The sequence below is a fragment of the Ranitomeya imitator genome, chromosome 2 (assembly GCF_032444005.1).
Source record: "Ranitomeya imitator isolate aRanImi1 chromosome 2, aRanImi1.pri, whole genome shotgun sequence".
Taxonomy (NCBI): domain Eukaryota; kingdom Metazoa; phylum Chordata; class Amphibia; order Anura; family Dendrobatidae; genus Ranitomeya; species Ranitomeya imitator.
The window spans coordinates 245,340,737-245,412,825 of NC_091283.1; the positions used below are offsets into that span (position 1 = coordinate 245,340,737).

The 72,089-nt window shown below is 45.2% G+C and overlaps 1 protein-coding gene across 1 annotated transcript; it reads right to left on the bottom strand.

The window, feature by feature from the left end:
- Nucleotides 1-28,274: 28,274 nt before the first annotated feature.
- On the bottom strand, nucleotides 28,275-51,079 carry LOC138662881 (oocyte zinc finger protein XlCOF22-like). Its single transcript, XM_069748872.1, has 7 exons — nucleotides 51,026-51,079; nucleotides 42,561-42,710; nucleotides 42,252-42,431; nucleotides 42,046-42,169; nucleotides 41,865-41,962; nucleotides 41,576-41,666; nucleotides 28,275-31,222 (listed from the first exon to the last, which is right to left on the bottom strand). The coding sequence occupies exons 1-7, from the start codon at nucleotides 51,050-51,052 to the stop codon at nucleotides 29,949-29,951; spliced, it is 1,944 nt and encodes a 647-aa protein (XP_069604973.1). The 5' UTR covers nucleotides 51,053-51,079; the 3' UTR covers nucleotides 28,275-29,948.
- Between the last annotated feature and the right edge of the window lie 21,010 nt (nucleotides 51,080-72,089).

Sequence of the window (72,089 nt, forward strand, 5' to 3'; positions counted from 1 at the left end):
GATTCCGCAGCGTTTTACACCTGTTCCTCAATAGGAATCCGCAGGTGAAATCCGCACAAAAAACACTGGCAATCCGCGATAAATCCGCAGGTAAAACGCAGTGCCTTTTACCCGCGGATTTTTCAAAAATGGTGCTGAAAAATCTCATACGAATCCGCAACGTTGGCACATAGCCTTAGGGCTAGGGTTGGGTTGGAATTAGGGTTGTGGTTAGGGTTAGGGGTGTGTTGGGGTTACGGGTGTGTTGGGGTTAGGGTTGTGATTAGGGTTACGGCTACAGTTGGGATAAGGGTTAGGGGTGTGTTGGAGTTAGAATTGAGGGGTTTCCACTGTTTAGGCACATCAGGGGGTCTCCAAACGTAACATGGCGCCACCATTGATTCCAGCCAATCTTGTATTCAAAAAGTCAAATGGTGCTCCCTCACTTCCGAGCCCCGACGTGCACCCAAACAGTGGTTTACCCCCACATATGGGGTACCAGCATACTCAGGACAAACTGCGCAACAATTACTGGGGTCCAATTTCTCCTGTTACCCTTGTGAAAATAAAGAAATGCTTGCTAAAACATCATTTTTGAGGAAAGAAAAATGATTTTTTATTTTCACGGCTCTGCGTTGTAAACGTCTGTGAAGCACTTGGGGGTTCAAAGTGCTCACCACATATCTAGATAAGTTCCTTGGGGGGTCTAGTTTCTAAAATGGGGTCACTTGTGGGGGGTTTCTACTGTTTAGGCACACCAGGGGCTCTGCAAACGCAATGTGATGCCCGCAGACCATTCCATCAAAGTCTGCATTTCAAAAGTCACTACTTCCCTTCTGAGCCCCGACGTGTGCCCAAACAGTGGTTTACCCCCACACATGGGGTATCAGCGTACTCAGGAGAAACTGGACAACAACTTTTGGGGTCCAATTTCTCCTGTAACCCTTGGGAAAATAAAAAATTCTGGGCTAAATAATTATTTTTGAGGAAAGAAAACGTATTTATTATTTTCACGGCTCTGCATTATAAACTTCTATGAAGCACTTGGGGGTTCAAAGTGCTCACCACACATCTAGATAAGTTCCTTTCGGGGTCTAGTTTCCAAAATGGGGTCACTTGTGGGGGGTTTCTACTGTTTAGGCACATCAGGGGCTCTGCAAACGCAACGTGACGCCCGCAGAGCATTCCATCAAAGTCTGCATTTCAAAACGTCACTACTTCAATTCCGAGCCCCGGCATGTGCCCAAACAGTAGTTTACCCCCACATATGGGGTATCACCGTACTCAGGAGAAACTGGACAACAAATATTGGGGTCAAATTTCTCCTGTTTCCCTTGGGAAAATTAAAAAATTCTGGGCTAAATAATTATTTTTGAGGAAAGAAAACGTATTTATTATTTTCACGGCTCTGCATTATAAACTTCTGTGAAGCACTTGGGGGTTCAAAGTGCTCACCACACATCTAGATAAGTTCCTTTCGGGGTCTAGTTTCCAAAATGGGGTCACTTGTGGGGGGTTTCTACTGTTAAGCCACATCAGGGGCTCTGCAAACGCAACGTGACGCCCACAGAGCATTCCATCAAAGTCTGCATTTCAAAATGTCACTACTTCACTTCCGAGCCCCGGCATGTGCCCAAACAGTGGTTTACCCCCACATATGGGGTATCAGCGTACTCAGGAGAAACTGGACAACAACTTTTGGGGTCAAATTTCTCCTGTTACCCTTTGTAAAATAAAAAATTGCAGGCTAAAAGATCATTTTTGAGAAAATAATTTTTTTTTTTTTTTTCATGGCTCTGCGTTATAAACTTCTGTGAAGCACCTGGGGGTTCAAAGTCCTCACCACACATCTAGATTAGTTCCTTTGGGGGTCTAGTTTCCAAAATGGGGGCCATTTCTGGGGAATCTCCAATGTTTAGGCACACAGGGGCTCTCCAAACGTGACATGGTGTCCGCTAATGATTGGAGCTAATTTTCCATTTAAAAAGCCAAATGGCGTGCCATCCCTTCCGAGCCCTGCCGTGCGCCCAAACAGTGGTTTACCCCCACATATGGGGTATCAGCGTACTCAGGACAAACTGGACAACAATATTTGGGGTCCAATTTCCCCTATTATCCTTGGCAAAATAGGAAATTCCAGGCTAAAAAATCATTTTTGAGGAAAGAAAAATTATTTTTTATTTTCATGGCTCTGCGTTATAAACTTCTGTGAAGCACCTGGGGGTTTAAAGTGCTCAATATGCATCTAGATAAGTTCCTTGGGGGGTCTAGTTTCCAAAATGGGGTCACTTGTGGGGGAGCTCTAATGCATAGGCACACAGGGGCTCTCCAGACGCGACATGGTGTCCGCTAACAATTGGAGCTAATTTTCCATTCAAAAAGTCAAATGGCGCGCCTTCCCTTCCGAGCCCTGCCGTGTGCCCAAACAGTGGTTTACCCCCACATATGAGGTATCGGCGTACTCGAGAGAAATTGCCCAACAAATTTTATGATCCATTTTATCCTACTGCCCATGTGAAAATGAAAAAATTGAGGCGAAAAGAATTTTTTTGTGAAAAAAAAGTACTTTTTCATTTTTACAGATCAATTTGTGAAGCACCTGAGGGTTTAAAGTGCTCACTAGGCATCTAAATAAGTTCCTTGGGGGGTCTAGTTTCCAAAATGGGGTCACTTGTGGGGGAGCGCCAATGTTTAGGCACACAGGAGCTCTCCAAACGCGACATGGTGTCCGCTAACGATGGAAATAATTTTTCATTCAAAAAGTCAAATGGCGCTCCTTCCCTTCCGAGCCTTACCATGTGCCCAAACAGTGGTTTACCCCCACATATGAGGTATCGGCGTACTCAGGAGAAATTGCCCAACACATTTTAGGATCCATTTTATCCTGTTGCCCATGTGAAAATGAAAAAATTGAGGCTAAAAGAATTTTTTTGTGAAAAAAAAGTACTTTTTCATTTTTACGGATCAATTTGTGAAGCACCTGGGGGTTCAAAGTGCTCACTATGCATCTAGATAAGTTCCTTGGGGCGTCTAGTTTCCAAAATGGGGTCACTTTTGGGGGAGCTCCAATTTTTAGGCACACGGGGGCTCTCCAAACGTGACATGGTGTCCGCTAAAGAGTGGAGCCAATTTTTGATTCAAAAAGTCAAATGGCGCTCCTTCCCTTCCAAGCCCTGCCATGCGCCCAAACAGTGGTTTACCCCCACATATGAGGTATCAGCGTACTCAGGACAAATTGGACAACAACTTTCGTGGTTCAGTTTCTCCTTTTACCATTGGGAAAATAAAAAAATTGTTGCTAAAAGATAATTTTTGTGACTAAAAAGTTAAATGTTCATTTTTTCCTTCCATGTTGCTTCTGCTGCTGTGAAGCACCTGAAGGGTTAATAAACTTCTTGAATGTGGTTTTGAGTACCTTGAGGGGTGCAGTTTTTAGAATGGTGTCACTTTTGGGTATTTTCAGCCATATAGACCCCTCAAACTGACTTCAAATGTGAGGTGGTCCCTAAAAAAAATGGTTTTGTAAATTTCGTTGTAAAAATGACAAATCGCTGGTCAAATTTTAACCCTTATAACTTCCTAACAAAAAAAAATTTTGTTTCCAAAATTGTGCTGATGTAAAGTAGACGTGTGGGAAATGTTATTTATTAACTATTTTGTGTCACATATCTCTCTGATTTAACAGAATAAAAATTAAAAATGTGAAAATTGCGAAATTTTCAAAATTTTCGCCAAATTTATGTTTTTATCACAAATAAACGCAGAATTTATTGACCTAAATTTACCACTAACATGAAGCCCAATATGTCACGAAAAAACATTCTCAGAACCGCTAGGATCCGTTGAAGCGTTCCTGAGTTATTACCTCATAAAGGGACACTGGTCAGAATTGCAAAAAACGGCAAGGTCTTTAAGGTCAAAATAGGCTGGGTCATGAAGGGGTTAAAATAGGTTCCAGGGGTACACGGGCAGCAGTGGTCTGGTCAGTGGAGGACTATTGGAAGGAGAGACCGCAGACAGGCTTAGTAGGCCTAACATAACAAAAGTAGGCTCTATGCACTTGGAATTATCTTGCAGGGGTACGCAGGCAGCATTGGTGTTGTCAGCGGAGGCCGATTGTAAGGAGTGTCTGACAGTTAGTACTCCCAACAAATAAATAGATCTTAATGTCTCGCAATATAACAAAACCAAAAAACAAAATGGTGGCATACTTAGGTACAGGGGTGGGCTCCTCTGCTGAGTTTCAGACCTAGTAATTTGGCGCAAAGTATTTACTGGTGTAAATATTGGAAACTGCCCCAGACTATTTTAAGTAGCATCATACATGTCAACACATTGGTATTGTCAGTGCCAGGCATTGAAGGATGTCAGCGCATAGACTAAACATTGGTGGAGCTGTGAGAGATAATTTTGCAAATTGTAGAGCACTGTTTGAGCTGGGGGGGGAACTGTCTTGTGGCCGGCGGTACAGGCCCAGGGCCCCTCATGTTACAACAGTGTGTCTGACGTTGGTTGCGCGCCACCACCGCCAGAGACACTTTATTGTACTATGAGGGACCCAGTGGCAGTGCCGTCGACCAAAAGCGTGCACACCCACCTCTTCAGACAAACGGCACTCTCAGGGGTGCTTGCGCCAAGTGGCGAGACCACGGCCCCGTGGGGGGAGTTTGGCCACTTAGGGACGTGTAAACATGTCGTATGCTGGACAAACAGCTGCTGCAAATTACGAGATTGGAAAACTCAGTCAGAGCAGTCCACAAGCAAGACCTTTTCATTGGAAAGCTAGGTGTCAGTCGGGAAAGGTGGGGCAAAATAATTCGAAATCCAGTAGTGGTTCATTTTAATGAAGGTTAGATCATCAACATTTTGGGTAGCCAGATGAGTCCTTTTTTCGGTTAATATTGAACCAGCAGCACTGAATACTCTTTCTGATAGCACACTAGCTGCTGGGCAAGCAAGCTCCTGCAATGCATATTCTGCCAATTCTGGCCAGGTGTCTAATTTGGATGCCCAGTAATCAAATGGGAATGACGGTTGAGGGAGAACATCGATAAGGGATGAAAAATAGTTAGTAACCATACTGGACAAATGTTGTCTCCTGTCACTTTGAATTGATGCTGCAGTACCTGTCCTGTCTGCGGTCATAGCAAAATCACTCCACAACCTGGTCAGAAAACCCCTCTGTCCAACGCCACTTCTGATTTGTGCACCTGTAACACCTCTGGTCTGCTGCCCCCTGCAGCTCGTGTGAGAACGATCACCGGCGCTGTGTGCTGGGAATGCCTGAATCAAACGGTCAACAAGAGTTGATTGTTTGGCTGCTAATATTTGTTCCAGGTTCTCATGTGGCATAATATTTTGCAATTTGCCTTTATAGCGAGGATCAAGGAGGCAGGCCAACCAGTAATCGTCATCTGTCATCATTTTAATAATGCGTGGGTCCCTTTTGAGGATACGTAAGGCATAATCCGCCATGTGGGCCAAAGTTCCAGTTGTCAAATCTGCGGTTGTGCTGGGTTGAGGGGCAGTTACAGGCAAATCTACGTCACTTGTGTCCCTCAAAAAACCAGAACGCGGCCTTGCCACGCCACCAATTTCCAGTGGCCCCGGAGAAGCTTCCTCATTAAAAAAATACTCATCCCCATCATCCTCCTCGTCCTCCTCCTCCTGTTCGCCCGCTACCTCGTCCTGTACACTGCCCTGACCAGACAATGGCTGACTGTCATCAAGGCTTTCCTCTTCCTCTGCTGCAGACGCCTGCTCCTTTATGTGCGTCAAACTTTGCATCAGCAGATGCATTATGGGGATGCTTATGCTTATTATGGCGTTGTCTGCACTAACCAGCCGTGTGCATTCCTCAAAACACTGAAGGACTTGACACATGTCTTGTACCTTCAACCACTGCACACCTGACAACTTCATGTCTGACATCCTACTGCCTGCCCGTGTATGTGTATCCTCCCACAAATACATAACAACACGCCTCTGTTCGCACAGTCTCTGAAGCATGTGCAGTGTTGAGTTCCACCTTGTTGCAACGTCGATGATTAGGCGATGCTGGGGAAGGTTCAAATACCGCTGATAGGTCTGCATACGGCTGGAGTATACGGGCGAACGGCGGATATGCGAGCAAAGTCCGCGCACTTTGAGGAGCAGGTCGGATAACCCCGGATAACTTTTCAGGAAGCACTGCACCACCAGGTTTAAGGTGTGAGCCAGGCAAGGAATGTGTTTCAGTTGGGAAAGGGCGATGGCAGCCATGAAATTCCTTCCGTTATCACTCACTACCTTGCCTGCCTCAAGATCTACAGTTCCCAGCCACGACTGCGATTCTTTCTGCAAGAACTCGGACAGAACTTCCGCGGTGTGTCTGTTGTCGCCCAAACACTTCATAGACAATACAGCCTGCTGATGCTTGCCAGTAGCTGCCCCATAATGGGACACCTGGTGTGCAACAGTGGCAGCTGCGGATGGAGTGGTTGTGCGACTGCGGTCTGTGGACGAGCTCTCGCTTCTGCAGGAGGACGAGGAGGGGGGCGAACGGCTACAGCCAACTGTTTCCTAGACCGTGGGCTAGGCAGAACTGTCCCAATATTGCTGTCCCCTGTGGACCCTGCATCCACCACATTCACCCAGTGTGCCGTGATGGACACGTAACGTCCCTGGCCATGCCTACTGGTCCATGCATCTGTTGTCAGGTGCACCTTTGTACTCACAGATTGCCTGAGTGCATGGACGATGCGCTCCTTAACATGCTGGTGGAGGGCTGGGATGGCTTTTCTCGAAAAGAATTGTTGACTGGGTAGCGTGGTACAGCGTAGTCCATCAGGGCTTTGAAAGCTTCGCTTTCAACTAACCGGTAGGGCATCATCTCTAACGAGATTAGTCTAGCTATGTGGGCGTTCAAACCCTGTGTATGCGGATGCGAGGATGAGTACTTCTTTTTTCTAACGAGAGTCTCATGTAGGGTGAGCTGGACTGGAGAGCTGGAGATCGTGGAACTAGCGAGGGTGCCGGTGGACATGGCAGACTGAGAGACGGTTGGAGACGGTATTCTTGACGGTGCCCTACATGCAGTGTTTCCTACTATGAAACTGGTGATTCCCTGACCCTGACTGCTTTGGCCTGGCAACGAAACCTGCACAGATACTGCAGGTGGTGTGGAAAATGGTGGCCTTACAGTGACGGAAGGGATGTAGCGTTGCTGACTAGCTTCATTGGCCGAGGGTGCTACAACCTTAAGGGACGTTTGGTAGTTAGTCCAGGCTTGCAAATGCATGGTGGTTAAATGTCTATGCATGCAACTTGTATTTAGACTTTTCAGATTCTGACCCCTGCTTAACATTGAACATTTTTGACAGATGACTTTGCGCTGATCAATTGGATGTTGTTTAAAAAAAATGCCAGACTGCACTCTTTCTAGCATCGGATACCTTTTCAGGCATTGCAGACTGAGCTTCTTTAACCAGATGGCCACGCTGTCCTCCAACTGGTTTTGGCTTTGCCACTCGTTTTGGGCTAGATACGGGCCCGGCAGATGGAACCTGTTGCGATGTTGATGCCTGCTGCGGCCCCTCCTCCTCCGCTTCAGAACTACTGTCGCCTGGACCCTGTTCCCCCAATGGCTGCCAATCGGGGTCAACAACTGGGTCATCTATGACCTCCTCTTCTATCTCATGTGCAACTTCGTCTGTGTTACCGTGTAAGCTGGTGGTATAGCGTTCGTGACGGGGCACCATAGTCTCATCAGGGTCTGATTCTGGATCAGTACACTGCGAGGGCAATGTTGTGGTCTGAGTCAAAGGAACAGCATAGTAATCTGGCTGTGGCTGTGCATCTGTGCACTCCATGTCCGATTCAACTTGTAATGGGCATGGCCTGTTAACTGTTTCACTTTCTAATCCAGGAACGATATGTGTAAAGAGCTCCATGGAGTAACCCGTTGTGTCGCCTGACGCACCCTTCTCTGTTGTTTTTGCTGAACAGGACAATGGAGCGACTTGTCCCTGAGCGTGAACATCCACTAACGACGCGCTGCTTTTACATTTACCAGTTTCTAGGAGGCAAAAGAGCTAGAGGCTGAGTCAGCAAGGAAAGCCAAAACTTGCTCTTGCTGCTCCGGCTTTAAAAGCGGTTTTCCTACTCCCAGAAAAGGGAGCGTTCGAGGCCTTGTGTAGCCAGACGACGAACCTGGCTCCACAGCTCGAGACTTAGGTGCTATATTGTTTTTCCCACGACCACCTGATGCTCCACCACCACTATCATCATTACCAGCTGGCAATGAACGCCCACGGCCACGACCTCTTCCACCAGACTTCTTCATTGTTTTAAAAACGTAACCAAAGTAACGGTATTTGTTACTGTAAATCAACTTACAAGGTGAACTCAAACTTCTGTAGGATTTAGATATCCCTTTATAGGTGGGTGAGACTGCAAGGAAAATCAGGCATAATGTTACACACTCGGTTTTCTGTGGCACAAAATGAGAGAGATGTCAGACACGCAGGACTGTCACTCAAGCACAAATGCCAATATTAATCTCCCACTATTTATTTTTTTTCAGGGAGAATTTAAAAACCAAAATAAAAAAAAAAGACACTAGGCTTTCTGTGGCCCACAATTTGAGAGAGATGGCACACACGACTGTCACTCAAGCACAAATGCCAATATTAATCTCCCACTATTTTTTCTTTCAGGGAGAATTTAAAAACCAAAATTAAAAAAAAAGACACTAGGCTTTCTGTGGCCCACAATTTGAGAGAGATGGCACACACGACTGGCACTGAAGCACAAATGCCAATATTAATCTCCCACTATTAATTTTTTTTCAGGAAGAATTTAAATACCAAAAAAAAAAAAAAAGACACTAGGCTTTCTGTGGCCCACAATTTGAGAGAGATGGCACACACGACTGGCACTGAAGCACAAATGCCAATATTAATCTCCCACTATTTTTTTTTTCAGGGAGAATTTAAAAACCAAAATAAAAAAGACACTAGGCTTTCTGTGGCCCACAATTTGAGAGAGATGGCACACTTGACTGGCACTGAAGCACAAATGCCAATATTAATCTCCCACTATTTTTTTTTTCAGGGAGAATTTAAAAAACAAAATAAAAAAAAACAGACATTAGGTGTTAGGAGTCGAGTTTCCTCTGCTGCACAGGGGGAATCTCGAGCCGTGTCTGCTGCGTTCTCCCATTCTGCATCGGGCCGCAGTGGGGTCTGCTCAGCGGAGACGTCGCTCCCAGCGTCTCGCTGAGGCTGATTCTGTGCATAGGGTCACTACTGCCTTTTCTGGCTTTCCTATGGTACCCTGCACTGATCTGCGGCGAGCAGACTTCTCTGGGACTAAGTCCTTATTTACACACACTGAGCATGCCCAGGGCAAGATCTCCCGTTGGAGATCGAGGGTCACATGCTCAGGTACTGCAGCGCATCCCATTGGTCCTCCAGGAAGGTCCTGAAAGGGCAAAACTTCGATAACAGCTTCCTGTGCTGCAACTATATAAACTGCGCATGACCGCACGGCCATGCGCTAGTATTGTTTTGATATTATGTGTGTGTAGATGGATGTATGTCGAAGGATGAAAGCTCCTAAATATCCCATTGCTAGTGTTGTTGTCTGTTTGTGAATGGAGGTAGCTATCTAGCGCCCGACTAGCCATCAGCACGTAACACACATCACAGCGTCCAGTTGCTGTGTCCGCCAGTACGGCGCCGTGCGCTTTCTCTGCGCTTTCCTGACCCAAGCCTGGGTGGTTAGTGGCGTCCGTCAGTGCGGCACCGCACGCACTCTCGTGCCTTTATATATTATTATGTTTCTCTGACACCCCAGTTGCGGTGTCGAGCGCATGAGGTCTTCTGAACTCAAATCCTCAGTCTCGGGTTGAGATTAGAGACTCCTTGCTCGCGCTCTATGTGCGGTACCACGGTCCTGTGACGCAACAGGGTCGCTTCCTTCACACAGGGTGAAGTTAACCCATGTGTGTATTCTTATAGTACCGCCATATAGTCCGTCTTTACTAGCAGCAGGGTTTTTACCTGCACGGTGGACCTCGGACTGCGAACGCACCTAGTTCCATATCATCTTATACTTGGTGCGTTCCGCCAGTCCTTAACATAATACTAGCGCCAAGGTCTGGCTAGTAAATGGCGGACATTCAGCAATCTTTGCGGTATATCCAGCAGCTGGAGGGTAGGTTGACGGCTCTCGAGAGCTCAACCTCAGCTGTGGATGTTACCGCAGTTGCTGTACAGGCTGCTAGCGTGGCTGCAGCAACCTTGTCCACTGCCACCCCTGTTCCGACATTATCCCACCTCCCGTTGCCAGAAAAATTTTCTGGAGATTGCAAAACTTGTAGGGGATTCGTGAGTCAGTGCTCTATCCATCTCGAGCTCCTGGCTGCACGTTTTCCTACAGAGCGGGCTAAGGTGGGATTTATTGTGTCTCTCTTGTCGGACAGGGCGTTGGAGTGGGCTATGCCGCTGTGGGAGCGTGGTGATCATGTGGTGCAGAGTGCTCCGTTGTTCCTGAGCACTCTGAAAAAGGTCTTTTTAGGACCTCAAGTCACCCATGACACAGCGCTCCAACTACTGGCATTAACTCAGGGGGAGTCCTTGGTCAGCCATTTTTCCGTCCGCTTCCGTACTTTAGCTTCCGAGCTGGAGTGGTCAGATAAAGCCCGTATCCCCATATTTTGGAGACACCTGGCTGATCACGTTAAGGACGCTCTGGCCACTAGGGAGATTCCTGCCACACTGGAGGAATTAATAACTGTCTCTACTCGTATTGACCTCCGTTTTAACGAGTGGAGGTTAGAGCGAGCCCAGTGTAGGCAAAGGTTTCGGCTGGCTCCCACCTTCGCCAAACCTTTGGAATCTCCAATCCAGGCATCCGAGTCACATGAGGCCTTAGAGGTGACACGAGCGGGATCCAAATCTCAGTCCGCCCGTGCACATAAGGTCCGTCATGTTTGCCAGCAGTCAGGACATCTTGCCTCCAAGGGTCCTCAGCGGTCGGGGAAACGTCAGCGTCTAGTGGCAGTTGGAGGAGGTACACTAGACACGGCGACGTTTGCCTCAAAGTTGTCCTTCAAGGGGACAATTACCATAGGCCCATCCACTCTTATGGTCGAGCTATGCGTGGATTCTGGGGCAGAGGGAAACTTTATGTCTTCCGCTTTTGCCCAGCGTCACGCAATACCCTTGGTGATGCTCGCCAAGCCAGTAACCGTTCGATTGGTAAATGGGTAAACACTACCCTCACAGATTACCCACCAAACCATTCCTTTCACGCTTTCTGTGTCTCCATCACATCAGGTGATAATCTCCCTATTAGTCATTCCTGAGGGAATTGATGAGGTCCTGTTGGGGATACCATGGCTTCGCTACCATTCTCCTCATATTGAGTGGTCCTCTGGGAGAATTTTGGGATGGAGTAAATCCTGCGAGGGTAGATGTCAGAGGGAGTGCGTTCAGGTTGCTACTACACAGGTACCCGCAGATCTTTCCTCTCTCCCCAAGCACTATTGGCCCTATGCAGACGTGTTCTCCAAAAGAGCTGCGGAGACCCTTCCGCCTCACCGCCCCTATGACTGTCCTATTGACCTCTTGCCTGGTGCTGAGCCTCCCCGGGGTTGAGTCTATCCGTTATCTCTCCCGGAGACGGAGGCAATGTCTCAGTATATCCAAGAGAATCTGGCAAGAGGATTCATTAGGAAGTCAGTGTCACCGGCAGGGGCTGGGTTCTTCTTCGTACAGAAGAAGACTGGAGACTTACGTCCATGCATAGACTACAGGGGTCTTAACGCCATCACCATTAAGAACAAGTACCCATTACCCCTGATATCTGAGCTGTTTGATAGGCTACGGGGAGCGAGGGTATTTACAAAATTAGATCTGCGGGGTGCTTACAACCTGATTTGCATCCGTGAGGGGGATGAATGGAAGACGGCTTTTAACACCAGGGATGGGCACTATGAATATCTGGTGATGCCCTTCGGGCTCTGTAATGCCCCAGCCATTTTCCAAGATTTTGTGAACGACATCTTCCGGGATATGCTCACCACCTCAGTCGTAGTCTATCTGGATGATATTCTCATCTTCTTTTCAGATATTGACTCCCATCGGAGAGATGTTCGCAAAGTCTTCGACCTCTTACGGGCAAACTCCCTCTACGCCAAGTTGGAGAAGTGTGTGTTTTGAGCAGGAGTCCTTGCCTTTCCTTGGTTATATCATCTCTGCCCAGGGTTTGGCTATGGATCCTGCCAAGCTACAGGCTGTAATGGACTGGCAGGAACCCCATTCTCTTAAAGCGGTGCAGCGCTTTATGGGGTTCATTAATTACTATCGCCAGTTCATTCCACACTTCTCAACTTTGGTAGCTCCCTTGGTCGCCCTCACCAAAAAGGGAGCAAATCCCAAGTTGTGGTCAGAGGAGGTCTCCAAAGCCTTTCTCTCGATCAAGTCACACTTCGCTAGCGCTCCCATCCTACATCGCCCCGATGTTGATAAACCATTTATCTTGGAGGTGGATGCCTCATCCGTTGGTGCTGGAGCAGTCCTTTTCCAAAAGGATGCTCAAGGTCGGAAGCATCCTTGCTTCTTCTCCAAGACCTTCACACCAGCGGAGAGGAATTATTCCATCGGGGACAGGGAGTTGCTAGCCATGAAGTTGGCTTTTTCAGAGTGGAGACATCTCTTGAAGGGAGCTCGCTTTCCCTTCCAAGTCTTCACTGACCACAAGAACTTGGTATATCTACAAACGGCCCAGCGGCTGAATTCTCGCCAGGCTAGATGGTCCCTGTTCTTCTCCCGGTTCCATTTTACTCTCAATTTTCTCTCTGGGGAGAAGAACGTTCGTGCCGACGCTCTCTCCCACTCCGTAGTGTCATCTGAGGAGGAGGAGCCTCGGCTTATTGTCCCTTCTGAGAGCCTGAGAACTGTAGCTCCGGTTTCGCTAGAGTCTGTGCCCCCGGGCAAGACTTTCGTGCCAGCTAACTTGCGACCGGAGGTTCTCTCTTGGGCTCACTCCTCCAGAGTGGGTGGGCATTTTGGGACCAAGAGGACATCTGAGCTTTTGGCGAGAACATACTGGTGGCCGCATATGGCCCGAGATGTCAGGGACCATATTCAGGCGTGCGTTTCTTGCGCCCAGAATCGGTCTCCTCGGCAACGGCCTGCTGGGTTGCTTTACCCTCTACTGGTGGCAGACAGGCCCTGGGAGATGGTCGGGATGGACTTTGTGGTGGGCTTACCCAAGTCGCGTGGCTGCTCCATTATTTGGGTTGTCACTGACCATTTCTCTAAGATGGTGCATTTGGTGCCGCTTCCTCGGTTACCTTCAGCACGGGCCTTGGCGGTGTTGTTCATTAAGCACGTTTTCCGATTGCATGGTATGCCTGATAAAATTGTCAGCGATCGGGGTCCCCAGTTCGCGTGTCGGTTTTGGAGAGAGCTCTGCCGTTTACTCAGCATAGAGTTGAACCTCTCCTCTGCATACCATCCCGAGACGAATGAGTTGGTGGAGAGAACCAGACTCTGGTGACATATTTGCAACATTTCGTCTCTGCTAGGCAGGATGACTGGGCATCTTTGCTACCTTGGGCGGAATTTGCCTTGAACAATGCCGTAGCCGATTCCACTGGTCAGACTCCTTTTCTCCTTAATTACGGCCAGCATCCGCGTGTCCCTGTGCCCATGCCATCCACCGATTCTAGGGTGGCAGACTGGGCGGTGGAGGCACGTGACATCTGGAACCGCACTCAGGATGCCATCCGGGCCTCCAAGGAGAGAATGAGGGTTTCAGCTGATACACACCGGCGCCCCGCTCTGGTCTTTGCTCCTGGCGACTTAGTGTGGCTCTCCGCCCGTAACATCAGGCTGCGAGTTGAGTCCACTAAGTTTGCTCCTCACTACATTGGCCCGTTTAAGGTTCTGGAACAGGTCAACCCTGTGGTCTACCGTTTAGCTATTCCTCCACGCCTTGGTATCACCGATACTTTTCACGTTTCCCTCTTAAAGCCCGTTCATTTGTCCCGGTTTTCTGAGTCATCTGCTGGGACATCGGGTTCATCCACGGATGAGTTTGAGGTGAATGCTATTGTGGGGTGCAAGGAGGTACGTGGCAAGAAGTTTTATCTGGTGGACTGGAAGGGTCACGGCCCAGAGGATAGAACCTGGGAGCCTGTGGAGGACATTCGGGCTCCGCTGCTTATTGCAGCTTTTGAGCGTAGTGAGGCTCAAGGAGGGGGGGGCAATGTTAGGAGTCGAGTTTCCTCTGCTGCACAGGGGGAATCTCGAGCCGTGTCTGCTGCGGTCTCCCATTCTGCATCGGCCGCAGTGGGGTCTGCTCAGCAGAGACGTCGCTCCCAGCGTCTCGCTGAGGCTGATTCTGTGCATAGGGTCACTACTGCCTTGTCTGGCTTTCCTATGGTACCCTGCAGTGATCTGCGGCGAGCAGGCTTCTCTGGGACTAAGTCCTTATTTACACACACTGAGCATGCCCAGGGCAAGATCTCCCGTTGGAGATCGAGGGTCACATGCTCAGGTACTGCAGCGCATCCCATTGGTCCTCCAGGAAGGTCCTGAAAGGGCAAAACTTCGGTACCAGCTTCCTGTGCTGCAACTATATAAACTGCGCATGACCGCACGGCCATGCGCTAGTATTGTTTTGATATTGTGTGTGTGTGTAGATGGATGTATGTCGAAGGATGAAAGCTCCTAAATATCCCATTCCTAGTGTTGTTGTCTGTTTGTGAATGGAGGTAGCTATCTAGTGCCCGACTAGCCATCAGCACGTAACACACATCACAGCGTCCAGTTGCTGTGTCCGCCAGTACGGCGCCGTGCGCTTTCCTGACCCAAGCCTGGGTGGTTAGTGGCGTCCGTCAGTGCGGCACCGCACGCACTCTCGTGCCTTTATATATTATTATTTATGTTTCTCTGACACCCCAGTTGCGGTGTCGAGCGCATGAGGTCTTCTGAACTCAAATCCTCAGTCTCGGGTTTGAGATTAGAGACTCCTTGCTCGCGCTCTATGTGCGGTACCGCGGTCCTGTGACGCAACAGGGTCGCTTCCTTCACACAGGGTGAAGTTAACCCATGTGTGTATTCTTATAGTACCGCCATATAGTCCGTCTTTACTAGCAGCAGGGTTTTTACCTGCACGGTGGACCTCGGACTGCGAACGCACCTAGTTCCATATCATCTTATACTTGATGCGTTCCGCCAGTCCTTAACACTAGGCTTTCTGTGGCCCACAATTTGAGAGAGATGGCACACACGACTGTCACTCAAGCACAAATGCCAATATTAATCTCCCATTATTTTTTTTTTTTCAGGGAGAATTTAAAAACCAAAATAAAAAAAAAAGACACTAGGCTTTCTGTGGCCCACAATTTGAGAGAGATGGCACACACAACTGGCACTCAAGCACAAATGCCAATATTAATCTCCCATTATTTTTTTTTCAGGTAGAATTTAACCCCTTCATGACCTTGGGATTTTTTGTTTTTCCGTGTTCGTTTTTCGCTCCCCTCCTTCCCAGAGCCATAACTTTTTTATTTTTCAGTCAATTTGGCCATGTGAGGGCTTATTTTTTGCGGGACGAGTTGTACTTTTGAACGACATCATTGGTTTTAGCATGTCGTGTACTAGAAAACGGGAAAAAAATTCCAAGTGCGGTGAAATTGCAAAAAAAGTGCAGTCCCACACTTGTTTTTTGTTTAACTTTTTTGCTAGGTTCACTAAATGCTAAAACTGACTTGACATTATGATTCTCCAGGTCAGTACGAGTTCGTAGACACCTAACACGACTAGGTTATTTTTTATCTAAGTGGTGAAAAAAAATTCCAAACTTTGCTAAAAAAAAAAATTGCGCCATACTCGTAGCGTCTCCATTTTTCATGATCTGGGTTTGGTTGAGGGCTTATTTTTTGCATGCCGAGATGACGTTTTTAATAGCATTTCGGTGCAGATACGTTCTTTTGATCGCCCGTTATTGCATTTTAATGCCAGCCATTTCAAAAGACCAACTGTGAGATTAGGAACGGGAACTAGGTTGGAGGGAACTTTCCCATGCGGTAACTGTAATGTTTGTCCTTATATGGTTGCCACTAATTCTTTGACTCTGCCAATTTTTCCAGGTGAATTAAAAGCGAGGAGTTATTCCAACTGCAGGTCAAGGAATTTGGTGTATGCTCTGATCTGTTCATGTCCGAAGGTGTATATTGGACAGACCACCCAAGAAGTGAGACGGAGAGTCCAACAACACATGTCAAACATTGCAAATGCGAAAGTGGATGTTGCGAAAGCCAAGACTATTTCCTCTGTTGCATCCCATTTCATGGATTTTCACAACAGTAGTTATCAAGGCATGCGGGTTATGGTTGTGGACCAAGTCCTGGGCAACATCCGGGGGGGGGGGACTTAACCAAGGAACTCCTACGACGAGAGTCACGCTGGATCTATGACCTGAAGACCACATCACCAAATGGACTAAATGAGGAACTTTTGTTCTCTGGCTTTTATGCCTAATATATGATCTGGAGTATTGTTTGAAGGGGTACTTGACATGTGATTTCTGGCACCATATTATGCAATGTTATATACTGTATTACTTGTTGTATATCCAACTTGGTCTGATGTTTTGTTAGGATGGTTTTGGTTTATATCACAGTACCATATGGCATTAGGCGTTTCCATTTTTTATGGCCTTTCTGTTTTTCATACATGTTTACATTCTCTGGGCCTGCTTAGATGTTCTTGGTGTTATTCTTATTACTGGTTCATTAGTGACACGGTTTTTACCGGGTCATTGTTTTATGTGACTTTGTGATACTAAAATACACCGGATTACGTACCGGTAATGCTCTTTTATAGAGCCACGACAGCACCCACTGAGAGAGGGGATCCGCCCCTAGGAACAGGAAACCCTACGGAGAGATAAAAGGGGCGGTCCCCCTCGCTCCCACAGTTTGGGTTACAGAGATTGCGAGGAACCGCCCACCAGTTTTAGTAGACAATTCTTTATCATCATTCATTATAATTTAACTATGTATAAGTACAAGAATCCACCACCCTTAACAGTGCTCATATGTACACTAATATATGTAAATGGGAGGGAAGTGAAGGGGTGCTGTCGTGGCTCTATAAAAGAGCATTACCGGTACGTAATCCGGTGTTTTCTCTTCGCCACGACAGCACCCACTGAGAGACTTTCAGAGATAGTTATTTGGGGGGGATTATCGTATTAAGGACTGATCTACCGAAACACAAGTCAGTGGAGGCAGATAGATCTAATCTATAGTGACTATAGAAGGTAGAAGGAGAGGACCAGGTTGCGGCCTTACATATGAGTTCTATAGGAACCTCTGCTCGTTCAGCCCAGGATGATGCTATCGCCCGGGTGGAATGTGCCTTCACAGTCTCAGGTGGATTCTCCCCTTTAGATGAATAGGCCAGGTATATCGCCTCCCGAATCCATCGGGATAGTGTGCCTTTTGTAACACCAGATCCTTTCCTTTGACCCTGGAAGGAAACAAAGAGAGCCCTGCTCTTCCTCCAGGCGCTAGTCCTATCCAGATAAGTTATTATAGCCCTTCTCACATCTAAAGTATGGTACTTCTCTTCTTCCTGGTCTGTAGGATTATTATAGAAAGAAGGAAGAAGGATCTCTTGAGACCTATGGAATTTTGTACACATTTTAGGTAGGTAGGAAGGGTCTGTTTTCAGGACAATTCTATCAGGAAATATTGACATAAAGGGAGGATCTACTGATAGCGCCTGTATGTCACCTACTCTTCTTGCCGATACTAACGCGACAAGAAGAACGGTCTTAAGTGAAATATATTTAATGTGAGCTAAGTCTAGAGGCTCAAATGGATGACCTGTTAAGGCTTCCAGGACCAAATTAATATCCCAAGGAGGTATCTGGGGAATCTGAACTGGCTCTGATCTCTGGCAAGCTGAAATAAATCTAGCTATCCATCTATTACCCGCAACATTGTGACTATACAAGGCCCCTAGAGCAGAAACTTGTACTTTCAGAGTATTAACTGAAAGACCTAGGTCACGTCCTTTTTGAAGAAATTCTAGAATAGTGGAGACGGGAATTTCACTAGATAACGCCGATGGATAGAGATTTAGAAATTTCTTCCACACTCTCACATATATGTCAGTAGTGGATCTTTTTCTACTTGTTAACAAGGTATTAATTACACTATCGGAGAAGCCTCTTAGTTTTAACAGCTGCCTCTCAAATTCCAGGCTGTCAACCTTAGTCCCTTCACATGAGGGTGGTTGAAGGGCCCCTGGGAAAGAAGATCCTGATCCTCCAGGAGGATCCACGGATCCGAGATGGACATGGCTCTGAGCAGGGAAAACCATGGTCTTTTTGGCCAAAATGGGGCAATCAGGATTATATTTGCCCGGTCCTCCCTTATCTTCCTGATTACTGTTGGTAGAAGAATCAGAGGAGGAAAAGCGTATGCTTTCTGAAATGTCCAAGGAGTCTGAAGGGCATCGAGAATGTCGGGATTGTCGGCCCGGAACATTGAAGCGAATCTTTTTAGTTGTCGGTTTTGTCTTGTGGCGAAGAGATCTATCTCGGGTGTACCCCATTTCATGGTTATCATTTTGAAGATGTGAGGATTTAGGACCCACTCCCCTTGGTGGAGGGTATGACGACTGAGGAAGTCTGCTCTTGAGTTGTCCACTCCTCTGACATGTAGCGCTGACAGGGACAGATGTTCTTCGGCTATGGTTAGAATGTCTTCGGTTATAGACATGAGCGTTCCTGATCTTGTTCCTCCTTGATGATTGATATAGGCGACTGAGGTCATGTTGTCGGACAGAATTCTGGTATGTGTCCCGTGTAGCTGCGGAAGGAATTCACATAGAGCATGATAGATAGCTTTTAGCTCTCTTATATTAGAAGAGTCGTCTGACTCCGTGACTGACCATAATCCTTGGACTAAATGGTCTTTTAAATGTGCGCCCCAGCCAGTAGGACTGGCATCAGTATTTATTATATTTGAGGGTTTAACTACCCAGGGGACTCCACTGACCAGGTTTTTTGGATCTAGCCACCATATCAGAGATTGGATTACATTATTAGAAAGGGAAATTTTAATATTTAAATGACCATGAGATTTTTCTTCTTCATGTAAAATTGCATACTGTAAATGCCTCGAGTGAAATTGGGCCCATGGAACCGCTGAAATACATGACGTGAAGGAGCCGAGAAGGGACATGCCTTCTCTCAAAGAAATTAGGGGTTTATCTATTACTGACTGAACTTTATTCCTGACCGTTATCTGTTTATTTTCCGGAAGGAAACATTTCTGGCTTGTAGAATCTAATATAATCCCTAGGAAAATTTGCCGAGTTGTTGGGATAAGTCTAGATTTCTCCCAGTTTATTATCCAATCCAATTTTTGCAGAGATGCTATCATATCACACAACCGTTGTTGACATTGCGAAGGAGAATTTCCTACTACTAAGATGTCATCTAAGTAGGGAATTACGAGAGTGTCTTTTAGTCTTAGATATGACATTACCTCCGCCATTAGTTTAGTGAATACTCTTGGGGCTATAGATAGCCCAAAAGGCATTGCAGTATACTGAAAGTGTCGGACACACCCATTCAATACAATCGCTACCCGTAGATATTGTTGATGCTCTGCATAAATAGGTAGATGGTAATACGCATCTTTAAGGTCGAGAACTGTCATAAAGCAATAGGGAAACAGGAGTTTAATGGTGGACCGGATAGATTCCATCTTAAAGGTTTGATTTTCTAGGTAGATGTTTAATTTTTTAAGATTAATAATAGTTCTGAATGTTCCATCTGGTTTTGGAATCAAAAATAACGGGGAATAGAATCCCTTTCCCTCCTGTAGGAATGGAACCTCCACCAAGACTCCCTTAGCTAGGAGATTTATTACCTCCTGCTCCAATGCCTCTTGTTGTAACTGAGACTTTAATGAAGTCAATAGAAATGAGTCCGGAGGGACTCGGGAAAATTTTAATTGTAACCCAGAGGCAATAAGGTTATTTGCCCAAATATTTGCTGTTATGGCCCGCCATTCATTAGCGAAGGAGGACAATCTGCCTCCCACAGGTAGATCTGTCCTAACGGGGTTTTTCTTCAAACTTGAAAGGGCGCTTCCCAAAGAACGCACCCTTTTGTTTTGTGTCTCTTGTGGCCCAGCAATCCTGGTTCTTAAACTCCTTCCTTTTATTAAATGCGGGCTTTCGGAACGCTCTCCTATAAAATGGAACGTAATTATTACTATTTGGAAAGCCTTTCTTCCTTTCCCCTGCTTTAGTTAAGATCTCATCCAGTTTGGTACCAAACAGGTACTCACCCTGACATGGAAGGCTGCATAACTTAGACTTGGTCTGAGGGTCACCTTTCCAGCCCTTAAGCCATAGGGCCCTACGTGCTGCATTGGTTAATCCTGCCGACTTGGCTGCCAGGCGTATAGAGTCGGCAGATGAGTCCGCTAGAAAGGCTGTGGCACCTCTAATTAGGGGTATAGAGGACAATAATTTCTCTCGAGAGAGAGACCTCCTTTCAGCCCTTCTTCCAAGTCACTCAGCCAAACAAGCATGGATCTTGCGGTGCATGTGGCTGAGATTGCCGGTTTAAAGGCCCCTGCCGAAGTCTCCCATGCTCTTTTAAGGAGCGAATCGGCTTTGCGATCTAGAGGATCTTGTAACGAGCCTGAATCCTCTACAGGCAGTAAGGATTTCTTTGATGTAGACGCCACAGCTGCGTCTACTTTTGGGGCTTTTGACCATGTTGTGAATTCTTCATCATTAAAGGGGTAGCGTCTCTTTGAGGATGGTGGTAACCCCCTCTGCCCCTGGCTTTCCCACTCTTTTTTGATCAGACTTTTTACTGCCGTTATTACCGGAAAAGAGGGTCTCTTCTTTTCGGATAGGCCAGCAAACATAATGTCTTGCTGTGTTTTAGGGACTTTAAGATCTTCTATGCCCATGGTATTGCAAACTGATCTCACCAGATTGTCAATGCTATCTGTGGGGAAGCACGTATCCTGATCCTCATCTGAGGATATCTCCTGCTGCGATCTATCCGAGTTTGCTTCCTCTAACTCAGACGGCTGATCGGATACAGGTGAAACGTATCCTCTTTTCTCCTTAATACGTGGCTCTCTGTCAACGCTTTGTAGGGCTCGTAATTCTTCCCTAATCATGGCCCTTATATCCTCTGATTTAACTGAGGCTTCCTCACGTAACGTTGATTTTATACATGAATCACATAGCCTTTTAGTGTAACTATCCGGAAGGGGCTGGATACATAACGCACACTGCTTGTGTTTCGCTTTTTCTTTCCTTTTTGCCTATTATAAAGGGAGAGGGACAATAATCAGACTAGTGGGGTAGATGCACACTCACCCAGAAGCTGACCGATCAGGTACCGGCTGAGGAGGAGACACAGATGCAGGTGGCTTCCTTTTGGACGATCCGCTCTGCCTAGAGCGGCTGCTGCTGCTGGCATGGCTGCGAGGGGTGACGGTGGTAACCTCTAGAGAAGGTACCGCAGGCTCTCTTGCAGAATCCATTCTGGACGCTGGGATGCAGCGCCGGCGTCCTTTTCACATGGGGGCCGCCATGTTCTTCCTGTTGAACCCGGAAGTGCTAACCACTTCCGGGTCGTGGCCATATTGGATACTCCGGCGCTGTTACCGGCTTCAGCGCCGGCGTCTCACTCCTCCGCACCCCGGAAGCTTACCAGCACTTCCGGGGGCGTACACTGGGCTCCACACCGCACAGGCGTCCGCCGAGGACGGCGCGACGCTACCACCTGGTGCTTGCCCCGCAGACCGCCGGACATCTGCCGCGAACCGGCCCCCCACGACCCGGTCTCGCGACGTCTGCCAGCAGAGGGGGGAAAACTGAATCAGCACCCCCGACGCTGCATCCAGTCCTGGAGCCCTTGCCGTCCTCACAGGTAAACTGCGCAAGCGGCGTCCAGGCTGGGAATCCTCTTCTCCGTGGATCTTCCCGTAGGAACAGGAAACCAAACTGTGGGAGCGAGGGGGACCGCCCCTTTTATCTCTCCGTAGGGTTTCCTGTTCCTAGGGGCGGATCCCCTCTCTCAGTGGGTGCTGTCGTGGCGAAGAGAAAAAATAAAATAGTGTATTTGACACGTTATGGTTATCATGGCACCTTATAGTATACAATGCATATTATATATATATATATAAAATTTTTTTTTTTTTTTTGGATTGCAACATTATTTTCAGGCCATGTATAGTTAGGCGGGTATACGCATGATTATTTTCATGCGTGTGCTCCCTATACGTTTTCTATCTATGTACATATGGGCGTACGTTGGCTTGGGATCTCTTGCTCTATTACCATATTATTATGTTATAAGGTTTTTGTGAATTGTTTTTTTTTTTTTTCTCGTATCCTGGTAGTTCTGGCCAAGTCCTTTAGTATGTACATATGACTACATTACATTTCGTACTCTGTGTATAAATAGCGTTGTACACATACTTCTGCGTGCTTATGCTACTATCTATGACTTTCAAGTGATTTAAGTTATGCGATCCCTGTGGTACCTATGCGTGTCAATACGTACACTCCCACCCCATGAGTATCTGTCGGAGCATGTCCGATAACTCAGATAAGCTTGTGTTCGTTTGGGGCATTGGGTGGGCTAGTACCAGTGTAGTTTTATATATGCTATCTTTATTTTGCTTCATTGGTGCTGTATTGTACATGTTTGTATTCACTCTGCATACTGCTATATGCCATACCGCAGTTGCCCAGCATGACGATTTGCTGCAGGTGGGTGACGGTCTTCGCGTGGGACCGTCTCTCCCATAGGTGTATGGTCTCTGTTGTCTCTTCCATGCATTGCGCGGGTATACTTTCATATGTGAACCAGATTATTTGAGTTTTCTCATAGGCACATTAGTATATAGTCAGTGCGCATGCGCCAGTTTTCTGGCTTTTAGCACGCAGACACTCTGCTGCATGGGGACAAGGTTTCTGGGAGTTCATCACAGGCGCGCGAGTGCGCAGGTCCATCGCGCCCAGTGCGATTTTTTTTTTTTTTTACATAGCTTTATTGGTTAGACGCCGTCTTTTAGGACTAACAATATGGCCGCGGCCATCTCGCTCCATGTGCTTCTCCACTGATGCCTTTGAACAGGTGAATACCATTTGTCTCATTAAGATTTAGTTTATAGTTATGTCTGACATCCCACACAGTATGCTGATTTTTCCCTGAGGAAGCCGCCACAGCTGCGGCGATACGCGTGGGTTGCACCCCACAGCCCCTTTTCTTCTCTCCCATGTTTCTCCCTCTGTTACCTGCATACGATCCGGTCTCTCATATGCCTATGGATCTTTTGCAGTGTGGGCTCCTGTTTAATTTTGACATGTATGTGACCATTGTGTCCAGCATGCTCTTTACCTAGGTGCTAGGAGCCTTGTTTCAACAACTGCCCAGGCATGGGATTGCACGTGCCGGTGAGCATTACATTTTGGTTGTTTTTGTAGGTCTATATGGTACTGTGATATCAAGTAGCGACATGCGCTTGTATGCACTGCATTGTCCCTTCTGAGGTTGAGAATTTCCTATTGTTTATCTATATAGTATATGTGATCGCGGAACTGTTCTTTGGGTTACCACGTTTGTGTACATATATATATCCTTGTTATCTTGGGAGAAGATAGGGTTGTGGGTTGTCATTTTCCCTATATTAGGATATGACTGCTGTGTTTTTCTTTTTGTCTGTTGCACTTTTAAATGTTTTTATATTCTATGTTTTTTGTGTGTGGTATATTATCTTGTTGATATATAATAAAAACTTTGCATTTTATTTATCTGTCTGAGGTGCTCCCATTTTTATGGACATGATCTTTTTTTTTTTTCTTTCTGGTCTAATTGTAGCTTTTTAAGTCCTTGGTGAGCCCCAGCATGTAATTATTTAGACATATATCTAGTGGTGCCCTCCGCTTTTCTCTATGTTCATCTGCATTTTAATGCAATGTCGCGGCGACCAAAAAAACGTAATTCTGGTGTTTCGAATTTATTCCCCGCTACGCTGTTTAGCGATCAGGTTAATGCTTTTTTTTAATTGATAGATCGGGCGATTCTGAGCGCAGCGATACCAAATATGTGTAGATTTGATATTTTTTTATTGATTTATTTTGATTGGGGCGAAAGGGGGGTGATTTAAACTTTTATATTTTTTTTATTTTTTTAACATTTTTTTCAACTTTTTTTTTACTTTTGCCATGCTTCAATAGCCTCCATGGTAGGCTAGAAGCAGGCACAACGCGATCGGCTCTGCTACATAGCAGCGATCTGCTGATCGCTATGTATCAGAAATGCAGGTGTGCTGTGAGCGCCGACCACAGGGTGGCGCTCACAGCCACCGGCGATCAGTAACCATAGAGGTCTCAAGGACCTCTATGGTTACAATGGAGACGCATCGCCGACCCCCGATCATGTGACAGGGGTCGGCGATGACGCCATTTCCGGCCGCCAGGCCGGAAGCGGTAGTTAAATGCCGCTGTCTGCGTTTGACAGCGGCATTTAACTAGTTAATAGGTGCGGGCAGATCGCGATTCTGCCCGCGCCAATTACGGGCACATGTCAGCTGTTCAAAACAGCTGACATGTCCCGGCTTTGGTGCGGGCTCACCGCGGAGCCCTGCATCAAAGCGGGGCTTCTGACCTCGGACGTACTATACCGTCCGAGGTCAGAAAGGGGTTAAAAACCAAAATAAAAAAAAAAAAACTAGGCTTTCTGTGGCCCACAATTTGAGAGAGATGGCACACACGACTGGCACTGAAGCACAAATGCCAATATTAATCTCCCACTATTTATTTTTTTTCAGGGAGAATTTAAAAACCAAAATAAAAACAGACACTAGGCTTTCTGTGGCCCACAATTTGAGAGAGATGGCACACACGACTGGCACTGAAGCACAATTGCTAATATTAATCTCCCACTATTTATTTTTTTTCAGGGAGAATTTAAAAACCAAAATAAGACACTAGGCTTTCTGTGGCCCACAATTTGAGAGAGATGGCACACACGACTGGCACTAAAGCACAAATGCCAATATTAATCTCCCACTATTTATTTTTTTTCAGGGAGAATTTAAAAACCAAAATAAAAACAGACACTAGGCTTTCTGTGGCCCACAATTTGAGAGAGATGGCACATACGACTGGCACTGAAGCACAAATGCCAATATTAATCTCCCACTATTTATTTTTTTTCAGGAAGAATTTAAAAACCAAAAAGAAAAAAAAAGACACTAGGCTTTCTGTGGCCCACAATTTGAGAGAGATGGCACCCACGACTGGCACAGAAGCACAAAGGCCAATATTAATCTCCCACTATTTTTTTTTTTTTCTGGGAGAATTGGCAAGAAATCAGGCCCACTGTTAGACTGTATGTTTTCTGTGCCAGAAAATGAGACACAGATGCCACACACAGGACTGCCACTGATGCAGATTTGCCAATTTTAATCTGCACCCTTTTTTTATTCAGGGAGACTAGTGAATAAATGTGGGCCACTGTATTTGAGTATATTTTCTGTGGCAGAAAGTGGCTTGAACAGATGTAACGAAAAAAAAAAGGGGACTGTCCTACAATTACTATCTCCCTGCAGTTATCTCAGCAATGTATGGCAGGCAGCAATAGCAAGGAGTGGACTGCTGCACAAATTAAAAAGTGTGGACAAACAAACAAGATAGCTGTGCAGAAAGGAAGGAACAACATGATTTGTGCTTTGAAAAAAGCAGTTGGTTTGCACAGCGGTGTACAAACAGCAATGCAGCTATCAGGGAGCCTTCTAGGGCAGCCCAATGAGCTACAGCGCTGAGGAAAAAAAATGTAGCCTCCACTGTCCCTGCAAACAAAAGGTGGTGTTGGACAGTGGAAATCGCTACAGCACAAGCGGTTTGGGGGTTAATGGACCCTGCCTAACGCTATCCCTGCTTCTGACGAAGCGGCAGCAACCTCTCCCTATCCTCAGATCAGCAGCAGTAAGATGGCGGTCGGCGGGAACGCCCCTTTATAGCCCCTGTGACGCCGCAGACAGCAAGCCAATCACTGCAATGCCCTTCTCTAAGATGGTGGGGACTGAGACCTATGTCATCACGCTGCCCACACTCTGCGTCCACCTTCATTGGCTGAGAAATGGCGCTTTTCGCGTCATTGAAATGCGACTTTTTTCAAAAACCTGACCGGCACATCCAACATAGACTAAGTGTCAACAGGTGCTGAACCTAAAGTCACCAACTCGTATATAGTTAAGTAAATAAGGCAGCACACTGCAGCGCTAAAACATGTAAACTTGAAAACACGAAATTTGAACTGCATTACTGCACTAGAAATATGAAAAATGAGAGCTTTTTGCGCATAAAAATGGCCAATTTTATGTGTACCTGGTAGCCCCTTTACGGCATCTCTCATACCAGGTCCTACACTTGCCTCCACAGAGAGAGAGAATTTTAGTCTAAGAAGAGGTTTCACATGCACCCATTCAGATGGAGACGTTTATTCTCAGCGAGGTAAGGCAAGTGTAGGACCTGGTATAAGAGAGATGCCGTAAAGGGGCTACCAGGTACACATAAAATTGGCCATTTTTATGCGCAAAAAGCTCTCATTTTTCATATTTCTAGTGCAGTAATGCAGTTCAAATTTCGTGTTTTCAAGTTTACATGTTTTAGCGCTGCAGTGTGCTGCCTTATTTACTTAACTATATACGAGTTGGCGACTCTAGGTTCAGCACCTGTTCACACTTAGTCTATGTTTGGATGTGCCGGTCAGGTTTTTGAAATGTATTCTTTAGCCTTCTGATCGTGCACTCCGCCTCTTAGCTTCAGGTGTTTTAATTACAGCAGGTCCAATACCCCTCCACAGAGAGAGAGAATTTTAGTCTAAGAAGAGGTTTCACATGCACCCATTCAGATGGAGACGTTTATTCTCAGCGAGGTAAGGCAAGTGTAGGACCTGGTATAAGAGAGATGCCGTAAAGGGGCTACCAGGTACACATAAAATTGGCCATTTTTATGCGCTAAAAGCTCTCATTTTTCATATTTCTAGTGCAGTAATGCAGTTCAAATTTCGTGTTTTCAAGTTTACATGTTTTAGCACTGCAGTGTGCTGCCTTATTTACTTAACTTGAAACGCGACTTTGGCGCGAAAGTCGCGTACCGCATGGCTGACCCCACACAGGGATCGGGTCGGGTTTCATGAAACCCGACTGTGCCAAAAGTCGGCGACTTATGAAAATGACCGACCCGTTTCGCTCAACCCTACTGGACAGCAGAGTGAAGGCAAAAGGGCCAACAAGTGCTAAACATCTCTGGGAACTCCTTCAAGATTGTTGGAAGACCATTCCCGGAGACTACCTCTTGAAGCTCATCAAGAGAATGCCAAGAGTGTGCAAAGCAGTCATCAAAGCAAAAGGTGGCTACTTTGAAGAACCTAGAATATAATAAGACATAATTTCAGTTGTTTCACACTTTTTTGTTAAGTATATAATTCCACATGTGTCAATTCATAGTTTTGATGCCTTCAGTACGAATGTACCATTTTCATAGTCATGAAAATACAGAAAAATCTTTAAATGTGAAGGTGTGTCCAAACTTTTGGTCTGTACTCTACGTAGCTGTTTAATCATATTAGACATAAAAGGAGTTTCCTGACCTTGTGTAGCCCAATGCAACAAAACTTAGCAAATAGTTCACAAGCTATTAGTTTAGCCAAGGTGTGGCAGAGAGGTATTGCCTCTGGGTACCGGATGGCATAGTCTATCACTACTAATATGTGTTGGTGGCCCTGGGCTGAATTTACTATTGGCCCTACCAGATCCATCGCAATCCGCTCAAAAAGTACCTCTATTATAGGCAAATGGACTCTGGTAGTTCATGGTGAGTGAGGTTAGTTGGCAATCCGAACATGTATGCAGCACCTTTGGACCTCAGTGTAGACACCAGGCCAAAACAACTGCTGTAGTATGCGCTCCTGCTTCTTTTTGGCCCCCAAATGCCCTCCCAGCATGGGAGTGTGAGCCATGTCGAGCACCGGCCGACGATAGGATTGGGGCACTACCGGGTGGCGTAGTCTACAACTACAAATATGTGTTGGTGGCCCCGGGCGGATTTTACCATTGGCTCTACCAGATCCATCGCAATCCTCTTGCCACCTCATGTCGCCTTCAACAACGTTTGGGGTCCAATTTCTCCTGTTACCCTTGGGAAAATAAAAAAATTGGGGGCGAAAAATCATTTTTGTAAAAAAAAAATTTTTTTATTTTTACGGCTCTACATTATAAACTTCTGTGAAGCACTTGGGGGTTCAAAGTGCTCACCACACATCTAGATAAGTTCCTTAGGGGGTCTACTTTCCAAAATGGTGCCACATTTGGGGGGTTCCCACTGTTTAGGCACATCAGGGGCTCTCCAAACGACATATGGTGTCCTATCTCAATTCCAGCCAATTTTGCGTTGAAAAGTCAAATGGCACTCCTTCCCATTCCGAGCTCTGCCATGCGCCCAAACAGTGGAATACCTCCACATATGGGGTATCGGCGTACTCAGGACCAATTGTACAACAACTTTTTGGGTCCAATTTATCCTGTTACCCTTGCTAAAATAAAACAAATGGGATCTGAAGTAAAATTTTTGTGGAAAAAAGTTAAACGTTCATTTTTTTTTTAAACATTCCAAAAATTCCTGTGAAACACCTGAAGGGTTAATATACTTCTTGAATTTGATTTTGAGCACCTTGAGGGGTGCAGTTTTTAGAATGGTGTCACACTTGGGTATTTTCTATCATACAGTATATACCCCTCAAAGTGACTTCAAATGTGATGTGGTCCCTAAAAATAAATGGTGTTGTAAAAATGAGGAATTGCTGGACAACTTTTAATCCTTATAACTCCCTAACAAAAAAAAAATTTGGTTCCAAAATTGTGCTGATGTAAAGTACACATGTGGGAAATGTTACTTATTAAGTAATTTGTGTGACATATCTCTGTGATTTAATTGCATAAAAATTCAAAGTTGGAAAACTGCGAAATTTTCGCCAAATTTCCATTCTTTTCACAAATAGCCTCAAGTAATGTCAAGGAAATTTTACCACTAACATGAAGTACAATATGTCACGAGAAAAGCGTTCCAGAGTTAAAACCTCATAAAGGGACAGTGGTCAGAATTGTAAAAATTACCCGATCATTTACCCTTTAAACCACCCTTGAGGGTAAAGGGGTTAAAACATTTCCCACATTCTGAACAGGAAAAGGCTTCTTTCCTGTGTGAGTTCTATGGTGACGAACCAAATCTGATTTCTGCTTAAAACATTTCCCTGAGTGGTACATATTGGGCCGTCTGAAAACGGAGTTTAGTCTAGGACAATTTGTCTGCACTACTAATTAACAGCGGTTACAATACCAAACTAGGGCAGTCACTATAGGAGGAAAAACACAAGAATTATACTGTATTGTCACATGCTATCTATTCCTGACACTGAAGTGGCATATACACTTACGAAGTATATAGTTTGAGGTCTGGGATCTGCCAATATGTGGCTAGTTTTCTGACTGTTTCGGATAACATGATACATGATTTTTGTTTTTTTGGTCTAGTCTCGCTTGACTATAGGTCAATATTAAATAGTCTCCTGATGAGTTGCCTTTGGTGAGGACGATGAAACCAGTAGAAATGAGAAGCTTGGAGAGTGAGTGTGTATATGTCTCACCTCACCCTATATATTCAACTGTGGGGTACATGTTTTTTCTATTAGTCACCTACTGAATAACCTTCAGAGGGTGAATTATGGGTATAGTTTTACATTTGGAATTAATAAAGTTTAGTTTTATCCTTTTGTCAGCAAACATGAGGAATGACAAGAGGCAACCCATTTAAGAAGATTCAATTTTGGTTAAAACTATTCCAACATTATGAACATAAAAAAGGCTTCTCCCCTATGTGATGTCTCTGATGTCTAACAAGATCTGATTTCTGGTTAAAACATTTCCCACATTCTGAACATAAAAAAGGCTTCTCCCCTGTGTGAGTTCTCTGATGTCTAACAAGATCTGATTTCCGGTTAAAACATTTCCCACATTCTGAGCATGAAAAAGGCTTCTCCCCTGTGTGATTTCTCTGGTGACTAACAAGATCTGATTTCCGGTTAAAACATTTCCCACATTCTGAACAGGAAAAAGGCTTCTCCCCTGTGTGATTTCTCTGGTGACTAACAAGACCTGATTTCCGGTTAAAACATTTCCCACATTCTGAGCATGAAAAAGGCTTCACCCCTGTGTGATTTCTCTGGTGACTAACAAGATGCCCTTTCTGGTTAAAACATTTCCCACATTCTGAACATGAAAAAGGCTTCTCTCCTGTGTGAGTTCTTTGGTGTTCATGATGACTCCTTTTGTTGGTAAAACATTTCCCACATTCTGAACATAAAAAGGGCTTGTCTCCTGTGTGAGTTCTTTGGTGTTCATGATGACTCCTTTTATTGGTAAAACATTTCCCACATTCTGAACATGAAAAAGGCTTCTTTCCTGTGTGATTTCTTTGGTGTTCATCACGATTCCTTTTGTTGGTAAAACTTTTCCCACATTCTGAACATGAAAAAGGCTTCTCTCCTGTGTGAGATATTTGGTGTTTAACAAGACTCCCTTTCTGGTTAAAACTTTTCCCACATTCTGAACAGAAAAAAGGCTTCTCCCCTGTGTGAGTTCTATGGTGAAGAACCAAAGCAGATTTCCAATTAAAACATTTCCCACATTCTGAACATGAAAAAGGCTTCTGCCCTGTGTGAGTTTTATGGTGACGAACCAAATCTGATTTGCATTTAAAACATGTCCCACATTCTGAACATGAAAAAGGCTTCTCCCCTGTGTGAGTTCTTTGGTGTGTTACCAATTGTGATTTGTAGTTAAAACATTTCCCACATTGAGAACATGAAAATGAATTATTTGCTTTAGGAGCAGTTTGTTGTTTAATGCCTCTTTTGTGACTTTGATTTTCCTTAGTAGTCAGTAATGAATCAGAAGATGGGACCTGTTTAATAGGATCAGATGACAGATCTTTTCTGTGAATGGATGATGATATATCTGGAGTAATGGCATTCACTTCAGTTGTATCTTGTAGGATTTCTAGATCATCAGATTTAATAATTGAAGAAGTTAGCTGTCCCTCTGATCTTCTGGTACAGTCACCTGCAAAGATAAAAAAAAAGTTTTATCCTTAAGTTTAAAATTTTTAAACATTTCTACTTAAACTGTCCATAAAATGGCAAGCTATGTAAAAAACTTAAATTATTTACCAAGACAATGACAGTTCACAGTCTAATAGAAAACCTTGTTGGATGAACCAGTTGTGTGTGGTATTCAACTGTTTGTTCATTCTGCCTCCCAAATAACGAATAAAAAGAAACCAATCAATGTTATGTAGGCACAAATAATACCAATTCTCATCTCACAAAAAAAAGTCACCACTCAAGTCCATCATCTGTCAATGGAAAAACAGTGGTTCCCACACTATTAGTGGCTCAAAGGCTGTTGAAAAGCAACAGAGTTTCTATAAACCAATCCAGCAAAATCCGCTCTCACTTCTGAGTCTTGCAGTGTGCTCAAACAACATTTAGGATCCCTGTATTTACCAATATTATAGTGAGAAGAATCCACTTAATTTGCGATGTGTGTCTCCTGGAGCACAATCTGGGCACTATGTGCTGGGTAATAAAATGGCAAATGTGTAATTTTCACTCTCCAACTTCCACTTCGTGCTAATTTCCAGAAAGTGGCTTTGGAGTCAAAATATTCATTCCACCTACAAATGTGGTCAAAATTGTTGGTACCCCTCGTTTAATGACAGAAAAACCCACAATGGCCTCAGAAATAACTTGAATCTGACAAAAGTAATAAATCAAAATTCTATGAAAATGAACAAATGAAAGTCAGACATTTCTTTTCAGCCATGCTTCCACAGAATTAAAAAAAAAAAAAAAACTCATGAAATAGGCCTGAACAGAAATGATGATACCCTTAAATTACCCGCTTCGTGACCGTCAACAGTAGATAAATGTCGGCGCTAGCAGGGCTTTGTGCTGCGCCAACTTTAGTCTACGGTCTGCGGTTTTGTGCTCATCGGGACCCCCACATACCTTATAAAAAGGGGATTCTGGTGCACAACACTTCCTGTGACCCCCAACCTCATTAAGACCTCATTGGTTCATGTCCTGATGACGTCAGCATCACACTAGTCAATGAAACAAATCACTAGGAAAGTTTGTTGTAGCAATGAACTTTCCCGGGCGATCTGCCTCATAAAAACGCTGTTTCTCCTCAGATCTCCTGTCAGTGAGAGATTAGTGGAGAAACAGTGTTACAAGTGCTGCTGGCAACAGCTGTGTCAGTCAGAGATCTTGGTATAAAGTTAAAAAAAAACAGATAAGGCAGGTTAGGGTTAGTGTTGGGGCTAAAGTTAGGGTTAGGGTTAGTGCTATAGTTAGGGTTAGTGTTAGTGCTATAGTTAGGGTTAGGTTTACTATTAGGCTAAAGTTAGAGTTTATTCTAAAGTTAGGGTTAGGCAAAAGGATTAGGCTTTTATCAATTGTCTCCCCAATAATTTGTTCACGTCAGTCAGAGTTTTCTTTTTCCGGAAAAAAAATAATAAAAACAAGTAAAATGTCCCTTCAGTATTATAGTATAGAGGAGACTTAGGCACTTTTATGTTCTGACAGTGAAGAAAATGCAGTGCCAGATGGAGATGTGGATTTCGAGGGCTTTAGTAGCAGCGACAGTGATAGCTCAGAAATGAGAAGTGATACTAGTCCATCCTCACACACAAGGACCAGTACAACAAGAAGGACAAATAGCGCTTCTGGAGAAATGTCTCCAACTCAGGGAACAATGCCCAGTACTAGCACTGTCCATAGTGCTTGTGAATTGGCGCAAACCAATGTCCAAGGGGCTTTGCCTCTTGATGTAGCATTTCCCAGATGGGGGCTTCGGATTCGGCTACTCCATTCATCCCTAATTTTAATCCTGGTATAAATGTGGAGGTGGAAAATTTTGGACCAATTAATTTTTTTTAATTTGTTTCTGACAGATAGCTTCCTAGAGCATATTATCCTACAAACAAATTTATATGTGTCCCAATTCATCAGCCAGAATCCATGATACTATTATGCTAGGTCAAATTTATTGACTCTAAATAATGTCTTAGAAATGAAAAAACAATTTACGACTTACATTCACTATGGGGCATGCTAAAAAAACGAGAATTCGGTCCTATTGGTCCAACCGTCCTGTTCAAGCCACCCCAATGTTTTCTGCTGTTCTTCCTAGGACTCGTTATGAAATGCTCATGAGATTTTGGCATTTTAACAACAATAGTCAATGCCTGCCCAGAAAAGCCCCAGAACATGACAGAGTATTCAAAATCAGACCCATCATCAAAGACTTGACAGAAAAGTTCTTAAAGCTCTAGACCCCAACAGAAAACATTTCCATTGATGAGTCCCTTGTAAAATTCAAAGGAAAACTGCACCTCAAGCAATTTATTCCTTCTAACAGGGCAAGGATCGGAATAAAGCTCTATAAAATGTGTGAGAGTTGAACCGGATACACATCAGCTTTTCGCATTTATGAGGGGAAAGATAGCCAACTAAACCCACCAGGATGCCCTACTTATCTGGGGACATCTGGAAAAACCGTATGGGAGCTGATAACTCCATTTTTACAAAAAGGCAACAATCTGTATGTTGACAACTACTACACCAGCATACCCCTATTTAAAAGTCTGGTTGAACATAAGAAGGAGGTTTGTGGGACCATTTTCAAAAACTATCAGGAGTTTCCACAATCATTGATCAGCAAAAAGTTCCAAAAGGGACAGTCGGGGCTTTACACAATGGAGAGCTGCTTGTCCTTAAGTATAAAAAAGATATTTTTATCCTGAGCTCGATCCACACAGATGCCACAAGGGCCACTGCAGACCAACAGGGATCCACTACTCCAAAACCTGTGTCTGTCATTGACTACAACAAATATATGGGGGGTGTGGACCTTGCAGATCAGGTTCTACAGCCATACCAGGTACAAAGAAAATCATATACCTGGTATAAAAAGTTAGTCATTTATTTGTTTCAGGTGGCCACATATAATTCTTTTGTGTTAAACAAAAAAAAGCCGGAAATGCAGAAACTTTCCTTGTTTATTAGGAAATGGTCATTGAAATTCTTGTTTTTGAAAATGTTGTCCCCGCCAATCCCTTAGAATCTGAAGATGTCAGAAGACTCACTGAGCGACATTTTATTGCACTCATTCCAGCAACTGAAACAAGAAAGAACCCCAGAGAAGATGTCATGTATGTTCCAAGAGAGGAATGAGGCAGGATACCCGCTATTATTGCCCACAATGCCCATCATTGCCGGCCTTATGCCTCCACGACTGATTTATAATCTTCCACACAGAACCACGTTTTTACACTGTTTTGACATTCAAGCATTTGGTTTATTTAGTGATAGACATCTGAGTAGAGCTGACTTAACAATTTCCGGGGGTAGGTGGGGGATGTCTCCAGAGACACAAGCTGGGCACAATATATTGGGCACTACAATGACATTTTTGCAATTATTGCTCTAAAACTTCCACTACGTGTTTCTGGAAATCATACATGTAGTGAAAATGGTCACTATATCCATAGATGAATTCCCAGAGGGGTGTCATTTCCAAAACGGGGTCACTTCAGGGGGATCCTGTTGTTCTGGCACTTAGCTGCTCTCCAAAGTGCCATAGCAGCAGAATCCCACTGAAGTGACCCCATTTTGGAAATGACACCCCTCTGCGAATTCACCTATGGGTGTAGTGACCATTTACCTATCTACCTATTTTCCAATGTAAATTCTGGGGTTAAAACATTTTAGTGGTAAAAATGTAATTATTTTTTCTTCACTGCCCAATGGTATAATTTTCTATGGAACAGCTGTGGTGTCAGTTTGCTCACTGCACCACTAGAAGAAATCATTCAGGGAAGTATTCTGTAAAATGCAGTCACTTTTGGGGGCTTATGCTGTTCTGGCACTTCAGGGGCTCTGACAATGTGACATGTCACCCACAAACAATTCCAGGAAAATCTGCTCTCCAATATGGCATGCCTTCCCTTCCGAGCTCTGCCGTGCACCCAAACAGTAGATTTCCCCCACATATGGGGTATCGCCGTGATCAGGAGAAATTGCACAACAAAATGTATGGAGCATTTTCTCCTGTTACCCTTGTGAAAGTAAAAAAAATTAGGTCTAAAGGAAAAATTTTGTGAAAGAAAAGTAAATGTTTATTTTTTCCTTCCACATTCCATTCATTCCTGTGAAGCACCTGAAGGGTTAATAAACTTCTTGAATGTGATTTTGAGCACCTTGAGGGGTGCAGTTTTTAGAATGGTGTCACACTTGGGTATATGCTATCATACAGAATATACCCCTCAAAGTGACTTCAAATGTGATGTGGTCCCTAAAAATAAATGGTGTTGTAAAAATGAGGAATTGCTCGTCAATTTTAACCCTTATAACTCCCTAAGGGCATGAAAATTCAAAGTTGGAAGTTTCTAAATTGTCGCCAAATTTCAGTTTTTTTCACAAATAAACTCAAGTAATGTCAAGGAAATTTTACCACTATTTTACCACTTACATGAAGTACAATATGTCACGAGAAAAGCATTCCAGAGTTAAAACCTCATAAAGGGACAGTGGTCAGAATTGTAAAAATTACCCGATCATTTACCCTTTAAACCACCCTTTAGTTAGTTTTAGCATTTAGTGAACTTAGTAAAAAAGCCAACCAAAAAACAAGTGTGGGACTGCACTTTTTTTTGCAATTTCACCGCACTTGGAATTTTTTTCCCGTTTTCCAGTACACGACATGCTAAAACCAATGATGTCGTTCAAAAGTACAACTAGTTTTGCAAAAAATAAGCCTTCACATGGCCATATTGACGGAAAAATAAAAAAGTTATGGTTCTGGGAAGAAGGGGAGCGAAAAACGAACAAGCCCAAGGTCATGAAGGGGTTAAGAGACAGATGCTACTGGACAGGCGTCGCTGGTGTCATTTTGCTGGATGTAACTTTTTTTTTTAAGCCTCCCAATAGCCACATTATAGACATTATCAACAATAAAATCAACACTATTATATGAATTATGTAAAAATGGGGGGCAGGTCAGTGAGGGATCAGCGACCGGTCATAAGCCAATACAGATGAATATGTAATCAGATCACCACATAAAGCCCCGCCCACAGCACCGCCCCAGAGCACCACAAAGCCCCATCCACAGCCCCGCCCCAGAGCACCACAAAGCCCCACCCCAGAGCACCACAAAGCCCCGCCCACAGCCCCGCTCCAGAGCTCCACAAAGCCCCACCCCAGAGCACCACAAAGCCCCGCCCACAGCCCCACTCCAGAGCTCCACAAAGCCCCGCCCACAGTCCTGCCCCAGAACATCGCAAAGCCCCACCCCAGAGCACCACATAAAGCCCTGCCCACAACCCCGCCCCAGAGCACCACATACAGCCCCGCCCACAGCCCCACCCCAGAGCACAAGAATCTCATTAACTGAAAACTACAAATACAGATTATACAACAGTAAACCAGAGTTGCATTCATTTATGGTGGACCATTGGAGCTACTATGAATCCTGACCAGAAGATTAGAGGAAATAATATTGCTCCCCATTTCAGGAGAGATTGTGCAGTAATCTGAATTTCTTAGGATTAAAAACAATGTAATTTATGAGGTGGAGTGAATCCATGAAACCAGGGCTGGAGCCAACACATCTCCTGCAAGCCGGAATAAATGTATATTACAGCCATCAGCCACGCACAGCTCAGAGATATATCATGGCACTGGTGTGATGGGTTTATGGAGATTATTACAATCCTCCTGGAAGTTAGTGGGTTTTAACCCCTTTCGACATCTGCCGTACTATCCCGTCAAGGTGGGGTGGGCCCGTATGACCACCGACGGGATAGTACATCATACGCTATCAGCCGCGCTCACGGGGGGAGAGCGGCCTATCGCAGCTGACATCCGGGCACTATGTGCCAGGGGCGGTCACGGACCGCCCCTGGCACATTAACCCCCGGCACGCCGCGATCAAACATGATCGCGGTGTGCCGGCAGTACAGGGAAGCATCGCGCAGGGAGGGGCTCCCTGCGGGCTTCCCTGAGACCCCCGCAGCAACGCAATGTGATCGCGTTGCTGCGAGGGTATCCTACCTCCTTCCTCGCTGCAGGCCAAGATAGCCACAGCATCTGGGTCCTGCAGGGAGGGAGGTGGCTTACCAAGTGCCTGCTCAGAGCAGGGCTTGGTAAGCCTGCAGTGCTCTCAGACAGATCGCTGATCTGACAGAGTGCTGTGCAATCTGTCAGATCACCGATCTGTGATGTTCCCCCCTGGGACAAAGTATAAAAGCTGTAAAAAAAATTTCCACATGTGTAAAAAAAAAAATTCAAAAAAATTCCTAAATAAAGAAAAAATATATATTATTCCCATAAACACATTTCTTTATCTAAATAAAAAAAACAAACAATAAAAGTACACATATTTAGTATCGCCGCGTCCGTAATGACCCAACCGATAAAACTGTCCCAACTAGTTAACCCCATTCAGTAAACACCGTAAGAAAAAAAAAAAAAAAACGAGGCAAAAAACAACGCTTTATTATCATACTGCCGAACAAAATGTGGAATAACACGCGATCAATAAGACGAATATAAATAACCATGGTACCGCTGAAAGCATCATCTTGTCCCGCAAAATAAGAGCCACGATACAGCATCATCAGCAAAAAAAATTAAAAAGCTATAGTCCTCAGAATAAGCGATGCAAAAATAATTATTTTTTCTATAAAATAGTTTTTATCGTATAAAAGCGCCAAAACATAAAAAAAATTATATAAATGAGGTATCGCTGTAATCACACTGACCCGAAGAATAAAACTGCTTTATCAATTTTACCAAACGCGGAACGGTATAAACGCCTCCCCCAAAAGAAATTCATGAATAGCTGTTATTGGTCATTCTGCCTCACAAAAATCGGAATAAAAAGCGATCAAAAAATGTCACGTGCCCAAAAATGTTACCAGTAAAAACGTCAACTTGTCCCGCAAAAAACAAGACCTCACATGACCCTGTGGACTCAAATATGGAAAAATTATAGCTCTCAAAATATGGTAACGCAAAAAATATTTTTTGCAATAAAAAGCGTCTTTTAGTGTGTGTGACGGTTGCCAATCATAAAAATCCGCTAAAAAACCCGCTATAAAAGTAAATCAAACCCCCCTTCGTCACCCCCTTAGTTAGGGAAAAATTAAAAAATTTAAAAAATGTATTTATTTCCATTTTCCCATTAGGGTTAGGGCTAGGGTTAGGCCTAGGGTTAGGGTTGGGGCTAAAGTTAGGGTTAGGGTTGGGGCTAAAGTTACAGTTAGGGTTTGGATTACATTTACGGTTGGGAATAGGGTTGGGATTAGGGTTAGGGGTGTGTCTGGGTTAGAGGTGTGGTTAGGGTTACCGTTGAGATTAGGGTGTGTTTGGATTAGGGTTTCAGTTATAATTGGGGGGTTTCCACTGTTCAGGCACATCAGGGGCTCTCCAAACACGACATGGCGTCCGATCTCAATTCCAGCCAATTCTGTGTTAAAAAAGTAAAACAGTGCTCCTTCCCTTCCGAGCTCTCCCGTGTGCCCAAACAGGGATTTACCCCAACATATGAGGTATCAGCGTACTCAGGACAAATTGGACAACAACTTTTGGGGTCCAATTTCTCCTGTTACCTGTCATGATCCCAATGGCAGGGAATCACAAAAGGACAAACACAAACGAGCTCTAGGGTGATGGAACCTGAGCTGACCGCGACCCTAAATCTAAACACACAAATAGCAATAGCCGGGGAACGTGCCTACGATGATCCTAGACGTCTCGCACCAGCCGAAGATCTAACTTCCCCTATTAGAAGAAACACAGACCTCTCTTGCCTCCAGAGAAATACCCCACAGAAATAGCAGCCCCCCACATATAATGACGGTGAAATGAGAGGAAAGCACATACGTAGTATGAAAACAGATTCAGCAAAATGAGGCCCGCTAAAGCTAGATAGCAGAGGATACAAAAGTAAACTGCGCGGTCAGCAAAAAACCCTTCAAAAAACCATCCTGAAATTACTTGAACTCATGTTCCAACTCATGGAACATGAGGAGTAATTACAGCCCACTAGAGCAACCAGCAGCAAAGAATCACATATCTGCAAACTGGACTAAGACCAAAATTAAGCAAAACGTGGAACAGGAAAAACAAAAACTTAGCTTGTCCTGAAGATTAATGAAGCCAGAAGCAGAGGCAACAAGACACACTGATAACATTGATAGCCAGCCAGGAAATGACAAGAAAGCCAGGTTAAATAGGAAACTCCCATATCCTGATGGAACAGGTGGAACCCAGAGACCGCAGAAAACACAAGTCACCCAGTACCATCAGTAACCACCAGAGGGAGCCCAAAAACAGAACTCACAACAGTTACCATTGGGAAAATACAAAACTGGGGGCTAAAAAATAATTTTTGTGGGAAAAAAAAAAGATTTTTTATTTTCACGGCTCTGCGTTATAAACTGTAGTGAAACACTTGGGGGTTCAAAGCTCTCACAACACATCTAGATAAGTTCCTTAGGGGGTCTAGTTTCCAAAATGGTGTCACTTGTGGGGGTTTCTACTGTTTAGGTACATTAGGGGCTCTGCAAACGCAATGTGACGCCTGCACACCATTCCATCTAAGTCTGCATTCCAAATGGCACTCCTTCCCTTCCGAGCTCTGCCATGCGCCCAAACAGGGGTTTACCCCCACATATGGGGTATCGGCGCACTCAGGACAAATTGGTCAACAACTTTTGGGGTCCAATTTCTTCTCTTACCCTTGGGAAAATAAAAAATTGGGGTCGAAAAGAATTTTTGTGAAAAAAAATGATTTTTTATTTTTACGGTTCTGCATTATAAACTTCTGTGAAGCACTTGGTGGGTCAAAGTGCTCAACACACCTTTAGATACGTTCCTTAGGGGGTCTACTTTCCAAAATGGTGTCACTTGTGGGGGGTTTCAATGTTTAGGCACATCAGTGGCTCTCCAAACGCAACATGGCGTCTCATCTCAATTCCAGTCAATTTTGCATTGAAAAGTCAAATGGCGCTCCTTCGCTTCCGAGCTCTCCCATGCGCCTAAACAGTGGTTTACCCCCACATATGACGTATCGGCGTACTCAGGACAAATTGTACAACTTTTAGGGTCCATTTTCTCCTGTTACCCTTGGTAAAATAAAACAAATTGGAGCTGAAGTAATTTTTTTGTGAAAAAAAGTTAAATGTTCATTTTTATTTAAACATTCCAAAAATTCCTGTGAAACACCTGAAGGGTTAATAAACTTCTTGAATGTGGTTTTGAGCACCTTGAGGGGTGCAGTTTTTAGAATGGTGTCACACTTGGTTATTTTCTTTCATATAGACCCCTCAAAATTACTTCAAATGTGATGTGGTCCCTAAAAAAAATGGTGTTGTAAAAATGAGAAATTGCTGGTCAACTTTAAACCCTTATAACTCCCTAACAAAAAAAAAATTGGTTCCAAAATTGTGCTGATGTAAAGTAGACATGTGGGAAATGTTACTTATTAAGTATTTTTTGTGACATATCTCTGTGATTTAATTGCATAAAAATTCAAAGTTGGAAAATTGAGAAATTTTCAAAATTTTCGCCAAATTTCCATTTTTTTCACAAATAAACGCAGGTAATATCAAAGAAATTTTACCACTATCATGAAGTACAATATGTCACGAGAAAACAATGTCAGAATCACTGGGATCCGTTGAAGCGTTCCAGAGTTATAACCTCATAAAGGGACAGTGGTCAGAATTGTAAAAATTGGCCCGGTCATTAACGTGCAAACCACTCTCGGGGCTTAAGGGGTTAATACAAATTGAAAAGTCAGGATAAAGGGAAACTCTGTTATTGTCCAGAAATTCACACTTGGCCTCACTGCACATTTAATGTTGTCGCTCATAAAAGTTAAGTTTGGCCAGAAAGACGGGACCTGGTCTTGTAGCGACCATATGATCACATTCAGCAGCACAGAAGGGAGAGAAGGGAGATTCATCCGATAAGATCTCAGGGTTCTAGGAAGCCACCAGCATCATTACCCTCCGCTTTCTCTTACAGGACCATCATAATATTTTTCTACAAGTGATTTTCTATCTACGTACGCTGGCATTTGGCTTTATAGTTCACAGATCTGGGCAGGTAACAGCGTCTCCTAAACCCAGGGGGTAGGTGGATCTACCAGGTTGTAAGTTCTATAGAAAAGGGCTTTCAATAACCAAAGTCATTAGAACAGTTTTGGGTGGAGGAGAATGTTGTGGTCTAGAGGCAAAATGGTGATCATGGTAATACGGCCGGACTACACCACCGATAAAGCAGCCACAGCCGGTGATGAGAAGAATCTGTGACTTCTCTGCATTTAGTGGTCACTACTCACCTCGGTAGCCATATGTGGGAATCTTCTCTTTACACCGCTCATCCCCCCTCTCATATGTCTCTGTAGTATTAATATGGGTCAGATCTTCACCCTGAAACAAATATTATAAAAGTCACCGACAGACGGAGAAGTCACATCTATGATCAGCTCTAATCCTGCCATCTCCACCGTTCTCATTACACAAGTATAAAACATATAATACTGGTGGATAAAACAAGACTGAGCACAAGACCTTCACCGGCATCTACACATCATAGGGGAGATCTCCTGACACCTTCTCTCCATCTACCTGATGGTCCTGAGAAGCACTGGGATCTTCTTGGTTACAGTCCTGTGGAAGAAGAGGACGGGGACATCTCTCTGGTGTTGTCCTCTTACTGGATAGATCTGGAGGAAACACATACAGGGAGTGAATTCATTCTTTACATACAGATAATTATAGGCCGGGTGTATTTAGTCCTGTCTATTACCTGGAGATGTGAGGGGCTGGGGAACCTCCATTATGACGTTCTTGTACAGATCTCTGTGTCCTTCTAAATACTCCCACTCCTCCATGGAGAAATAGACAGCGACATCCTGACACCTTATAGGAACCTGACACATACAATGATACCGTCATCCCCCGATTCCTTCATAGTGTTACTGTATAATGTCCCAGCATTCCCAGCAGTGTCACCTCTCCAGTCAGCAGCTCAATCATCTTGTAGATGAGTTCTAGGATCTTCTGGTCATTGATGTCCTCATGGATCAGAGGGTGAGGTGGAGGCCCCGTGATTGGGCTCAGGGGTCTTCCCCATCCCTCAGACACAGGGTCCTGACAGCGATCACTAGAGGTCTTCTTCACCACTCTGTAATCCTGGTAATGGAGATACACATTAATAAATCTCACTACAGACATTTCCAGAGTCCTCTCCTCTTCAGTTCTGTCCGTCTGTTATTCCCATAGATGAGAATGATGTAATGTGACGTCATCAGAATCTCTCACCTCTCCAGTAAGCCGGAAGAGGATCTCTAGGGTGAGGTGTAATATCCTCTCAGCCATCTTGTCTCTGTCCATATCCGTCTTTGATGGGTAAATCAGGAAAATTCTCTTTTGTAGAAGATCTTCACTGAGAGGATCCGATATTGTAGAGACCTGAATGAGAAGATGAGCCGATGTAACATCATAAGAATCCTGTAATAATACAATTACTGGAGATAATAAGGGAAACATATGAGATTATTTATTATTTTACAGTATGTAGTTTCCTTCTTTACATCTACTAATAAATCCTATATATTTAGGCCACAGACAACAAGCAGTTTCCTCCTCGGAGTCGGCAGCTGAATACGTTTCTCATAGACTCATCTTCCATAACGCTAAATCTCGTCTCATTTACCGACCCTGGAATCGGCATTAGCAATACTGCAGGAGATATTCATTACACGCGACATGAGAAATAACTACTTCATGATGAGGACGACATCTTCATCTTCTACTACGGCTCTAGAGACAGATTTGGCCAGAGTCGGTCACTGACTCCATCACCACCGGCCTCTATATGAAGGTTTCCCGTCTTCCCCGCACAGTAATCTTCTATCACGTTAGATCTCAGGTCTGATTCACACACAGAAGTTTGTTTATAGCCTAGGAAGGGGGTAATACCCATGGAGCTTCCCTGGCTATTATTATCAGCTCACAACTGAATACTTAGCCTTTAGTGGCTATTAAAATGGGGGACTCCTCTAAAAAGTGACGTAGTTTGCCGCTATATTTAATAACCAGCAAAGGCTATGCAGACAGTTGAAGGTTGATATTAATAGCCTAGGAAGGGGCCATGGATACTGTGCCCCCAGGCTAAAAATATCAGCTCTCTGCCGCCCGGAAAAGGCACATCTCCAAAATGCACTAATTCTGGCACTTAGCCTCTCTCTTCCTACTTGCCCTTTAGCTGAAATTATTATTATGGGAAAGAGAGGGTGACCAATACCACACCCCACCGAGCACTGTAACTTCATAGGCATCATAGCAATCAAGTGGGCTACCGTTTTGGATGACACGCTCCTGCCTATCCAACTATCGTATGGTAAATATCTCATAGATCCTGGGTTCATTAGTATTCGCAACAAAAATGAGGCTGAGTATTCATTAACTGTCGGTGGTCGGAGGTAGTCAGTGAGGTGGATAGTACCATATTGTGCATGTAGGGGCAGTACTGTGGGAACATTAGAAAGTGGGGGGATAGCAGTACTGTGGGGACATTATACTGTGTCTGTGGGAAGCCACTATTGTGAGAACAAAATACTGTGTGAGGTGGGATGATTGTACTGTGGGAGATTATACTGTGTGTGGGGGCATGACGGTACTATGAGAACATTATACTGTGTGTGGGGGGGTATGGCGGTACTGTAGGAACACTATACTGTGTGTGGTGGTATGGCGGTACTATGGGAAGATTACACTGTGTGGGGTGATATGGCAGTACCATGAGAAGATTATACTGTGTTTGGTTGGATAGAGGTACTATGAGAACATTATACTGTGTGTGGGGGTATGGCGGTACTGTGAGAACATTATACTGTGTGTGGGGGTATGGCGGTACTGTAGGAATATTATACTGTGTGTGGGGGTATGGCAGTACTTTGAGAAGATTATACTGTGTGTGAGTATGGCGGAACTATGAGAAGATTATACTGTGGGCGCGGGGTATGGCGGTACTGTAGGAACATTATACTGTGTGTGGTTGGATGGAGATAATGTAGGAACATTATACTGTGTGGGGGGTATGGCGGTACTATGAGAACATTATACTGTGCGTGGGGGTATGGCGGTCCTGTTGGAACATTATACTGTGTGGAAGGGTATGGCGGTACTATGAGAACATTATACTGTGTGTGGGGGTATGGCGGTACTATGAGAACATTATACTGTGTGGGGGGGTATGGCGGTACTGTAGGAACATTATACTGTGTGTGGTGGGATGGCGGTACTATGAGATTATAGTGTGTGTGGTTGTATGGCGGTACTATGAGAACAGTATACTATGTGTGGGGGTATGGTGGAACTATGAGAATATTATACTATGTGTGGGGGTATGGCGGTACTGTAGGAATATTATACTGTGTGGGGGGGTATGGCGGTACTATGAGAACAGTATACTATGTGTGGGAGTATGGCAGTACTGTAGGAACATTATACTGTGTGGGGGGGGGTATGGCGGTACTATGGGAAGATTACACTGTGTGGGGTGATATGGCAGTACCATGAGAAGATTATACTGTGTTTGGTTGGATAGAGGTACTATGAGAACATTATACTGTGTGTGGGGGTATGGCGGTACTGTGAGAACATTATACTGTGTGTGGGGGTATGGCGGTACTGTAGGAATATTATACTGTGTGTGGGGGTATGGCAGTACTTTGAGAAGATTATACTGTGTGTGAGAGTATGGCGGAACTATGAGAAGATTATACTGTGGGCGCGGGGTATGGCGGTACTGTAGGAACATTATACTGTGTGTGGTTGGATGGAGGTAATGTAGGAACATTATACTGTGTGGGGGGTATGGCGGTACTATGAGAACATTATACTGTGCGTGGGGGTATGGCGGTACTATGAGAACATTATACTGTGTGTGGTTGTATGGCGGTACTATGAGAACAGTATACTATGTGTGGGAGTATGGCGGTCCTGTTGGAACATTATACTGTGTGGAAGGGTATGGCGGTACTATGAGATCATTATACTGTGTGTGGGGGTATGGCGGTACTATGAGAACATTATACTGTGTGGGGGGTATGGCGGTACTGTAGGAACATTAAACTGTGTGTGGTGGGATGGCGGTACTATAAGATTATACTGTGTGTGGTTGTATGGCGGTACTATGAGAACAGTATACTATGTGTGGGAGTATGGCAGTACTGTAGGAACATTATACTGTGTGGGGGGGGTATGGCGGTACTTTGAGAACATTATACTGTGTGTGGGGGTATGGCGGTACTGTAGGAACGTTATACTGTGTGGGGGGGTATGGCGGTACTATGAGAACATTATACTGTGTGGGGGGGGTATGGCGGTACTATGAGAACATTATACTGTGTGGGGGGGTATGGCGGTAGTGTGAAAATACCTTCTTTACGAGAGATGCCAGTACTGTGGAAACATTATACTGTGTGTGGGGGTATGGTGGTACTGTAGGAACATTATACTGTGTGTGGGGGTATGGCGGTACTATAAGAACATTATACTGTGTGTGGTTGGATGGAGGTAATGTAGGAACATTATACTGTGTGTGGGGGTATGGCGGTACTATGAGAACATTATACTGTGTGGGGGGGTATGGCGGTACTATGAGAACATTATACTGTGTGGGGGGGTATGGCGGTACTGTAGGAACATTATACTGTGTGTGGTGGGATGGAGGTACTATGAGATTATAGTGTGTGTGGTTGTATGGCGGTACTATGAGAACATTATACTGTGTGTGGGGGTATGGTGGTACTATGAGAATATTATACTGTGTGTGGGGGTATGGCGGTACTGTAGGAACATTATACTGTGTGGGGGGGTATGGCGGTACTATGAGAACATTATACTGTGTGTGGAGGTATGGCGGTACTGTAGGAACATTATACTGTGTGTGGGGGTATGGCGGTACTATGAGAACATTATGCTGTGTGGGGGGGGTACGGCGGTACTATGAGAACATTATACTGTGTGGGGGGGTATGGCGGTACTGTAGGAACATTATACTGTGTGTGGTGGGATGGCGGTACTATGAGATTATAGTGTGTGTGGTTGTATGGCGGTACTATGAGAACAGTATACTATGTGTGGGGGTATGGTGGAACTATGAGAATATTATACTGTGTGTGGGGGTATGGCGGTACTGTAGGAATATTATACTGTGTGGGGGGGTATGGCGGTACTATGAGAACATAATACTATGTGTGGAGGTATGGCGGTACTGTAGGAACATTATATTGTGTGTGGGGGTATGGCGGTACTATGAGAACATTAGACTGTGGGGGGGTATGGCGGTATTATGAGAACATTATACTGTGTGGGGGGGTATGGCGGTACTATGAGAACATTATACTGTGTGTGGTTGGATGGAGGTACTGTAGGAACATTATACTGTGTGGGGGTATGGCGCTACTGTAGGAACATTATACTGTGTGTGGGGGTATGGCGGTACTGTAGGAACGTTATACTGTGTGTGGGGGTATGGCGGTACTATGAGAACATTATACTGTGTGTGGGGGTATGGCGGTACTATGAGAACATTATACTGTGTGGGGGGGGGTATGGTGGTACTATGAGAACATTATACTGTGTATGGGGGGGTATGGCGGTACTGTAGGAACATTATACTGTGTGTGGTGGGATGGCGGTACTATGAGATTATAGTGTGTGTGGTTCTATGGCGGTACTATGAGAACAGTATACTATGTGTGGGGGTATGGTGGTACTATGAGAATATTATACTGTGTGTGGGGGGTATGGCGGTACTGTAGGAACATTATACTGTGTGGGGGGGTATGGCGGTACTATGAGAAAATTATACTGTGTGGGGGGTATGGCGGTACTATGAGAACATTATACTGTGTGGGGGGGCATGGCGGTACTATGAGAACATTATACTGTGTGTGGATGGATGGAGGTAATGTAGGAACATTATACTGTGTGGGGGGGTATGGCGGTACTATGAGAACATTATACTGTGTGGGGGGGTATGGCGGTACTATGAGAACATTATACTGTGTATAGGGGTATGGCGGTACTATGAGAACATTATACTGTGTATAGGGGTATGGCGGTACTATGAGAACATTATAATAATAATAATCTTTATTTTTATATAGCGCTAACATATTCCGCAGCGCTTTACAGTTTGCACACATTATCATTATGCTGTGTGTGGGGGGTATGGCGGTACTGTAGGAACATTATACTGTGTGTGGTGGGATGGCGGTACTATGAGATTATAGTGTGTGTGGTTGTATGGCGGTATTATGAGAACAGTATACTATATGTGGGGGTATGGTGGAACTATGAGAATATTATACTGTGTGTGGGGGTATGGCGGTACTGTAGGAACATTATACTGTGTGGGGGTATGGCGGTACTATGAGAACATAATACTATGTGTGGAGGTATGGCGGTACTGTGAGAACATTATACTGTGTGTGGGGGTATGGCGGTACTGTGAGAACATTATACTGTGTGTGGGGGTATGGCGCTACTGTAGGAACATTATACTGTATGTGGGGGTATGGCGGTACTGTAGGAACGTTATACTGTGTGTGGGGGTATGGCGGTACTATGAGAACATTATACTGTGTGGGGGGTATGGCGGTACTATGAGAACATTATACTGTGTGGGGGGGTATGGCGGTAGTGTGAAAATACCTTATTTACGAGAGATGCCAGTACTGTTGAAACATTATACTGTGTGTGGGGGTATGGCGGTACTGTAGGAACATTATACTGTGTGTGGGGGTATGGCGGTACTATGAGAACATTGTACTGTGTGTGGTTGGATGGAGGTAATGTAGGAACATTATACTGTGTGTGGGGTATGACGGTACTATGAGAACATTATACTGTGTATGGGGGGTATGGCGGTACTGTAGGAACATTATACTGTGTGTCGTGGGATGGCGGTAGTATGAGATTATAGTGTGTGTGGTTGTATGGCGGTACTATGAGAACATTATACTGTGTGTGGGGGTATGGTGGTACTATGAGAATATTATACTGTGTGTGGGGGTATGGCGGTACTGTAGGAACATTATACTGTGTGGGGGGTTATGGCGGTACTATGAGAACATTATACTGTGTGTGGAGGTATGGCGGTACTGTAGGAACATTATACTGTGTGTGGGGGTATGGCGGTACTATGAGAACATTATGCTGTGTGGGGGGTATGGCGGTACTATGAGAACATTATACTGTGTGGGGGGGGTATGGCGGTACTATGAGAACATTATACTGTGTGTGGTTGGATGGAGGTAATGTAGGAACATTATACTGTGTATGGGGGTATGGCGGTACTATGAGAACATTATACTGTGTGTGGGGGGTATGGCGGTACTGTAGGAACATTATACTGTGTGTGGTGGGATGGCGGTACTATGAGAACAGTATACTATGTGTGGGGGTATGGTGGAACTATGAGAATATTATACTGTGTGTGGGGGTATGGCGGTACTGTAGGAACATTATACTGTGTGTGGGGGTATGGCGGTACTATGAGAACATTATACTGTGTGGGGGGGGTATGGCGGTATTATGAGAACATTATACTGTGTGGGGGAATATGGCGGTACTATGAGAACATTATACTGTGTGTGGTTGGATGGAGGTACTGTAGGAACATTATACTGTGTGGGGGTATGGCGCTACTGTAGGAACATTATACTGTGTGTGGGGGGTATGGCGGTACTGTAGGAACATTATACTGTGTGTGGTGGGATGGCGGTACTATGAGATTATAGTATGTGTGGTTGTATGGCAGTACTATGAGAACAGTATACTATGTGTGGGGGTATGGTGGAACTATGAGAATATTATACTGTGTGTGGGGGTATGGCGGTACTGTAGGAACATTATACTGTGTGGGGGTATGGCGGTACTATGAGAACATAATACTGTGTGTGGAGGTATGGCAGTACTGTAGGAACATTATACTGTGTGTGGGGGTATGGCGGTACTATGAGAACATTATACTGTGTGGGGGGGTATGGCGGTATTATGAGAACATTATACTGTGTGGGGGGTATGGCGGTACTATGAGAACATTATACTGTGTGTGGTTGGATGGAGGTACTGTAGGAACATTATACTGTGTGGGGGTATGGCGCTACTGTAGGAACATTATACTGTATGTGGGGGTATGGCGGTACTGTAGGAACGTTATACTGTGTGTGGGGGTATGGCGGTACTATGAGAACATTATACTGTGTTGGTGGGTATGGTGGTACTATGAGAACATTATACTGTGTGGGGGGGTATGGCGGTAGTGTGAAAATATCTTCTTTACGAGAGATGCCAGTACTGTGGAAACATTATACTGTGTATAGGGGTATGGCGGTACTATGAGAACATTATACTGTGTATGGGGGTATGGCGGTACTATGAGAACATTATAATAATAATCTTTATTTTTATATAGCGCTAACATATTCCGCAGCGCTTTACAGTTTGCACACATTATCATTATACTGTGTGTGGGGGGTATGGCGGTACTGTAGGAACATTATACTGTGTGTGGGGGTATGGCGGTACTGAAGGAACATTATACTGTGTGTGGGGGTATGGCGGTACTGTAGGAACATTATACTGTGTGAGGGTATGGCGGTACTATGAGAACAGTATACTGTGTGGGGGTATGGCTGTAGTGTGAAAATACCTTTTTGACGAGAGATGCCAGTACTGTGGAAACATTATACTGTGTGTGGGGGTATGGCGGTACTATGAGAATATTATACTGTGTATGGGGGGGTATGGCGGTACTGTAGGAACATTATACTGTGTGTGTGGGGGTATGGCGGTACTATGAGAACATTATACTGGGTGTGGGGGTATGGCGGTACTATGAGAACATTATACTGTGTGTGGGGGTATGGCGGTACTATGAGAACATTATACTGTGTGTGGGGGTATGGCGGTACTATGAGAACATTATACTGTGTGTGGGGGTATGGCGGTACTATGAGAACATTATACTGTGTGTGGGGGTATGGCGGTACTATGAGAACATTATACTGTGTGTGGGGGTATGGCGGTACTATGAGAACATTATACTGTGTGGGGGTATGGCGGTACTATGAGAACATTATACTGTGTGTGGGGGGGGTATGGCGGTAGTGTGAAAATACCTTTTTTACGAGAGATGCCAGTACTGTGGAAACATTATACTGTGTGAGCGCCATCATATATATTACATAAGGGGTGTAAAAAGGAGAGTAATAAAAAAGACTCCTCAGGGCTGTGCTGCATTTGTACAGACTGCTATCTGCCGTCCAGACGGGACCATGTGACATCAATGGGGAGAGGGAGGGTTTCCGGAGGGAACAGTCTAGAGGGTGCACCTGGTCAGGAGACCTTGATGACGCAGTTACTGATATTATAAAGGCCGGAGCCCCAAAGGCAGAACAGATTTGGCGCCAACAAAGGAAAGGGGTGCGGGGAAGAATCTGAGGTACCAGCTCATGGTAAAGTGCCCGAGGCAGCTGGTGTGGGGCAGAACCTGCTTACAGGGCATAATGGGGGCATTACACTGTGTGGGGCCAAGAAAGGGGCCCTGTACTAGGAGAACAATCCGCTCCCTCACTTCCTGTCCTCCATAGTTGGCTCGTATGTATCTATTACAGGAAACACAACAACAACGTTATGATTCTTATAAAGAGTCTCGGTGCAGAAGGGGTTAATGTCCCCGCGCTCAGTAATGGGGAATCTCCACATACCTCCACCTGCAGAGCCGCACTCCACATATATGGCTGCTCTGTGCGCACAGGACCTGTGATGACGTCATGCCCATGTGACCGGAGGGGGCGGAGCCTCTCCCTCCATAGAGCAGACAGGAGGAGGCTGTGGATGTCAGGGCGGAGTTCGAGGATTTTGTGCAGGATGTGCAGTAGTGATGGGCAGTCCGGCTCTTTTTGGTGATCCGGCTCTTTTGGCTCGCGAACCGGCTCTTTTTCAACATAAAAATCCGTTTTCCATAGTCCTTGCTCCAGGTGTTTGCCTGTACAGTGAGGGCCTCATTATACACCTGTAGAAGTCTCTAGTGAAGCAGTACAGACTGTTTTTTAGCATTGCTATTTCCTCAGATTGTCAGCTCTTGTGAACAGGGCCCTGCTACTCGGTTGTAGTCTTATGTATTACTTAAGGGCTTGTTTTCACATGCGAGGAACACGTCCAAGTCTCGCATGTGGAAACGAAGCTCTGGCGCTGGCACTCCGGAGCGGAGCGTGTGGCTCCATGTGTTGCTATGCGGCCGCACGCTCCGCTCCGGAGTGCCAGAGCTTCGTTTCCACATGCGAGACTTGGACGTGTTCCTCGCATGTGAAAACAAGCCCTAAGGCCGGGATCACACATGCGAGAAACACGTCCGTGTCTCGCATGTGGAAACGAAGCTCTGGCACCAGCACTTCGGAGCGGAGCGTGCGGCCGCATAGCAACACATGGAGCCACACGCTCCGCTCTGGAGTGCCGGTGCCAGAGCTTGGATTTCACATGCGAGACACGGACGTGTTTCTCGCATGTGTGATCCCGGCCTAGTATGCGGCATTTTTTTGTACATGTCCATTCTGATTTAGTAAGTGCTGTGATGTGCTGGCGCTGTATGAGATTATAATTCATAAAAATAAAGGCATGTTACCAGCACTGGTGAAAGTGAAAGAAAATAAAAATTAGGCTCCGAGCCTGCGCAGTATGACATCCACATACAGATTGGATGCAGTCATCCTGATTTGGGGGGCGTCTACATTGACAATCATGTTTATTGGATTCGCTGCCACGTACCAGGATGTCTGCAGATTTTTTAACACCCAAAATTCGCAACAAGCTGCGTTTTGGGAGCACATGACAAATCCTGATGCATCCTGATGCAATTGCAGGTCCATGCGTCCCTATGTCAAGTGTAGAGATGCAATCTGGACCACGTAGTATATTGGCCAGCCACGTACTATATTGCCCAGCCACGTACTATATTGCCCAGCCACGTAGTATATTGCCCAGCCACGTAGTATATTGCCCAGTGACGTAGTATATTGCCCAGCCACGTAGTATATTACACAGCCCACGTAGTATATTGGCCAGTCACGTAGTATATTGCCCAGCCACGTAGTATATTGCCCAGCCACGTAGTATATTGCCCAGCCACGTAGTATATTGCCCAGCCACGTAGTATATTGCCCAGCCACGTAGTATATTGCCCAGTGACGTAGTATATTGCCCAGCCACGTAGTATATTACACAGCCCACGTAGTATATTGGCCAGTCACGTAGTATATTGCCCAGTCACGTAGTATATTGCCCAGCCACGTAGTATATTGCCCAGTGACGTAGTATATTGCCCAGCCACGTAGTATATTACACAGCCCACGTAGTATATTGGCCAGTCACGTAGTATATTGCCCAGCCACGTAGTATATTGCCCAGCCACGTAGTATATTGCCCAGTGACGTAGTATATTGCCCAGCCACGTAGTATATTACACAGCCCACGTAGTATATTGGCCAGTCACGTAGTATATTGCCCAGTCACGTAGTATATTGGCCAGTCACGTAGTATATTGGCCAGTCACGTAGTATATTACACAGCCCACGTAGTATATTGCCCAGTCACGTAGTATATTGCCCAGCCACGTAGTATATTGCCCAGCCACGTAGTATATTGCCCAGTCACGTAGTATATTGCCCAGCCACGTAGTATATTGTCCAGCCACGTAGTATACTGCCCAGTCACGTAGTATATTGCCCAGCCAGGTTTGTCACAGGTTAAAAAATAAACATATACTCACCTTTCCGAGGGCCCCTTGTAGTCCACGTCAGCTTCCAGTCCCAGGGCTGGTATGAGCGCAGGACCTGTGATGACGTCGCGGTCACATGACCGTGACGTCATGGCAGGTCCTTCTGCCATTCCATCTTTGCCACCGGAACCTGCAACGGAAGATGGCGGCCGGCATGAGCGACTACGGAGGGTGAGTATAGCAGGTTGTTTTTTTAAAATTATTTTTAACATTACATTTTTTACTATTGATGCCGCATAGGCAGCGTCAATAGTATAAAGCTGGTCACACAGGGTTAATAGCGGCGGTAACGGAGTGCGTTACCCGCGGCATAACGTGGTCCGTTACCACCGGCATTAACCCTGTGTTAGCAGGGAGTATGTGGGCGACAGGCACTGACTGCGGGGAGTAAGGAGCGGCCATTTTTTTCCGGACTGTGCCCGTCGCTGATTGGTCGCGGCAGCCATGGCAGTCAGCTGGCGAGACCAATCAGCGAATGAATAACCGTGACAGAAAGAAAGAAGGACAGACGGAAGTGACCCTTAGACAATTATAACGTATATATCAGTATATAATGCCATGGATGAGGCCAGTAAAGTATATCTTTATGTGGGACTAAGGTAGCTCAAATCCTGACTCCAGCACTGACTGAAGGATGGTGGAACACTAATCCTTGCAGTCTGGGGGCACTTAAGGGTTAACAGTCCACAGCTCCCTCTCTCCTCACTGCTCCTCCCACATGAGTCACAGTCACTTCACTGCCCTGAATCTGATAGGCTGCAGGCACCAGCAGGGAAGAAAGAAAGAAAAAAAAGACTCGGCTCACTCACACTGCAGAGCCGACTCCTTTCGTTCACAGCAGAGAGCCGGCTCTTTGTGTCGGATCGTTCACGAACGACACATCACTAGTGTGCAGGGTTTGGGGTCATTCTCCATAGTCACAGAGCAGGTAAGTGGGAGTCTGCCTGGGGAGAAGGGGGTAATGATGCTTGCATGGGGCTGCATGTGCATGCATGAAGGGGGGTCTGCCGGGGAAGATGTTGCTTGCATGGGACTGCGGGCTGGAGGGGCCTTCCTGGGGAAGGGTGACTGCATGCTGGGGGTCTCTGTGGGAAGTGGGTCATGTTCCTTGCGAGCGGGGCTGGGTGTCTGTTGGGAAGGGGGGCAGCGTGCTGGGGGTCTCTGGGGAAGAGAGGCTGTGTGCTGGAGTCTCTGTTGGGAAGGGGGTCATGTTGCATGCGTGGGGGATCTGTGTGCAGGGGGGTCTACCTGCAGAGTGGGGCTGATGTTACTCGCATGGGTCTGCATGGTGTGGGGGGCTGATGTCACGTGCTGTGCAGGTCAGTGTGTGATGTCACTTGCGGTGGGGGGTGTAGGGAAGTATAGTGCTACGTGTGAGGGGGCGAACAGGGGACGGGATGAATGATGATGGAGATCTGAGGGATTGATATTACTTAACATGAGAATCTCTGCCTGATGGTGAGGGGTCCGTCCTGTTTTTTTTTTTTTTTACATAAAACGTTTTCTCATTAATATTATTGGGGACACATGACGTCAGGTTGATGACTGACCTATGACCTCTGGGAGCGACACTGCGTGACAACAATGTCTCCAGATCCTGGGCTTTGTTCTTCCCTCGCACGCTGTTCTGTTCAGTATTAGGCTAGGTTCACATTGCGTTAATAGGACAGCTATGACGGACAGCGTTGCACGGCAAAAATGTCGCAATTAACGCTGTGCAACGGGTCCGTTAGCGCACCCATTGACAGCAATGTTATTTTTGTCTGTAGCACATCACTAGCGCGTGCTATTTTCGGCACGTGCTAGCGATGTTCCGTTCTTTTGTGATGGACCTCGGACGCTGCTTGCAGCATCCGAGGCGCGTCTGAGGTCCGTCCCGTACGGCGAACGCGGCCCCAAAATAAACATTGCGATAGTGCAATCAGCTAGTGCTATGCGCTTAATGGATTTCCCTAACGCAATGGCGCCTTAGCTCGGTGGCCACTGGTGTCAGCCATTACTTGTATCCAGTTTTCTGCATGATTTTTTCTGTTTTATTCTCGGTCTTGTGGCTTTTCCCCATCCTGTGCCCCCCGGAGCAGTGACCTCCCTGCAGATGTCAGCTCATCACTGGACTTCTCTTCACCAAGTAGAGCTGGAGCCCCCACAATCCATGTGAGGACCCAAAGGGAGGACACTGTGGGCGTCTGATAATGTCAGATGAGTATAATTCCTACAAAAAAAAAAACAAATCCTCCCTTCCTCTCCATTTATATTGTATTGCTAAGGTCTGTCTCCCCGCCCCGTCCGGTCCGCTCCCCTGTCTCCCCGCCCCGTCCTTCTTTCCCTTATAGTGTATTCAATGAGAGAGGAATTTTATGTTAAAGGGAACCTGTCACCCCCAAAATCGGAGTTGAGCTAAGCCCACCGGCATCAGGGGCTTCTCTCCAGCATTCTGTAATGCATTCTGTAATGCTGTAGATAAGCCCCCGATGTATCCTAAAACATGAGAAAAAGAGGTTAGATTATACTCACGTAGGCAGTCCGATCTGATGGGCGTCGCGGTCCGGTCCGGGGCCTTCCATCTTGATAGGATGACGTCCTCTTCTTGTCTTCACGCTGCGGTGCGCAGGCACCGGGAAAGGTCAGAGAGGCCTGGGGCCTGCGCACTGCAGTACTTTGTGCTGGAGCCGCAGTGAGAAGACAAGAAGAGGACGTCATCTGATGAAGATAGGAGGCACCAGACCGCGATGCCCATCGGACAGGACCGGGACTGTCCCTGGGTGAGTATAATATAACCTCTTTTTCTCATTTGTTTAGGATACATCGGGGGCTTATCTACAGCATTACAGAATGCATTACAGAATGCTGGAGATAAGCCCCTGATGCTGGTGGGCTTAGCTCGCCTCCGATTTTGGGGGTGACAGGTTCCCTTTGAGCACAATTCCATTTTTGCAGCTAAATCACAGGGGACTTTGGTACAAAATGTGTTTTGCTTTTTTGTCATTTATCTGTCTTTAATGTTTAATTGTTTTGATTTCTAAAACGCTTTATTATTCATTTGTATGTATGCATACTTGTATATTTCTATATTTTCCCTTCACCATGACAGCGCCGCACGTGAGAGATGGCATCCGCCCCCAGGAACAGGAAACCTGTAGCAGAGATATAAGAATGTTAGGTTTCCTGTTCCTGCAGGTGGACGCCTGTCGCAGAGCTCCTACCTCCGGAGGGATCTCCCTCTGATGATTCCGGTCCGGAGGCCGAGGTCCGCGGGGGGGGCCAGCCGTAGTCGGCGGCATCGCGTGCGGTGCTGTCCGGTGTCGGGCTGCTGGGTCCACGCCATCCCTTTCCCTCGCTGGACTCCCCGGCGACCGCTCTGTGCAGGAGGCCGGTCCGGGGATATGGGGGCGTGTCCTTCACTGACGCTGGCGCCGAAGTGAAGGATGACGACTTCCGGTCGCAGGAAGTGACGTCACACACCGAGGGAGCCGGTGTGCTGGACACTTCCGGGCGGAAGCTGATCCAGTGGCGCGCACACCGCTCCTCTATAAAATACAGCAGCAAAGAGGAGTCGCTGGTCCTGCTCTTCAGACGGAGATGACCGAACCAGCGGTAGATCCGGAGCTGCTGATGCCTGCGCCCAGAATGTCGGAAAACACTCAAGCTGCAGCGGTACCCAGGGTCCTGGAGGGGTGAGTGCCTTTGTAAGGCAAGCTACACACACACTGATACCCTGTGCACTATGTTTTATAGGAAGGGAAAGCCACCTCCAAGCAAAAGAATAGGGTCTGTCCACGATGTAAAGAAAAACTCCCTAGGCTATACAGCAAAAAGATCTGCCAGCCCTGTATCGACAGAACAGTTGCGGAGGAATCTTCTTCCCTATTACAAAACATTAAAACCATTATACGGGAGGAAGTTAAATCTACAGTTAAAGAACAGTTGAAACATCACACAAAGGAGACCCCCCCTCCCCCAACAAGTGAACAAGGGTCGGACATAGATTCAGGGGATGAGCCGGGAGCCTTAACCCCCTCTGATGCCTCAGATTTAGACTCCTCAGATGAGGAGTATGGCCACCCATGTTTTCAGTCGGAGGACATTGGGAAGCTGCTCAAACTTGTCAGAACGACTATGGGGGTAGAGACCCCTAGAGAACCACGGACAATCCAAGACACCATGTTTAGCAACTTGGAGGAGAAGAAGAGAAAGTTTTTTCCCTTCCATGATAACATAATCAAATTAATAAAACGTGAGTGGAAAAAGCCTAATAAAAAGATGTCTGTCCCTCAGGCATTAAAACGCAAATACCCCTTTGATGAGGAAGTCTGTGAAAAGTGGGATAAGGCTCCTAAACTAGATGCAGCCATCGCTAGCACCTCTAAAGGGGTTGCGTTACCATTTGAAGACATGGGAGCCCTAAGGGACCCCCTTGACAAAAAAGCAGATGCTTTTCTAAAGTCGGCTTGGGAAGCAGCGACATGGTCATTTAAACCCGGGGTTGCTGCCACTTGCACGGCACGTGCTATGGTCAAGTGGTTAGAGGAGTTAAGTGACCAAATCAAAAACAAATGCCCAAGAGAGAGGCTTCTGGAAGCATTGCCCTCTCTGCAAGGCGCCGCAAGATTCCTAGCAGACGCCTCAATAGATTCAGTTAGAAGTGCCGCACGTGTGTGTGCGTTATCCAATTCAGGAAGGAGAACATTATCGCTGAAAAATTGGACGGCTGACTTCCAATCAAAGGTCAAACTCTGTGGAGTACCCTGTGAAGGGCAATACCTTTTTGGCAAAGCTCTAGACGAGATCCTTGAGAAAGCGTCGGACAAAAAGAAGCGGTTTCCACCTCCTTCCTTTCCCAGGCGCCGATGGGATACCTCTCGTTCGTCCTTTTGTGGTGGATATAGAGGGACCCGCGGCCGATCAGATGACAGGTCTAGTCGAGACAGACCCTGGAGAGAGCGAAAGGAAAGGGGATTCCTTTTCAACAAACCTCCCCCCAAGCCTGATCCCAAAAGTCAGTGACGCCAGCATTCCGGTGGGGGGAAGACTCCGGCGGTTTGTCCATCACTGGGCAGCGCTGCCGGCTTCTCAATGGATAACAAATTTGTTGTCAGAGGGTCTGAGGTTCAAGTTCTCCAACCTCCCACCAAATCGTGTAAAAATGACCCAGGTGGCGGGAAAAAATCAGGCCATATTAGAAAGAGAAATTTATCTCCTCATGCAAAAAGAGGTGTTAGTAGAAGTACCCCATCAAGAGATAGGGAAAGGGTTCTACAGCACTTTATTTCTAACACCAAAACCAGACGGCTCGCTGAGAGTAATATTCAACCTAAAAGCCCTAAACCATTACATTCAAATAGACAAATTCAAGATGGAAAAGACTGCAGTAAAAGTACTCGACCCAAACTGTTACATGGTGGTGATCGATCTTACAGACGCTTACTACCATGTGCCAATCGCTGTCCAACACCAACAATATCTAAGATTAGTGGTAAATCTGGGGAAAACCCCTGTCCATCTACAATATCAATGTCTTCCTTTTGGGGTAGCCATAGCGCCACGTATATTCACAAAAATTATTTCCGAAGTAGTATCTTTCGTCAGAAAAGAAGACATAATGTTGGTACCCTATTTGGACGATTTTTTGATAATAGCAAAAAACAAAGAAAGTTGCGAAAAAGCGGCTGCAAGAGTACTGGAGGTGCTGACCAGTTTAGGATGGATGATAAACCTGAAAAAATCAAGGCTTGTCCCAACTCAAACTCAAGAATTCCTCGGAATCGTGTTAGATTCAGTCAAGCAGGAGTGTGTCCTCCCACAGAGGAAAGTTCAATCTATTCAACAGAGAGTACAGTCATTCCAACTACAACAGACTATCTCTCTGAGGAATGCAATGTGACTCTTAGGGGTCCTAACGGCAACAATTCCAGCAACGCGATGGGCACAAAGCCACACACGAGAGTTACAATGGCAGATTCTAGCCGAACAAGAAAGAAATCCATACAATCTGAATCGGAAGATTCTTCTATCACCAAAGGTTCAAAACTCACTAGAGTGGTGGCTGAAAACAGAAAATCTAACCAACGCAGTGCCATGGTCAGTACGAGATCCAGTAGTCATTACTACCGATGCGAGTCCGTGGGGTTGGGGGGCACACTTAGGAGATCAGGTCCTACAGGGTCAATGGGGAAGCCCAATGACAACAGCGTCCTCCAATCTAAAAGAATTGTCTGCGGTGAGACTAGCACTTCTTCATATAGGGAAAAGGATTCTAGGAAGACATGTGGTAGTGTTGTCCGACAACAACACAACGATAGCTTATATAAACCGCCAAGGGGGCACAAGATCAACATCCCTTATGGCAGAGGCCAAAGAACTTTTTATATGGGCCAAAAACAACCTTCTTTCACTAACCGGAACATACTTGAAAGGATCAGAGAATCAAGTAGCCGACTACTTAAGCCGTCACACGTTACATTAGGGGGAGTGGTCCCTGAACCAGCGAGTATTTGGGAAAATATGTGCCAGCTGGGGCGTTCCAGACATAGACCTGTTCGCCACAAAACAAAATCGGAAGGTGAAGAGGTTCTATTCTCTGAACCCAAGAGAACACCCGGAGGGGGTAGACGCGTTCCTATATCGGTGGAACTTCCATCTAGCATACGCATTCCCCCCAATACCATTAATCCCGACAGTCCTCAGGAAAATTCGGGAAGACAAAGCACGAGTGATCCTCATAGCTCCCTTTTGGCCGAAAAGAGCATGGTTCACATGGCTCAGGCGCATGTCTATCTCGGACCCGTGGATCTTTCCGGATGCCCCGGATCTCCTATACCAAGGGCCAGTTCAACATCCCCAAGTTCACAGGTTGCATCTCACCGCCTGGAACTTGAAAGGGGACTTCTGTTAGCAAAAGGATTCTCAAGCCCTTTGGTGACCACATTGCTTGCTAGCAGGAAAAAGGTCACCTCAGACAAATACCAGAAAATCTGGCAAAAATTCCTAGATTTCTCGGGGTGACAGTTGTCTAACTCTGGTCAACAGGTCCCGGTAAAAGAAATTCTTGAATTTCTCCAAAAAGGGTTGGAAAAAGGTCTGTCTACTAACACCTTAAAGGTGCAAGTCTCTGCCCTTGGTGCACTGTTTGATCATAAACTTGCTGACCACCCTTGGGTCTATAGGTTCATTCGAGCCTCCTTTACTTCCAGACCATCAAAATTAATACCTAAGGTAGCTCCCTGGGATTTGAATTTAGTTTTAAAGGCTCTAACCGTTTCCCCCTTTGAACCTCTTGATTCTATATCAATAAAATCCTTGACTCTAAAAACGGTTCTCCTAGTTGCCTTAACGTCTGCCCGCCGTACTTGTGAGTTACAAGCTATGTCGGTGAACCCTCCTTACACTACTTTCCATGATGACAAAGTAGTTATTAAAACCGACCCTGCCTTTCTTCCGAAGGTCAATTCTAAATTTCATAGAGACCAGGAAATTATTCTGCCCTCTTTTTGTTCCCAACCAAAATCCCAGGGGGAGAAAACCTTCCATTGTTTCGATGTCAGACGCTGCCTCCTTCAATACTTAGAGGCCACAAAATCTTGGCGTCAGTCATCGGCCCTTTTTGTCACCTTTCAGGGGACAAACAGGGGAAAAAAGGCCTCAAAGGCAACTATTGCACGGTGGTTGCGTACGGCTATTTCACTTTCGTATTCTTTTTCTGGTCAAGTTCCCCCACAGGGTGTTACGGCTCACTCCACGCGTGCTATAGCCACTTCCTGGGCGGAAAGGGCTAACGCTTCGATAGAACAGATTTGTAAAGCGGCAGTATGGTCATCACCCTCTACCTTCTTCCGACATTATAGGTTAGACTTAGGTCAATCAGACTTGTCTTTTGGGAGAAAGGTGTTGTCTGCTGTCGTCCCACCCTAGGAATCTTCTATTTCTTCCTCTCACGTGCGGCGCTGTCATGGTGAAGGGAAAAATGATAATTACTTACGGGTAATTTGATTTTCCAGAACCATGACAGCGCCGCATTAATTCCCGCCCTATCTTGGTGATGGTTGTGTGATTCACAAAAAAAAAAAAAACTTATTGTATATAAGTAAATGTATATATGCAGAACATGTGTGTAGACAAAAGCTAACGAAAGACTATACAAATGTAAATATGATACATAACTGTGTACTAACAAAGCGGTCATCTTCCATACTCTGAAACAAACTGAGGAGAGAGGGGCCGCCCCATTCTTATATCTCTGCTACAGGTTTCCTGTTCCTGGGGGCGGATGCCATCTCTCACGTGCGGCGCTGTCATGGTTCTGGAAAATCAAATTACCCGTAAGTAATTATCATTTTCTTTGATTTCTAACTATTTGACTTGTAATAAAATAGTTTGACAGCTGTGAGTTGACTTTTCATTTCTATAATTCTTAAGCGCGGGGTGACATTAGTGGAGGGTAACGCAGGTGGATCTGTATCAGGCTGAGTTTACACATTATAATAACATTCCAGAACTGATGATATAAAATGACCATATTTCCAAGGAAAAACTCAATATAATCATAAGATATACATAAAGAAACCAAGAGCTTTTAAATTCCAAAATATAACAACATATATTTATATGTAAAGAAAATAATCACTAATGTCAAGGAAGTAACCATCAAATACTTTTATTAATGCTACAAAATACAGGCTAGACACAAAAAGAGGTGCATACAATACAATACAAAAAAATTTACTGGATAGGTCTAATGAACGATAGTGCAAACTGGCAGGGGTAGGCAAACCACATAAAGGGAGGCACTCACCAGTATATACGGTATATACCCAGCGACCATGTATTATAAGCTGGGTAACACAATTTTACGTGCATATACAAAAAAGAGTAGCCAGAAATAACTAAAATGAATGGGCAAAACAAACGCCACAGATCACAGGAACCAATGTACTATAATATATGCCATGTGGCAAAATTACCATGTTCCCATGAGTCCAGAGATAAAGTGCAAGTAATGCATATATATCAGAGCATGTCTTACACATGGACGCCGGACACCCACCGCACAGATATCCCAACGCGCGTTTCGCCGCTGCTTCTTCAGGGGAGAATATGTAAATGTGCAAGATTCAAGGTTTAAATATCCCCATGTGAAAGCAGGAACCAATCACCTGCATAGAGTAAGGTTAGCTCCAGCCACGTCTAACGAGCGCATGGGGACGGAGCCCACCCTAGCCAATCATCCCGTCCGGCGTCAGGGAGCGGTGAGTGTTGGGACAAAGTTCCCATGGCAACGTATACACTCACCGCATGTAATAGACGCCTATGTGGAGAAGAGGCGGAGGGGGCATCAGCGCGCATGCGCTACCCGCGGCAGGAAGTAACCAGGCCGCAATGAGTGTAGGGAAAAGAGTTCCCATGACAACGCCTATACCATACTGCACGGCGCCCAAAGAGAGACACATAAAGGGCGGAAATGAAAAAGCGGCCATCTCTAATGTGGGCAGCAGTAGTAGTATAAATGCCAAATAAATAGATATATAAACATAATGATAAGCTATAGAGACATGAATCCCACAACATATAAATATAATACAATATTGTGGTCCATTTAATATAGAGAGATGATAGCACTAATCCAATTGTCCACAGTATACTGCTGGTTTCAATGATGATGCAGATTAAGTATCCAGGTCTCCAAGTCATTCACTGTCCACAGGAGTACCAATCACAATAGGGATATAGCAAGATTGAAAATTGAAGAATCTGGGATCCAGTATAGCGTACACTGATAAAACAAGTGAAAAAACACACAGAGTTAAAATAAAATTAAAAACAAAGACTCCAAGGACAGATGATCAATGGCTATAGTAAAAACACCATGTACAGCCAGGGCAACCCCAGAATAGACACACACGATTACAAGAATGATGAAAAGCTAATGTTTTCATTTAATCCCTGTGGGGTTATGGTATCCAACGTGATGATCCAGCGACACTAGCCCAACAAATAGGCTCTCCATGCATGTGATGTGCCTGTCACACAGCCGCGGCACATGCAGCTGCGGCGGCAGACAGCTGATCATCCGGCACGATCCAGGAAGCCGGATTCCCTATGCAACTAGTCGGCAAGTGCTATAAGCTTGCCGACTAAGGAGGGACCGGATCATGTTCGCTCAACTCTAGTTGCAACCAAAAGCAGGTGTGCACTGTGCAACGCCATCAGTGGCAAGGTCCAGATAACTACCAATACGTGGACCAGTAACCATGGGCAGAGACGTTACATCTCCCTATCTGCACACTGGGTAAATGTGGCAGCTGGGACAGAGGAGGAATGCGTTCTAGCGCATGTCCTACATCTATTGTTGGACATTGCTCTGCCCATGTGGCCTCCTACTCCGCTTACTCCATCACCTAGCAGTAAGACTTGCACCAGCAACTTCAACACAGCCAGGGGGAAAAGACAGTAGGCTGTTCTCAAACTCATCATTTTGGGGGACAAGTTCCATACTGCGCAAGAGCTGTGGACAAGGAATAAACAAGACTGATGAGTGGTTGGTACCGCTGGACCTAAATCCAGACCTGGTGGTGTGCAATAACGGGCCAAATCTGGTAGCAGCTCTAGGCCTAGCTGGTTTGACCACATCCCTTGCCTGGCACATGTGTCAAGTTTAGTGGTGCAGATCTTCCTTAAAAATTACCCATATGTGAGAGGTCGTCTGTGCACGATTATGGCGTTCACACCCTGCAGCTGCTCGACGGTCTGCACTGCAGCGTCACTTCTGCCTTCTCGCTCAGCGCCTCATATGTGACATATCAACAAGGTGGAACTCAAAATTTGAATACGCTGTAGAGGCTGTGCGAGCAGAAGCAATACTGGAGTTTCAGCTGCAGCACGCACGGGCGCGTAGTTCTGTGGACCAACACTTCACCATGTCGTGAACACAACAGGGTGGCACTCAAAGTAGCTCACGGGCATCACTGGAGCATGGCAGGGAGGACATAAACCATACACCTCCCACAGAGGACAGTTTGTCTTTGCCTCTGGGCAGCCTGGCATGAATTATTATTATTTATATAGCATCATTAATTTCATGGTGCTGTACATGAGAAAGGGGTTACATACCGGGTTATAGATATCATTTACAGTGAACAAATTTACAATGACAGACCGGTCCTGTCAAACCAATCTAATCCGTTTTTATGAAGAGGTAAGCTATAGGCTGGACCACGGTGAGTCATTGGACGTGGTATATCTCGATTTTTCCAAAGCGTTTGATACCGTGCCGCCCAAGAGGTTGGTGCACAAAATGAGAATGCTTGGTCTGGGGGAAAATGTGTGTAAATGGGTTAGTAACTGGCTTAGTGATAGAAAGCAGAGGGTGGTTATAAATGGTATAGTCTCTAACTGGGTCGCTGTGACCAGTGGGGTACCGCAGGGGTCAGTATTGGGACCTGTTCTCTTCAACATATTCATTAAAGATCTGGTAGAAGGTTTACACAGTAAAATATCAATATTTGCAGATGATACAAAACTATGTAAAGCAGTTAATACAAGAGAAGATAGTATTCTGGATAAGTTGGAAACTTGGGCTGAAAGGTGGCAGATGAGGTTTAACAATGATAAATGTAAGGTTATGCACATGGGAAGAAGGAATCAATATCACCATTACACACTGAACGGGAAACCACTGGGTAAATCTGACAGGGAGAAGGACTTGGGGATCCTAGTTAATGATAAACTTACCTGGAGCAGCCAGTGCCAGGCAGCAGCTGCCAAGGCAAACAGGATCATGGGGTGCATTAAAAGAGGTCTGGATACACATGATGAGAGCATTATACTGCCTCTGTACAAATCCCTAGTTAGACCGCACATGGAGTACTGTGTCCAGTTTTGGTCACTGGTGCTCAGGAAGGATATAATGGAACTAGAGAGAGTACAAAGTAGGGCAACAAAATTAATAAAGGGGATGGGAGAACTACAATACCCAGATAGATTAGCAAAATTAGGATTATTTAGTCTAGAAAAAAGACGACTGAGGGGCGATCTAATAACCATGTATAAGTATATAAGGGGACAATACAAATATCCCGCTGAGGATCTGTTTATACCAAGGAAGGTGACGGGCACAAGGGGGCATTCTTTGCGTCTGGAAGGAGAGAAGGATTTTCCACCAACATAGAAGAGGATTCTTTACTGTTAGGGCAGTGAGAATCTGGAAATGCTTGCCTGAGGAGGTGGTGATGGCGAACTCAGTCGAGGGGTTCAAGAGAGGCCTGGATGTCTTCCTGGAGCAGAACAATATTGTATCATACAATTATTAGGTTCTGTAGAAGGACGTAGATCTGGGGATTTATTATGATGGAATATAGGCTGAACTGGATGGACAAATGTCTTTTTTTCGGCCTCACTAACTATGTTACTATGGTACAGAGGGGAGAGGATCCTGTCCTTGCAGTCTTACATTCTATGGGATAATGAGGAAGAGACAGAAGGTCGGGGGTGCAGCAGCTCTGGCGATGGTGAGGCGGCAGAATGGTTATTGCAGGCTGTAGGCTTTCTTGAAGAGATGGGTTTTCAGGTACCATCTAACGGATCCGAGGGTGGTGGATAATCGGACGTGTTGGGGCACAGAATTCCAGAGGATGGGGGATATTGGGGAGAAATCTTGGAGGCGGTTGTGTGAGGCATGAATAAGTGTGGAGAGTAGGAGGTCTTGGTAGGATCGAAGATTACGTGAGGGAAGATATTGGGAGATTAGTTCAGAGATATAGGGAGGGGACAGGTTGTGGATGGCTTTGTAGATCACTGTGTAGTTTGAACTGGATTCGTTGGGGAATTGGGAGCCAGTGTAGGGATTTGCAGAGGGGAGGAGAGAGGTGGATTAGCCGGGCAGCAGAGTTGAGGACAGACTGGAGTGGTGCAAGAGAGTTAGCGGGGAGGCCACAGAGGAGGATGTTGCAGTAATTGAGGCGGTCGATGATGAGGGCATGCACAAACGTTTTAGTAGATTGAGGGCAGAGGAAGGGACCGATTCTGGCATTATGTTTGAGTTGGAGGCGACAGGAGTTGGCAAGAGTTTGGACGTGCGGTTTGAAGGACAGGGCAGAGTCGAGAGTTACCCCGAGGCAGCGGACTTCAGGTGCAGGAGAGAGCCGTTTACCATAACAGATAGATCAGGTAAGGGGGAAACGCGAGATGGAGGAATGATGATGAGTTTGGTATTGTCTACATTGAGTTTTAGGAAGCGAGAGGTGAAGGAGGATATGACTGATAGACACTTCGGGATTCTGGACAGCAGAGAGGTGACATCTGGGCGAGAGAGGTAGATCTGAGTGTCATCAGCATACAGGTGATACTGGAAGCCATGGGACTTTGAGTTGTCCTAGGCCAAGGGTATAGATGGAAAAAAGTAGGGGCCCAGGACAGAGCCCTGAGGGACTCCAACACAGAGAGGGCGGGATGAGCCAATACAGTCTGCTGTGCCTGCGCAACGACTGCAGAGTTGCCCAGATCATACCCCTACTGATTGCAGAAGGGATCCAGCAGGGTGGCCACCCAGTAAAGGCAAAGTACAATTATTACTTCTGTCACTGGAGCGGGATGGCAAAATGTGTGAATACAAGCACATGCTGGTAGGGGCACTACTGACGGCATTCCCACCTGACAGAAGAAACACAAGGCAGAGGAGGAGGAAGTCACCAACGCAGCTGGAGCACCACCTCGGATGGAAGGGTTAGCTTGGCTAAAATGTGAAAAAAAATTCATCAGCATGCCACAGCATCCAGCACCACCATCTGATACGGTCTATACAACCAGGTGCCAGCATTATAACAACATGGTGGAAGAGTCCATGTCCACAAGTCTGCATGTGCTAAGTGATGGGTCTGCCCATTTAACTTCTTGGTATCCAAACTGGACACATGGCCTAGGCTTGTACTTTTTGACTTGGAAGTGCTGGCATGCCCCGTGGCAAGTGTAATGTTGGAACGTGTGTTTATCAAAGCAGGGGATATAATCACACATAGGCGCATCCACCTGTCCAAAGCCAACGTGGGAACTCTCGCATTCATTAAAAGAAACCAGGAGTGGAGTCCACAGGACTTGTCTGTACCTTTGGCTGACCAGACAAATGTACCATCTGCACCCAGACATTGTTATATTCTATTTGCCATTTGTTTTATTTTGGAGCCTTACCAAAAAGGAAGAGAAGTAAAATCCACAAAAATAATGTTGGATACCATCAGGCCAGCCTCTTCCACCTACACTGCAATGTCCACCTATTGCTGATCCACCTACACCACCTCCTCCTCCACTAGGACACCTGACTACTGTATCTACGTTGTTCTTTTTTATTTTATACTATGTTCTTTTAAGTGCTGTCCCTAAAAAAAAAAAAATATAAGAACCCCCCCCCCCCCAAAAAAAAAAAAAAAAAAACTGTTGGATACCTCGTCCCCTGCCTCTTCCACCTTCATCGCCACATTCGCCTCAAGCTCATCCACCTACTACACCTCCTACATTTGGACCTACGCCTCTTTTTTCAAAATTATTATTGCTTTTTATTCTCTGTTATTTTAAGTGATCTTACTATCCACATTTGTTTTCAGGGCTATTGTCCTGCTTACCCCCTTTTTGTTCCATTTTTCACCTTTACCGCTTACTACCCCCATTTTACAGCACGAAAGTTCGAGACCACATTGGCTGTGAGCTGGTCTCATTATGCTGGGAAGGGTCCAATAAACATTTACCTTTACAGCCTATTAATCAGTGAACAGCTGTCTGCTTTTTCTTTGCTGGTTATTAAAAAATGGGTGGACTCACCCAAATAATTAATTGGGGTCCCCACAATTTTTAATAACCAGCTAAGGCAAAACAGACAGCTAAGGGCTGATATTAAAAAGCTGTGAAGGTCCATGGATATTGGCCCCTACCAACACTAATAAGACTAGTCCTCAGCCGCACGAGAAATGGAGCATCTATTACAAGCGCTAATTCTTGAGCATCGACTCGGCTCTTCCTGATTGCTTTTGTGCAGTGGCAATTGGGGTAATATATACAGGTCTGGCAAAAATTAAGAAACCACAACATCAAAACCCGTTCATGGGCAGCCCATTCTCCAGACCTGAACCCCATTGGAAGCCTCTGGAATGTAATCAAGAGGATGATGGATAGTCACAAGCCATCAAGCAAAGAAGAACTGCTTACATCTTTGCGCCAGAAGCAGTATAAAAGACAGGTGGAAATCATGTCAAGATGCATGAAAGCTGTGATTAAAAATCATGGTTATTCCACAAAATATTAATTTCTGAATAGTGATGGGCGAGCACTAAAATGCTCGGGTGCTCGTTGCTTGGGTCGAGCAGATTGGAATACTCGGGTACTCGGCCAGAACAACGAACCCAAGGTAAGTCTATGGGAGACCCGAGTATTTTTACCGCGATCCCCCGGGGGTCCTTTTAAGGTCTAAAAACATCTGAATATGATGGAGACACTGCTGAAATGACACAGGAACATCATGGGGATCGCCCCTGGAAGCATTCCTGACTCCTAGTTCACAGCTTTAATCATTTTTTCCAAGATTCATGCCATTTTTTCCAGTGCCACAAAAGACACATTAAAGCAAAACCAAAACGGGTTTTGCTGGGAAATATGTCAAGGTACATCCTTTGTAGGTTAATGACTTGCCTGTAAGGCCAAATATTTAACCCCAGACCGAAAATTTCCTCTCCCTCTTAGGCTTAGTTCAGACAGCGTTTTTTTTTTTTTGAACAGCGTTTCAACTTTAACATTGCTTTCAACCACTACAAATGCATTCACTGGGAAATGTCATTGTAACATGTAACCCCCCTAGCTGGCCATGTGGTGTGTGACACATGCGCAGACCCATCTTGTTTCATTTACAAAGGAGGGTCTCTTAAAGTCACAGAGCCTATTTTTACTGGTGCATCAGGTGGCATTAATTTTCTTAAAGGGCCATTATGAAACAGTGGGCCAGCTAAGATGTTGTAGCCTATGCTGTGAGTGGATGGGCTGCCAAGAATTACGACGCACCACAATACCCCTGTCATAAGATGTCCAGGGGGGACTCCTGAAAAAGTGTGCATTGAATTCAAGGCCTGCCCTTCTACCAATTCATATGCACCCCAATAAGCCTTTGAACCCACATAGTTGATGGGCCCATGAAAATCCACTTCACAATATGCATGTTTTACTCTGTACACCTTTGTTTTACACATTGGTGACAAGGCCAGCCTTGCTGCATAGTCATATGCACCCCATTAGGCCTTGGAACCCACATACTGGATGTGCCCATGAAAATCCACTCGTATTTTTTATGGTATGATGGTTCCCTCTTTGCAGAATTATTTACAGGAGAATTTGGCAATTGTGTTTGCCATGTTTTTAACACTAAGGTTCAGATACGGCTTTAAAAAAGTCTAATCCTTGCAATACAAAGCAATTTCATTGCAAACTACAAAATTCAAGGAATATTAAGATTGAATAGTGTGAGTGCGTACATTTTTGTATATGTTAACAATAACATACAAAGGTTAATAATTACATATAAGGATTACATAAATATTCTGATTACGTATATATGAAGATTAACTTCATACAGTCTAATTAGATCATCACCAAGAGGCTTTTAAATATCATCCGTCTGTAATATCCGAGAAGCAACACCAAGACAGAGAACCCCTGGTAGATTACCTACACTGCATGGGCATCCCCAATTATGCAGATATCAGCACACTGTACATGTACAGGTACCCCAGTTTTGGCATCTGTCTTAGTCATGTTTCTCTGGTCTTATAGAGTGATTTACACTATGTAGTAACTCTACTTTCACCCAGACCTTCAAGTGGCCAGCTTTCAAGGTTATATGAAACTGAGATATCAGGGAGTCATCAGATGAGGGGCCGTAAACCACTAGAAAATAAAAGCCACAAGGATTTAGATCAAACCACCACAGGCAGAGTTTCAGTAAACCTTAGGCCGGCGTCACCCTAACATAGTAACCTAGTTATTAAGGTTGAAGGAAGACTTTACGTCCATCTAGTTCAACGCATAGCCTAACCTAACATGCCCTAACATGTTGATCCAGAGGAAGGCAAAAAAAACCCATGTGGCAAATAGTAAGCTCCACTTTGGGGAAAAAAATTCCTTCCCGACTCCACATACGGCAATCAGACTAGTTCCCTGGATCAACGCCATATCAAGGAATCTAGTATATATAGCCTGTAACATTATACTTTTCAAGAAAGGTATCCAATCCCCCCTTAAATGTAAGTAATGAATCACTCATTACAACATCATACGGCAGAGAGTTCCATAGTCTCACTGCTCTTACAGTAAAGAATCCGCGTCTGTTATTATGCTTAAACCTTCTTTCCTCCAGACGTAGAGGATGCTCCCTTGTCCCTGTCTCAGGTCTATGATTAAAAAGATCATCAGAAAGGTCTTTGTACTGTCCCCTCATATATTTATACATTAACATAAGATCACCCCTTAGTCTTCGTTTTTTCCAAACTAAATAGCCCCAAGTGTAATAACCTATCTTGGTATTGCAGACCCCCGAGTCCTCTAATAACCTTGGTCGCTCTTCTCTGCACCCGCTCTAGTTCAGCTATGTCTTTCTTATACACTGGAGACCAGAACTGTGCACAGTATTCTAAGTGTGGTCAAACTAGTGACTTGTATAGAGGTAAAATTATATTCTCATGAGCATCAGAGAAACAGCCCCAAAGCATGATGTTTCCACCACCATGCTTTACAGTAGGTATGGTGTTTGATGGATGCAACTCAGTATTCTTTTTCCTCCAAACACGACAAGTTGTGTTTCTACCAAACAGTTCCAGTTTGGTTTCATCAGACCATAGGACATTCTCCCAAAACTCCTCTGGATCATCCAAATGCTCTCTAGCAAACTTCAGACGGGTCCGGACATGTACTGGCTTAAGCAGTGGGACACGTCTGGCACTGCAGGATCTGAGTCCATGGTGGCGTAGTGTGTTACTTATGGTAGGCCTTGTTACATTGGTCCCAGCTCTCTGCAGTTCATTCACTAGGTCCCCCCGCGTGGTTCTGGGATTTTTGCTCACTGTTCTTGTGATCATTCTGACCCCACGGGGTGGGATTTTGCGTGGAGCCCCAGATCGAGGGAGATTATCAGTGGTCTTGTATGTCTTCCATTTTCTAATTATTGCTCCCACTGTTGATTTCTTCACTCCAAGCTGGTTGGCTATTGCAGATTCAGTCTTCCCAGCCTAGTGCAGGGCTACAATTTTGTTTCTGGTGTCCTTTGACAGCTCTTTGGTCTTCACCGTAGTGGAGTTTGGAGTCAGACTGTTTGAGGGTGTGCACAGGTGTCTTTTTATACTGATAACAAGTTTAAACAGGTGCCATTACTACAGGTAATGAGTGGAGGAAAGAGGTGACTCTTTAAGAAGAAGTTACAGGTCTGTGAGAGCCAGAAATCTTGATTGTTTGTTTCTGACCAAATACTTATTTTCCACCATAAAATGCAAATAAAATGTTAAAAAAACAGACAATGTGATTTTCTGGATTTTTTTTTCTCAGTTTGTCTCCCATAGTTGAGGTCTACCTATGATGTAAATTACAGACGCCTCTCGTCTTTTTAAGTGGTGGAACTTGCACTATTGCTGACTGACTAAATACTTTTTTGCCCCACTGTATATCAGTGAGACACATATATACAGTTATATGAAAAAGTTTGGGCACCCCTCTTAATCTTAAGCTTACTGTTTTATAAAAATTGTTTTTTGGCAACAGCTATTTCAGTTTCATATATCTAATAACTGTTGGACACAGTAATGTTTCTGCCTTGAAATGTGGTTTATTGTACTAACAGAAAATGTGCAATCTGCATTCAAACAAAATTTGACAGGTGCATAAGTATGGACACCCTTATCATTTTCTTTTTTTAAATACTCCTACCTACTTTTTACTGACTTCCTTAAGCATTTTGTTTTTGTTTTCTAACCTCATTGAGC

Coding starts and splice junctions, on each gene's coding strand:
- LOC138662881 (XM_069748872.1), bottom strand. CDS start 51,052: ATGTGGAGTGCGGCTCTGCAGGTGGAG. Junction 42,170..42,251: donor TTGAGCTGCTGACTGGAGAG/GTGACACTGCTG, acceptor TGTATGTGTCAG/GTTCCTATAAGGTGTCAGGA. Junction 41,963..42,045: donor CCAGCCCCTCACATCTCCAG/GTAATAGACAGG, acceptor TGTTTCCTCCAG/ATCTATCCAGTAAGAGGACA.